The sequence below is a fragment of the Nicotiana sylvestris genome, chromosome 5 (genome assembly GCF_000393655.2).
Source record: "Nicotiana sylvestris chromosome 5, ASM39365v2, whole genome shotgun sequence".
Lineage (NCBI taxonomy): Eukaryota > Viridiplantae > Streptophyta > Magnoliopsida > Solanales > Solanaceae > Nicotiana > Nicotiana sylvestris.
Genome location: NC_091061.1, coordinates 149,220,912 through 149,293,000, shown reverse-complemented (window position 1 = coordinate 149,293,000; position 72,089 = coordinate 149,220,912). Strand labels below are relative to the sequence as shown.

The following is a 72,089-nucleotide window of genomic DNA, read 5'->3' as shown; positions in this document are numbered from 1 at the left end:
ATCAAGGTAAGTGTTTGGCCTAACCTTAGCTTGAGGGATTAGGAGTCGAGTCCTATTTGCTATATGGTGTTTGTCGAGTACGACGTATAGGCATGGTGACGAGTATCAATACGTTGGTATCAAGTATGCCCGTGAGTTTTATATTGTGATTTTTATGACTTCGTTGTATTGTTCATGCTTTGGTGATGATTTCTATTGTTGGCAAAGATTGTGGAAGTAATTGTGGCATTTTAATATTGAGGAGCATTGTCTCAAGTCGTATAATGAAATGTGAAAGTGTAAGAGATAAATTGAAGCATTGGCTCAAGTTGTAAAGTGAGTTGTAAAGTGAAAGTGAAAAAGAGAAAAGAATGTCTCCCTTGCCGGGATGTTGTTGTTGTTTTGATGTTGTCCCTTGCCGGGACTTGTTAAGTTATTGTTCCCTTGCCGGGATTCTTATTGTAGTTTCATTTATTTCCTTGCCCTATTGTTTGTGATTGTTGTTTGGGTGAGGAAGAGAGTTAAAGCACGAAGGGTGATGTCATGTATTATTTGGTGAGAGAGTGATAAAGCACGAAGGGTGATGCCGGTATGATTTGTGAGGAAAGAGTGTAAAGCACGAAGGGTGATGCCGTGCCGCACGATGTACCATTCCGTGCCGATTATATTGATTATATGGTGAGGACGAGAGTAAAAGCACGAAGGGTGATGTCGTGTACATTTTCATTACTTGATTGCTTTGGGTGAGGACGAGAGTAAAAGTACGAAGCGTGATATCGTGCACTTATTGATTTCTGATTCTTTGTTGACATCCGAGATATATGGTTTCTTTCAATTACCTGTTGTCCTTAAATTCTGAATTGATATCTCCCCCGCAGTATGCTACCCCTCCCATACTTAACTGTTTATTATTGTTCCTCTTTTCCGTTGTATATAGTTGAATTGCACAAGTTTATTTGGTAGTCTGGTCCTAGCCTCGTCACTACTTCGCCGAGGTTAGGCTAGGCACTTACCAGCACATGGGGTCGGTTGTGCTAATACTACACTCTATACTATGTTCAGATCCCAGAGCAGCTTTTAGATTGTAGATAGGGTGGCTACCTTCAGTCCACGTGGAGATCCAAGGTAGACTTGCAGGCGTCCGTAGGGCCCTGGCGTCTCCTTCTATCCCTTTATCCCTATTTCATTTCCTTAATTCAGAAATAGTGTATCGTTTATTTTTCGAACTTTGTATGTAGTAAATCTTAGATCGTCTGTGACACTGTGACACCAGTTCTGAGTGGTTAAGGCTTAAACTGTTGTATTAGCACATGTTCAGATATTTTTATTGCTTTTCTTCTGCTTATTCTAAATTTCCATTGTTTACACATTATTGTTTTATAAATGTTAAAGAGTATAAAAGGGGTAAAAAGGTAATTCATTCAATAATTGGCTTGCCTAGCTCACATCAGTAGGCACCATCACGGCTTCCGAGGATGGGAAATCCGGGTCGTGACAAGTTGGTATCAGAGCTCTAGGTTACATGGGTCTCACAATTCACAGACAAGCTTAATAGAGTCTGAGGGATCGGTACGGAGACGTCTATATTTATTCTAGAGGCTACAGAGTTAGGAAAAACTTCACATTTATTCTTTCTTGTCGTGTGGTTTGGTTTCTCAATACTAATTGAATTTCTACTCTGTTATTTCGCAGATGGCGAGAACACGCGCTTTCTCATCCACTGACCAGCAGCCCGAGCCCCCAGCAGCAGCTCCCATGAAGGGTAGAGGGCGAGGGCGAGGATGTGCTAGGGGCCGAGGTAGTGGCAAAGCTCAGCCCAAAGCAACAGCACCAGTGACTGAGCCTCAGGTTGACTTTAATGATGAGGTTCCGGCCTAGACAGTTCCGGTAGGCCCTGCTCAGGTCTCAGAGGGATTTATTGCTACCCCAGTACTCTAGGATGCTCTGGTCCGCCTAGTGGGCGTTATGGAGAGTGTCACCCGGGCAGGCTTTCTTCTTGTAGCACCAGCAGTCTCTCAGGCTGGAGGAGGAGCCCAGACTCCTGCTACTCGTACTCTAGAGCAGGTAGCTCCCTAGTTCCAGACTCTAGCAGTCCAGCTAGTTAGAGTAGTTTAGCCGGGTGTGGTAGCTCAGACCGGTGTTGGAGCAGCTATGCCTGCCGATGTTTTGTGGAGGTTGGACAGGTTCTCCAAGCTCTTCACTACTACTTTCAGCAGTGCATATTCTGAGGATCCCCATGATTATCTAGACAGTTGTCATAAGGTTCTCATGAACATGGGGATAGTTGAGACCAATGGGGTCGATTTTGCTACTTTTTGCTTGTCTGGATCCGCCAAGACTTGGTGGAGATATTATTGCTTGGGTAGACCAGCCGGATTACCAGCTTTGACTTGGGAGTAGTTTACTCAGCTATTTCTGGAGAAGTTTCTCCCCATCACTCAGAGAGAGGCCTATCGGAGGCAGTTTGAGCGTCTCCAGCAGGGTTCTATGACTGTTACCCAGTATGATACCAGATTCATCAGCTTGGCTCGTCATGCTCGTATCATACTTCCCACCGAAAGAGAGAGAGTGAGGAGGTTCATTGATGGACTTATTCAGCCAATTCATCTTCAGATGGCTAGGGAGACTGGGAGTGAGATTTCTTTCCAGGAGGCGGCCAATGTGGCTCGGAGAGTTAAGATGGTTCTATCGCAGGGAGGTGGTCAGGGGTCTAACAAGAGGCCTCGTCATTCAGGCCGATTCAGTGGTACCTCATTTGGAGGCAGAGATTCGTATGGTAGAGGCCATCCTCCTAGGCCTTTCCAGTCAGCACTTCAGGTTTCTTACGGTGCTTCAGGTGGTCGTGGTTCCCATATACAGTATTTTGATCAGTAGTCCTATAGTGCACCACCAGCTCCTATAAGTGCACCGTCACTTCAGAGTTTTTGGGGTGGTCATTCAGGTCGTCAGGGTCAGCAGTCTCAGCAGCCGAGGGCTTGTTACACTTGTGGTGATATGGGTCACATTACTAGGTTTTTCCCTCGAGCACCGAGTAGCTCTCAGCATCAGGGTTCTCGTGCCATGGTTCAGACACCGAGTGTTCCACAGCCTACCCAGCCAGCTAGAGGTGGGGGTAGAGGTGCTAGAGGTGGAGGTAGAGTTATTAGAGGTGGAGCTCAGGCCGCTAGAGGTGGAGGCCAGCCAGCAGCAGGCCGTCCCAGAAATGTAGTTCAGGGTGGTGGGCCCCAGCCCCGATGTTATGCTCTTCCAACCAGGCCCGAGTCTAAGGCTTCCGATGTAGTTATCACAGGTACTATTCTGGTTTGTAATAGAGATGTTTCGGTTTTATTTGATCCAGGATTTATGTACTCCTATGTGTCATCTTATTTTTCACAGTATCTGGTCATGTCTAGCGATTCTTTGAGTGCTTTTGTTTATGTGTCTACACCAGTGGGTGATTAGGGGTCTTGAAACTCGTGTAGATTTGCTTCTTCTGGATATGGTTGATTTCGATGTCATATTGGGGATGGATTGGTTATCACCTTATCACGCTATCTTCGATTGTCATGCCAAAACGGTGACCTTAGCCTTGCCGGGTTTACCTCGTTTGGAGTGGAGAGGGACTCCTGGTCATTCTACCTGTAGTGTTATCTCTTATATGAAGGCTCGGCATATGGTCGAGAAGGGGTGTTTGGCCTATTTGGCTTATGTTCGTGATTCTAGTGCTGAGGTTCCATCTATTGATTATGTGCCCGTTGTTCATGAGTTTCCTGAGGTATTCCCTTCAGACCTGTCTGGTATGCCACCCGACAGGGATATTGACTTTTGCATTGATTTGGCTCCGGGCACTCAGCCCATTTCTATCTGCCATATCGTATGGCCCCACCTAAGTTGGAAGAGTTGAAGGAGCATTTGCAAGACTTGCTTGAGAAGGGTTTCATTAGACCGAGTGTTTTTCCTTGGGGTGCGCCTGTGTTGTTTATTAAGAAGAAGGACGGATCGATGAGAATGTGTATTGATTACCAGCAGTTGAACAAGGTTACAATTAAGAATAAGTATCCATTGCCGAGGATTGATGATTTGTTTGATCAGCTTTAGGGTGCCAAGGTATTCTCGAAGATTGACTTGAGATTTGGCTACCATTAGTTGAGTATTAGGGAATCTGATGTCCCTAAGATAGCTTTCCGCACTCAGTACGAGCATTATGAGTTCTTGGTGATGTCATTCGGGTTGACAAATGCCTCAGCAACTTTCATGGATTTGACAAACCGAGTGTTCAGGCCTTATTTGGATTTGTTTGTGATAGTCTTCATTGATGATATTTTGATCTACTCCCGTAGCCGGGAGGAGCACGAGCAGCATCTTAGAGTGGTTCTTCATACATTGAGGGATAGTCAGTTGTATGCTATGTTTTTGAAGTGTGAGTTCTGGCTAAGTTCAGTTGCATTCCTGGTTCATGTTATATCCGCAGAGGGAATTCAGGTTGATCCGAAGAAGATTGAGGCAGTCGAGAACTGACCTAGACCAGCATCAGCTACAGAGATTCGAAGCTTCTTGGGATTGACAGGTTATTATCGTCGGTTTGTGGAGGGGTTTTCATCTATTGCAGCCCCGATGACCAAGTTGACCCAGAAGGGTGCCCAGTTCAAATGGTCGGACGAGTGTGAGGCGAGCTTTCAGAAGCTCAAGACAGCTCTGACTATGGCATCGGTGTTGGTTTTGCCCACAGGTTCAGGGCCTTATACGGTTTATTGTGATGCATCTCGTATTGGACTTGGTGCGGTGTTGATGCAGGATGGCAAGGTCATTGACTATGCTTCACGACATTTCAAGATTCATGAAAAAATCTATCCGGTTCATGATTTGGAGTTGGAAACCATTGTTCACGCGTTGAAGATTTGGAGGCATTATCTGTATGGCGTGGCATGTGAGGTATTCACGGATCACAAGAATCTACAGTATTTGTTCAAGCAGAAGGTGCTAAATTTGAGGCAGAGTTGGTGGTTGGAGATATTAAAGGACTATGATATCACCATCTTATATCATACAGGAAAGGACAATATGGTGGTCGACACTTTGAGTAGGAAGTCAGCCAGTATGGGCAGTCTTGCTTATATTCCGATTGGTGAGAGACCGCTTACTTTGGATGTTCATGCTTTGGCCAATCAGTTCGTGAGGTTTGATGTTTCTGAGCCTAGCCGTGTGTTAGCTTGCACGGTCGCTCGTTCTTATTTATTGGAGCGTATCCATGATTGGCATTATGATGATCCCCATTTGTGTGTCCTTAGAGACACGATGCAGCACGGAGGTGCCAAGTAAGGCTGTATTGTGGGTCGGGCCCAGCCCGAGACCGACTCGGGACCACTAGCAAACGGGCCAAATGGGCCGGTTCAAACGGGTCAGTCCCTACCGGTCCTAAAATCCCACTATGGAGGTCCTCACCAAATAGACTATTTAGCCCGGGACCGGCAGGCGGGCCTAGGCCGGTTCAACCGGGCCAAACGGGCTCAACGACTATTTTACTATTTTATATTTAAAAACTAGTCGTTGGCCTGCCAGTTTAGCCGTTTGGCTTTTTAATAAATAGCCATTTGGACCCCAAACTTTTTATAATTACACCTTTTCCCTATTCTCAACTATAAATACCCCCTCATTCTTTCATTTTTACTCACAAATTCATCAATCTCTCTCATTTCTCAAACTCAAATTGAAGTATTCAAATCTTCAAGTCTTCACTCATCTCTCATTTCTCAAACTCAAATTCTTAATTCAAGTTAAATCATGCCCGGTGATTCTAGATTGCGCCCATTTGTTTTGGAACACTTTAATGTGGTAGAAGAAAATGAAGAAGTTTACATAATAAAGTGCAAGAATTGTGGTCGAGTCTACACTCATTGTCCAAAGTTGGAGGGCACGGGCTGTTTAAGGAGGCATATAAAGAGTTGTCTTGTGCGTTCTTCAGACATTCATATTTAAGATTTTAAGTTAATTTGAGAAAATTTGTGTTATTTTAAAATTATTAAACGTATTATACTTAATGTTTTAGTTTTGTTAGATTAATTTGAAGTATTATGTTGAAGGCATTGAACTTTAATTTGAAGTATTAAATGTAAACTTTAATTTACGACTTTAATACCGAGTTCATCTTAATATATATATATATATATATATATATATATATATATATATATATATATATATATATTTTACAAAAAATTGCTTTAGATAAAAAAATTTCAAAAAAAATAGCCCGGAACACTTAGGCCCGTTTAGCCCATTTAGGCCCGCGGGCCCGCTCATTTAGCCCGGGACCATGTGGGCTTAGGCCCGTAGTGGGCCGGTTCCACCCTCCAAGACCGCTAAGCCCGAGCAGCTTTAATACCGAGTTCATCTTAATATATATATATATATATATATATAATTTACAAAAAATTGCTTTAGATAAAAAAAATCAAAAAAAATAGCCCGGAACACTTAGGCCCGTTTAGCCCATTTAGGCCCGTGGGCCCGCCCAATTAGCCCAGGACCATGTGGGCTTAGGCCCGTAGTGGGCCGGTTCCACCCTCTAGGACCGCTAAGCCCGGGACCGTTTGGCCCGGACCGCCAGAAATAGGCCCGTCAGAGCCCGGGATCATTTGGCTCGGCCCATTTAGGCCCTACCTAGAATACAGCCTTAGTGCCAAGTAGGTTACTTTATGTGATGATGGAGTTTTGAGATTGTAGGGTCGAATTTGTGTGCCTAATGTAGATGGGCTCCGAGAGTTGATTTTAGAGGAGGCTCATAGTTCCTGGTACTCTATTACCGGGCGCTGCTAAAATGTTTTAGGATTTGCGGCAGCATTATTGGTGGAGAAGAATGAAGAAGGATATCGTTGCATATGTGGCTCGGTATTTGAACTGTCAACAGGTTAAGTACGAGCATCAGAGGCCTAGTAGTTTGTTTTAGAGGATTGAGCTTCCCGAGTGGAAGTGGGAGCGGATCACTATGGACTTCGTTGTTGGACTCCCACAGACTCAGAGGAAGTTCGATGCAGTGTGGGTTATTGTTGATTGGCTGACCAAGTCAGAACATTTCATTCCTGTGGCAGTCTCTTATTCTTCTGAGAGGTTAGCTGAGATCTATATCCGGGAGCTTGTTCGTCTTCATGGTGTGCCCGAGTCTATCATTTCGGATTGAGGTATGTCGTTTACCTCCCATATCTGGAGAGCAGTTCAGCGAGGATTGGGCATACGGGTTGAGTTGAGCACATCGTTTCATCCTCAGATGAACGGGCAGTCTGAGCGGACTATTCAGATTTTGGAGGATATGCTCTGAGCTTGTGTCATTGACTTTGGAGGCTCGTGGGATCATTTTTTGCCTTTAGCAGAGTTTGCCTACAATAACAGCTACCAGTCGAGTATCCAGATGGCTCCTTATGAGGCTTTGTATGGTAGGCGGTGTCGATCGCCAGTTGGATGGTTTGAGCCGGGAGAGGCTCGGTTGTTAGGTACGTATCTAGTTCAGGATGCCTTAGACAAGGTTAGGATTATTCAAGATAGGCTTCGTACAGCTCAGTCTAGGCAAAAGAGCTATGCCGACTGCAAGGTTCGAGATTTGGCTTTCATGGTCGGTGAGCGGGTATTGTTTCGAGTGTCGCCTATGAAGGGCGTAATGAGATTTGGGAAGAAGGGCAAGCTTAGCCCTAGGTTCATTGGCCCATTTGAGATTCTTGATTGAGTGGGAGATGTGGCTTACAGACTTGTGTTGCCAGCGAGCTTATCAGCTGTGCATCCAGTGTTTCATGTGTCCATGCTTCGGAAATATCACGGCGATCCATCCCACGTGTTAGATTTCAGCACTGTCCAGTTGGACAAAGACTTGTCTTATGAGGAGGAGCCGGTAGCTATTCTAGACCGGCAGGTTCGTCAGTTGAGATCAAAGAGTTTTCCTTCTGTTTGTGTTTAGTGGAGAGGTCAGCCCGTTGAGGCATCGACCTGGGAGTCCGAGTCCGATATGCGGAGCCATTATCCCCATCTTTTCCCCGACTCAGGTACTTCCTTCTTCTGTCCGTTTGAGGACGAACAGTTGTTTTAGAGGTGGAGGATGGTCATTACTTGTTTTAAAAATAGATTCTGCGTTCCGAGGCCTTAAAAACCTCTTTCGACATCACCTCGATTTACGTGCGCAGTTCGAGAGCGTAGCCGGAAAGTTATTTTGTGAAAATTTGTGAAAATGATGAATTTAGCATTTAAAATGAGTTTAAGTTGACTTTGGTCACATCTTAGATAAACGGACCCGGACCTGGACCCATGATTGGACGGTCCCAGAGGGTCCGTAGGAAAATATGGGACTTGGACGTATGCCCGGAATCGAATTCCGAGGTCCCAAGCCTGAGAAATAAATTTTTTTAAAGAAAATTATTTTCTAAAATTATTTATGAGATTTGAAAGTGAATTGTGATTAGAACTCGATGGTATCGGGTCCGTATTTTGGTTCCGGTGCCCAGTACAGGTCTTATATGTGATTTAAGATGAGTCTGTGAAATTTGGTAAGAAACGGACTTGAAACGATGTGAATCGGATCATTTTTGAGAAAACTGGAAATTTGAAGTTCTTAAGAAAATTTTCTGATTTTGAAGCTAAATTCAAAGTTGTTGATGTTATTTTAGTGATTTGAATGTACGAGTGAGTTTGTATAATTGAGACGTGAATTGTGTTCGTGGCATTAAGGTAAGTGTTTGGTCTAACCTTAGGTTGAGGGATTAAGAGTCGAGTCCTATTTGCTATATGGTGTTTGTCGAGTATGATGTATAGGCATGGTGACGAGTATCTATACGTTGGTGTCAAGCATGCCCGTGAGTCTTATATTGTGATTTTTATGACTTCGTTGTATTGTTCATGCTTTGGTGATGATTTCTATTATTGGCAAAGTTTGTGAAAGTAATTGTGGCATTTGAATATTGAGGAGCATTGGCTCAAGTCGTATAATGAAATGTGAAAGTGTAAGAGGTAATATTGATGCCGTGCACTTATTGATTTTTGATTCTTTGTTGACATCCGAGATATATGGTTTCTTTCAATTACTTGTTGTCCTTAAATTCTGAAATGATATCTCCCCCGCAGCATGCTACCCCTCCCATACTTGACTATTTATTATTGTTCCTCTTTTCCGTTGTATATAGTCGAATTGCACAGGTTTATTTAGTAGTCTGGTCCTAGCCTCGTCACTACTTCGTCGAGGTTAGGCTAGGCACTTACTAGCACATGGGGTCGGTTGTGCTGATACTACATTCTGTACTATGTGTAGATCCCGAAGCAGCTTTTGGATCGCAGATTGGATGGCTACCTTCAGTCCACGCGGAGATCTAAGGTAGACCTGCAGGCGTCCGCAAGGCCCTGGCGTCTCCCTCTATCCCTTTATCCCTGTTTCATTTCCTTAATTCAGAAATAGTATATTGTTTATTTTTCGGACTTTGTATTTAGTAAATCTTAGATCGTTTGTGATACTGTGACATCAGTTCTGGGTGGTTAAGGCTTAAACAGTTGTATTAGCACATGTTCAGATATTTTTATTGCTTTTCTTCCGCTTATTCTAAATTTTCGTTGTTTACACGTTATTGATTTATAAATGTTAAAGAGTATAAAAGGGGTAAAAAGGTAATTTGTTCAATAATTGGCTTGCCTAGCTCACATAAGTAGGCGCCATCATGGCTCCCGAGGGTGGAAAATCCGGGTCGTGACAGTTGGAAAGCTAACTCAAAGGCTACAACTTTTATGGTTTACGTTTTTCCAAATTCCAAACGGAACAGGGTGAAAAACGCGATCAAAACCGCGACCGCGGACCTGGATGTGGACTGAGGCAGTACACTGGGTAATGACTGCGCCCGGACCGCGACCGCGAGCTCCAAACCTGAAAAAATTGTCTTTTTTCGCGTAGGAGAAAGTATAATTATTTGGGCCCGGCCCTACTTGGTATATATACATGGAAAAACGGTATTTTGAGGATGTGGGACATATGTTTGACACAGATTCGACCTAAGGAGGCATAGACATAATAGGAGCAAGGTGGGGAATTCTTCTACGAGTTTTTCCTTCCTCTTCCTATTTTTCATTGTTGGTTATGACTTTTAGTATTGTAGTTTTACATACTATTATGAATATCTAATTTGTTATTTAGGGTTTTGATAGAACCTTTTGTAGGATAAATTCTTGTTATGTTTTTATATAATTGAGCCGTTAGATTTCTCTACTTGTTCAACTACGTGTTTGTTGTTGTTGATTGAATGGCCACCAATTGACTGTGCCTATTTATTATGTATTGCTTGGAAAGGATACATATTTAGGTGGTTGTTGAACAACGTCACCTCTAACGTATGGGAGAAATCAATAAAGCGGGTTTAAAGGTAGGTTTAGAAATAACAAAGGATTGACGTGTTCATAATGAGCTGTTAAATAAAGCCAACTAGCGTAGTTCGAGAGAATATGTCTAGTAATTTATTGTAGTTGCTTGAGAGAGAATTATGGCACCTAAAGTGCCCACGATCAGTAGAGAATACATTGGCAAAATTGTAGGGAACATAGCTAGAAGGATTCCGACAATTGGGGAAATCATAACTCTAGATCTCCTTAATTTAGTCTCCAACCCTTTGTCTCGTTAGTTGATAATTTTACCGCTTTCTAGTATTTGCTAGTTAATTAGTTAGAAATATAAATCACAATCTTTATAATTTAGAAAATTGTTCAAACTTGTATTTTTAGTGACATTAAACAGATATAGCTAAGCCTTAGTTCTCTGTAGGATTCGACTCCGGACTTTTAGACCGGATTATATTTGTAGCGACCGCTTATCCTTTTTAAGACTAGAGTTAGGCGTGACCAAATTTTGGCGCCGTTTCCGGGGAACTAACGGTGTAGTTGTAGGTGTACATATTACTAGGTTGCAAGTTTGAACTTTTATTTTGATTTTGTTGTATTTGATTTTTTTTTATATTTTTGTTTTACTTGTTAATTTGAGAAACATGGAATCCTGAAATTATGAGAGTTTGGATGTTGGTAATTCGACTTTTAATTCTCCTTATGCATATTGTGAAGAAAATCACCCATGACAAAATTATCAAAATATTTCCGAGAGCGAGTTATGTGCATCAACTCAATCTTATGTGTGGAATGTATGTGATATGTGTAGTGGTCAAGATGGTCATTTTTATGGTTATTCTTATATTTATTATCTTCCCCCAACCCCTTACTATGATGGTTCTACCTTTTCTTGTGAAGTTAACAGGAACAAAGAACCTGGGAATACAGACCTGAAGGAGATCAAGTATATGTTAAAGTGCCTTCTGAAACATAATAATGAAAAACAATTGCAGATAGAAAGGCAAGAGGCAACTATTCGCAACTTGGAGGCTCAATTGAGTCAAGTGGTTGGAGTTGTTAATGCTCAACAAGCCAATATTGGGGATAGTAGCCAAGAAGAGCGTGAATTTAAAGTGTTAATTAAGGAGGTTAGAGTAGAACATCAACAACCTAACCAACTAAAATTGAGGATGTCGATGTTGAAGAAGTGAGACTAGAGTCAGCCAAGGACTTTGAGGATACAAATTTTGTTGACTCTAGTATCATTAATCTTGAGGATGTTGAAAGTCCTGAAGTTCATGTGTTTGAGCGCATTGCTCCTCACTCCAAACATTTTTCCACATTGGGCTTGGATGATGATATGGAAATAAAGTCATCTGAGCAGATTGAGGAGTCAAGGAATGAGGAACAAGTGCCTACTGTCTAAAATATTTCTTGCCAGAAAGACAGGATTACATACCTCATCTAAAAGCCAAGAAGTGTAAAATAGTACAATGGTTGCTTGGGCCAATTATATTTGTTCCACCATACCTGGAGCATAACCGAATACTTGAATCCAAATTGGGGGCTCAATTCATAAGTTCAAGGTGGAGGCAAAAACTGATTCACGTCATGCCACGACATTGTAGTGTTGATTTTTTATTTTTTAGGAGCATGGAATGCAAAGCCATTGGAAGTATGCAACAACAAACTAGATGGTTGGAACTAAGTGTGAGGTATCCACACGAAGGACCAGGCCTGAGAGAAGTCTGAGTACCCCATGAGATGCTAGTGCTTAGTCCTTTGGCCTACCAGGGAGTTTCTATTATCTTCTTGCATGGGTGTGCATTGGGGACAATGCACAATTTTAAGTGTGGGGTGAGGAGATTGTCCGAGTGACTTTCTATGCTATTTTAGTTGTGTTAGTTTAATTGAATAATTTTTTTTTAAAATAGAAAAGATTGGACTTTTCCCGACGATGGATCTATTAGATAATTTTCTTGAGGGATTTAAGTCTAAAGAAAAAATAAAATAAAAAGTTTTTCTTTTGTTAGGTAGTGTAGCAATTCCCCCTTGGTTTTTCTTTATGTCGCGGTTCTTTTTCAATGGTTTTATTTGAACCGGGTGTAGTTAGTCTTTTTTAGGAATAGGAGCCATTGTGTTGTGTTTTGAAATGAAGCAATATCTCTGTCACGACCCGAATTTCCCACCCTCGGGAGTCGTGATGGTGCCTACTCGGGAAAGCTAGGCAAGCCGCGTATTATAGAATCACTAACTCTTTTATTTAGCCATTTTTAACAATTTAAATTAACATGCGATCAACAATGAAATTATTAACGATAAATAAAAGCATGCGGAAGACTTAATCTGATAACTTAGCCAAAACCAGTACGACAATACCAACATACATCTCTATCCGGAATCCGGTGTCACAATATCACGGACCAACTACGAATACTACATACAAATGTCTGGAAATAAAGGTACAATCTGTCTCTGAAGTAAATGAAAACAGAATATATATAAAGATAGAAGAGAACGCCGGGCCTGCGGACGCCTGCAAGACTACCTCGGGATTTCTAACTGGACTGAAGGCAGCCACCCAAAGCTACGGTCCAATAGCTGCCGCTCCGGGATCTGCACATAGTGCAGAGTGTAGTGTCAGCAGAACCGACCCCATGTGTTGGTAAGTGCCTGGCCTAATCTTCGCATTCGCATTCGCGGAGCTTCAACTCCTGGAGCCTTCAAGTTCGCGGTCAGAGGGCCGCATTCGTGTAGAACATTTGTGAAACCCCTCCCCCAGGCCTTTAACCTTATGCGTTCGCGAGTGCCTGGAAGCATTCGCGAAGGGTACTCCCCCCACAGCCTCGCGTTTGCATCCCAAGCTCCGCGTTCGCGAAGAGTAAACTGGCACTTGAGGAAATTGCCTTACGCGTTCGCAAGTGGAACCACGCGAACGCGAAGAACAAAACCTCTGTGCACTATGACAGCAAAAACTTGCAATTTTTCCTAAGTTCAAAACCTTCCGAAACTCACCCAAGCCCTCGGGGTTCCAAACCAAACATGCATACTAACTCAAAAACATCTTATGAACTTATCCGTGCGATCAAATCACCAAAATAACCTTTTAAACAATGAATTTAGCATCGAAATCCAAGGAAAATCTCAAAACTTCCAAAGTATCAATTTTCACAACTACGGGTCCGAATCACCCTAAACGACTTCCATTTCTTACCAAATTTTGCAAACTCATCTTAAATCACATATAAGACTTGTACCGGACTCCGAAACCAAAATACGGGCCCGATACCATTAAGTTTTAAACATGTTTCATTACCAAAACTCATAAATAATTCCAGAAAATAATTTTCTTTAAAAATTCATTTCTCGGGCTTGGGATCTCAGAATTCGATTCCAGGCATACGCCCAAGTCCCATATTTTCCTACGGACCTTCTGGGACTGTCAAATCACGGGTCCGGGTCTATTTACCCAAAAAGTTGACCGAAGTCAACTTAAATCCATTTTAAAGTCAAAATTCATCATTTTTCACAGATTTTAACAAAATGGCTTTCCGGCTACGCGCCCGGACTGCGCACGCAAATTGAGGTAATGTTAAAAGAGATTTTTAAGGCCTTAGAACGCAGAATTCACCTCTAAAACAATCATTCGTCCTCGAACGAACATAAGAAGGAAGTACCTGAGTCGAGGAAAAGATGGGGATAACAGCTCCGCATATCGGACTCGGACTCCCAGGTCGATGCCTCAGTAGGCTGACCTCTCTACTGAACACGAACAGAAGGGAAACTCTTCGATCTCAACTGACGAACCTGCTGGTCTAGAATAGCTACCGGCTCCTCCTCATAAGACAAGTCCTTATCCAACTGGACAGTGCTGAAATCTAACACGTGGGATGGATCGCTGTGATACTTCCAAATCATGGACACATGAAACACTGGATGCATGGCTGATAAACTCGGCGGCAACGTAAGTGTGTAAGCCACTTATCCCACTCGATCAAGAATTTCAAACGGGCCAATGAACCTAGGGCTAAGCTTGCCCTTCTTCCCAAATCTTATCACACCCTTCATAGGCGACACTCGAAGCAATACCCGCTCACAGACCATGAAAGCCAAATCACGAACCTTGCGGTTGGCATCACTTTTCTGCCTGGACTGAGCTATATAAAGCCTATCCTGAATAATCCTGACCTTGTCCAAGGCATCCTGAACCAGATTCGTATCCAACAACCGAGCCTCTCCTAGCTCAAACCATCCAACCGGCGACCGACACCACCTTCCATACAAAGCCTCATAAGGAGCCATCTGGATACTCGACTGGTAGCTGTTGTTGTAGGCAAACTCTGCTAAAGGCAAAAACTGATCCCACAAGCCTCTAAAGTCAATGACACAAGCTCGGAGCATGTCCTCATAAATTTGAATAGTCTGCTCGGACTACCTATCGATTTGAGGATGAAATGTTGTACTCAACACAACCCGTGTGCCCAACTCTCGTTGAACTGCTCTCCAAAAATGTGAGGTAAACTGCGTACTTCGATCCGAAATGATAGAAACAGGCACACTATGAAGACGAACAATCTCTCTGATATAGATCTCAGCTAACCTCTCGGAAGAATAAGAGACTGCCATAGGAAAGAAATGTGCTGACTTGGTCAGCCTATCAACAATAACCCACACTGTATCGAACTTCCTCTGAGTCCATGTGAGTCCAACAACGAAGTCCATAGTAATACGTTCCCACTTCCACTCAAGAATCTCAATCTTCTGGAACAACCTACCGTGCCTCTGATGCCATATGAGCAACAATGTCCTTCTTCATTCTCCGCCACCAATAATGTTGCCGCAAATCCTGATACATCTTAGCGGCGCCCGGATGAATAGAGTACCGGGAACTATGGGTCTCCTCTAAAATCAACTCTCGGAGTCCATCTACATTAGGCACACAAACTCGACCCTGCAATCTCAGAACTCCATCATCTCCTAAGGTAACCTGCTTGGCACCTCCATACTACACCATGTCTCTAAGGACACACAAATGGGGATCATCATACTGCCGATCTCGGATACGCTCTAATAACTAAGAACGAGCGACTGTGCAAGTTAACATACGACTGGGCTCAAAAACATCCAACCTCACGAACTGATTGGCCAAAGCCTGAACATCCAAAGCAAGCGGTCTCTCACCGACTGGAATATAAGCAAGACTGCCCATACTGGCTGACTTCCTACTCAAAGCATCTGCCACCACATTGGCCTTTCCCGGATGATATAAGATGGTGATATCATAGTCCTTTAACAACTCCAACCACCTTCTCTGCCTCAAATTTAGCTCCTTCTGCTTGAACAAGTACTGCAGACTCTTGTGATCCGTGAACACCTCACATGCCACGCCATACAGATAATGCCTCCAAATTGTCAACGCGTGAACAATGGCTGCTAGCTCCAAATCCTGAACCGGATAGTTCTTCTCATAAATCTTTAACTACCGCGAAGCATAGGCAATGACCTTGCCATCCTGCATCAACACAGCACCAAGTCTAATCCGAGATGCATCACAATAAACTGTATATGGCCCTGAACCTGTGGGCAGAACTAACACCGATGATGTAGTCAAAGCTATCTTGAGCTTCTGAAAGCTCGTCTCACACTCGTCCGACCACCTGAAATGGGCACCCTTCTGGGTAAACCTTGTCATCGGGGCTACAATAAACGAAAACCCCTCCACAAACCGACGATAGTAGCCTACCAAACCCAAGAAACTCCGGATCTCTGTAGCTGATGCTGGTCTAGGCCAGTTCTCGACTGCCTCAATCTTCTTCGGATCAACCTAAATACCCTCTACTGATACAACATGACCCAAGAATGCAACTGAACTCAACCAAAACTTACACTTCGAAAACTTGGCATACAACTGACTATCTCTCAAAGTCTGAAGAACCACTCTAAGATGTTGCTCGTACTCCTCCCAACTGTGGGAATAGATCAAAATATCATCAATGAAGACTATCATGAACGAATCCAAGTAAGGCCTGAACACTCGGTTTATCAAATCCATAAAAGCTGCTGGGGCATTTGTCAAACCGAATGACATCACTAAGAACTCATAATGCCTATACCAAGTGTGGAAAGCTATCTTAGGGACATCAGATGCCCTAATCCTCAACTGATGGTATCCAGATCTCAAGTCAATCTTCGAAAATACCTTGGCACCCTGAAGCTGATCAAACAAATCATTAATCCTCGGCAACGGATACTTATTCTTGATTGCAACCTTGTTCAACTGCTGGTAAGCTATACACATTCGCATTGATCCATCCTTATTTTTTTAAAACAACACCGGCGCACCCAAGGCGAAACACTAGGTCTAATGAAACCTTTTTCAAGCAAGTCTTGCAACTGCCCCTTCAACTCTTTCAACTCAGGCGGGGCCATACGATACAGCGGGATAGAAATGGGCAGAGTGCCCGGAGCCAAATCAATGCAGAAGTCAATATCCCTGCCGGGTGGCATACCCGGCAGGTCTGAAGGAAATACCTCAGGAAACTCACGAACAACAGGTACAGAATCAATAGAAGAAACCTCGGCACTAGAATCACGAACATATGCCAAATAGGCCAAACACCTCTTCTCGACCATACGCTGAGCCTTCACATAAGAGATAATACTACGGGTAGAATGACTAGGAGTCCCTCTCCACTCTAAGTGAGGCAAACCCGGCAAGGATAAGGTTACAGTCTTGGCACGACAGTCCAAGATAGCGTGGTAAGGTGATAACCAGTCCATCCCCAATATGACATCAAAATCAACCATGTCTGGAAGTAATAAATCCACACGAGTCTCAAGACCCCCAATCACAACTATACACGAACGATGGACTCGATCTACCACAATAGAATCACCCACCAGTGTAGACACATACACAAGGAATCACTAGGCATGACCAGATATGGTGCAAAATAAGATGACACATAGGAATATGTAGACCTTGGATCAAGTAAAACTGAAGCATCTCTACTACAAACTAGAACAGTACCTGTGATAACTGCATCGGAAGCCTCAGCCTCGGGCCTGACCGAAAGAGCATAACATCGAGGTTGGGCCCCACCACCCTGAACTACATCTCTAGGACGGCTTGTTGCTGGCTGGCCTCCACCTCTAGCTGCCTGACCTCCACCTCTAATACCTCTAACTCCACCTCTAGCACCTCTATCCCTACCCCTAGCTGGCGGAACAGGCGGCGAAACCTCTGGTGCCTGAACCATAGCATGAGAACCCTACTGCTGCGACTGAGTACCTACCAATCTCGGACAAGCCCTTCGGATATGACCATACTCACCGCACTCAAAACATCCACCTGAATGTTGCGACTGAGGAAACTGAGACTGACCCTAGCGACCTGAATGACCACCTCGGAAACTCTAGAGCAGTGGTGCACTGATAGGAGTTGGTGGCGCACTATAGGGCTGCTGATCAGAATGTTGCATATGAGAACCACAACCACCTGAAGCGACATGAGAAACCTGAAGTGCTGACTGAAAGGGCCTAGGAGGATGGCCTCTACCATATGAATCCCTGTCTCCAGACGAGGAACCACTGAATCTACATGAATGACGAGGCCTCTTGTCAGACCCCTAACCACCTCCTTGTAACAGAACCATCTCACTCTCCTAGCCATATTGGCTGCCTCCTAGAAAGAAATCTCACTCCCTATCTCCTTAGCCATCTGAAGTCGAATCGGCCGAATAAGTCCCTCAATAAACCTCCTCACCCTCTCTCTCTCTCTCGGTGGCAAGTATGATAAGAGCATGACGGGCCAAGTCAATGAATCTGGTCTCATACTAAGTAACGTCATAGAACCCTGCTAGAGACGCTCAAACTGCCTCCGATAGATCTCTCTCTGAGTGATAGAGAGAAACTTCTCCAGAAATAGCTGAGTAAACTGCTCCCAAGTCAAAGCTGGCGATCCAGCCGGTCTAGCCAAACAATAGTCTCTCCACCAAGTCTTGGCGGATCCAGATAATCAAAAAGTTGCAAAATCGACCCCATTTATCTCCACTATCCCCATGTTCCCGAGAACCTCATGACAACTGTCTAGATAATCCTAGGAATCCTCAGAAGATGCGCCGCTGAAGGTAGTAGTGAAGAGCTTGGTGAACCTGTCCAATCTCCACAAAGCATTGACAGACATAGCTACTTCATCACCAGTCTGAGATACCACACCTGGCTGAACTACTCCAACTGGTTGAGCTGCTGGAGTTTGGAACTAGGCAGCCATCTACTTCGAAGTGCGGGTAGCAGGAGTCTGGGTTCCTCCTCCAGCATGAGAGACGGCTGGTGCTATAGGAAGCAAGCCTGCCCGGTGATACTCTCCATAAGGCACACTAGACGGATCAGAGCATCCTGGAGTACGGGGGTAGCAATAAACCCCTCTGGGACCTGAGCTGGGCCCACCGAAATTGTCTAGGCCAGAACCTCATCATTAAAGTCAACCTGAGGCTCCACCGTTGGTGCTGGTGCTCTGGGTTGCGCCTCATTATCAAATTCAGTTAGCATTGAGAAACCAAACCGTACGACAGGAAAGAACAAATATGAAGTTTTTCCTAACTCTGTAGCCTATAGGGGATAAATACAGAAGTCTCCGTATCGATCTCTCAGACTCTACTAAGATTTTCTGTGAATTGTAAGACCTATGTAACCTAGAGCTCTGATACCAACTTGTCACGACCCGAATTTCCCACCATCGGGAGTCGTGATGGCGCCTACTTGGGAAAGCTAGGCAAGCCGCATATTATAGAATCACTAACTCTTTTATTTAGCCATTTTTAACAATTTAAATTAACATGTGATCAACAATAAAATTATTAACGATAAATAAAAGCATGCCGAAGACTTAATCTGATAACTTAGCCAAAACCAGTACGACAATACCAACATACATCTCTACCCGGAATCCGATGTCATAATATCACAGACCAACTACGAATACTACATACAAATGTCTGGAAAGAAAGGTACAATATATCTCTGAAGTAAATAAAAACAGAATACATATAAAGATAGAAGAGAACGTCAGGCCTGCAGATGCCTGTAGGACTACCTCAGGATTTCTAACTAGACTGAAGGCAGCCACCCAAAGCTACGGTCCAAAAGCTGCCGCTCCGGGATCTGCACATAGTGCAGAGTGTAGTGTCAGCACAACCGACCCCATGTGCTGGTAAGTGTCTGGCCTAACCTCGGCGAAGTAGTGACGAGGCTAGGACCAGACTACCGAATAAACCTGTGCAGTTATATAATATGCAGCGGAAAATAAAATAGGAATAAACAAGTAAAGATGGGAGGGGGTACATGTTGCGGGGGAATATCAATACCAACAGTAAATTAAGAGAAAGGCATAAGGACAGTTTAGAATTTACAGCAAAACAATAAGGAACTCGTAACCAATTTATAAACACTTTGTATTATCAATTGTTGCGGCGCGCAACCCGATCCCAAAACATAATAATACTGTTGCGGCGTGCAACCCGATCCATATCATTTATCACTGTTGTAGCATGTAACCCGATCCAATTATATTATTGTTGCGGCGTGCAACCCGATCCAATTATATCATTGTTGCGGCGTGCAACCCGATCCAAGCATACTATTGTTGCGGCGTGCAACCCGATCCAAATATAATATTGTTGCGGCATGAAACCCGATCCAAATATAATATTGTTGCGTCACGCAACCCGATCCATATATACAGTTCAGCACCAATCACAACAAGAGTCCCGACAAGGTATCAATAAAGAAACAACACTATCCCGACAAGAAAATCGATAGCATAAGTAAATACGTCCCGGCAAGGGAAAATCAGCTATACCCAAACTCGTTCCAACATCTAACTACCTCAACTAGCACCAATACTCTATCATATGTAATTCCACGAGAATAATCATAATCCTTTCTCAACACAGAGAATCAACAACTTAGGCCTTCGTAGTATTTATTCAGAACACTACAATTTCAATTTAAGACTCACGGTCATGCTTGACACCAACGTATAGATACTCGTCACCATGCCTATACGTCGTACTCAATAAGTAACATGTAGCAAATAGGACACAACTTCTAATCCCTCAAGCTAAGGTTAGACCAAACACTTACCTCAAACTTCCACGGCCAACTCAAGCCTCAAACACCGCTTTTCCTTTTGAATTTGGCTTCAAATCAATTGCATCTAGACATAATCGACTTGATAACATCAATAAACGCTAAACAATCCAATTCCAATGCTTAATTATAGATTTCCTATCATTCTTCCCAAAAAGACAAAAATCGACCCTGGGCCCGCTTGGTCAAAACACGAGGTTCGGACCAAAACACGATCACCCATTCACCTACGAGCCCGAATATGTAATTAGTTCCAAAATCCAACCCCAAAACGAGGTCTAAATCCCAATTATGCAAAAAGCCCTAACTCTACCCAAATCCCTAATTTTCTACCCTTAAGAACATGATTTAAGCCTAGAAATCTAATGGGTGTTAATGAAAATTGAAGAAAATGAGTCTAAGATTACATACCTATGGATTTGTGGTGAAGTCCTCTTTCAAAAATCGCCCAATTTGGAGTTTGGAAGAAGAAGTTATGAAATTTTGGTGAAATCACGTATGTTCTGTTACTGTTTAAAAAACACTGGGCAGGCCTTCATCGCGTTCGCGATAGGCCTGTCGCGTTAGCGATGGGTCAACCCTAGCTGACCTTCGCGTTCACGTTCGACGGCTCGCGTTCGCGGAGCTTCAACTCTTGTAGTCTTCGCATTCGCGGTCAGAGAGCCGCGTTCATGTAGAACATTTGTGAAACCCCTCCCCCTGGCCTTTATCCTTATGCGTTCGCGAGTGCCTAGACACATTCGCGAAAGGTACTCCCCCCACAGCCTCGCGTTCGCGTCCCAAGCTCCGCATTCGCTTCCCAAGCTCCGTGTTCGCGAAGACTAAACTGACACTTGAGGAAATTGCCTTACGCATTTGCGAGTGGAACCATGCAAATGCGAGTGGAACCACGCAAACGCGATTGGAACCACGCGAATGTGAAGAACAAAACCTCTATGAACCGAGATAGCAAAAACCTGCAATTTTTCCTAAGTTCAAAACCTTTTGAAACCCATCCGAAACTCACCCGAGCCCTCGGGGCTCCAAATCAAATATGCATACTAACTCAAAAACATCTTATGAACTTATCCATGCGATCAAATCGCCAAAATAACCTCTTAAACAACGAATTTAGCATAAAAATCCAAGAAAAATCTCAAAACTTCCAAAGTATCAATTTTTACAACTACGGGCCCAAATCACCCCAAACGACTTCTGTTTCTTACCAAATTTTGCAGACTCATCTTAAATCAGATATAAAACCTGTACCGGGCTCCGGAACCAAAATACGGGCCCGATACCTTCAAGTTTAAACACGCTTCATTACCAAAAACTCATAAATAATTCCAGAAAACAATTTTCTTTAAAAATTCATTTCTCGGGCTTGGGACCTCAAAATTCGATTCCGGGCATACGCCCAAGCCCCATATTTTCCTAAGGACCCTCCGGGATCATCAAATCATGGGTCTGGGTAAGTTTACCAAAATATTGACCGAAGTCAACTTAAATCCATTTTAAAGTCAAAATTCATAATTTTTCACAGATTTTTACAAAATTGCTTTCCAGCTACGCGCCCGGACTGCGCATGCAAATCAAGGTGATATTGAAAAAGGTTTTTAAGGCCTCGGAATGTAGAATTCATTTCTAAAACAAGTGATGACCTTTTGGGTCATCACATTCTTGACTTTGTTATGCCTTGAGAATAGTGAGTACTTTGGTTGTGACGCTTATGCTCAGTTTTTTACTCTTGTATAAGTACCTTAAATTGTATGAATTTAAATTTGCTTAACTGCTTTGACTAGAGTGTCTTGATGAATCCAATCCTGAATGGCTTATGTGTCATGTGTGTGTGTGTAAGGTTTTGTGTTATTATGTGTGTGCATTTGATATCTAGAACTTTCCCCGTGTGTTTACAAAGAGAAATAGTAGTTTTATTCAGTCTTGGAAGTGATATAGGCGTTTCTTTGTTGAGCCAGATATGTATATTTTACCCGCCTAATTGTTATGTATCGTAGTTAACCCCTTTGAGCACATAATCCTGTTTCTTTGGAAACCACATTACAAGTCTTACCCATTTGTTTGAATTAACCATCTAATTAAACCATTGTAATATTTCATGAGCACTTGAATTGCTTATGAACTTTGTAAAAGTTAAAGTGTGAGGTGGTTGGTTTGGATTTTGAATGGAACTAATGAACTAAGGAAAAATGTGCGCTGTGTTGAAAAATAAAAGCCACTTGATTGAAAAAGAAAGGAAAAAATACAGTTGTATCGTTGTGAAGAATATTCCTTGTGGTGGTGGCTTTTGATGTAATTGTGGTTAAAGAAGTATGGGGTAATATAAATTGAAGTGAAGCTGGAGTTTTAGTTTGACATAAGTACGGGCTTGAATGTTAAAGTATATGTATTAAAGTGCTTAGGGAGGTGTAGTCACTCTAATATCCAAATATATCCTACCCGTCCCGCATCCTACATTACAACCAAATAAAGTCCTACTTGATCCTAGACTGAATGAGCTCGATTAGTAGAGTAGTACACTACGGGCAAGCCTATGGTGCATCTTTTGTGGCATATGAATGTTATTTCTGAGAGTGAGTGAATTCTTTCTATCTTGAGTTCCTAAGTGTTCCTAAATTTTATTGTGTGGAACTACTCTCTTTTGTTGTGTGAGAGCACTTGATTCATTAAGGAAAGGTAATGTTGTTGGCCTCTATGTTAGAGTAAGTGTGTGAGTTATGAATAATGCGTGGTACTTGTGAGTCAAACCTTGAGGTGAAGATGTTACACCCTTGTGCTTAGTCTATTTTAAATATTCTTGGTATGATGAGTTAGGGGAATTGCTTAAAAATGTCGTGTTTATATAAAGTGTAGTTTGATTGCTCGAGGACGAGCAATGGTTTAAGTGTGGGCTGTTGATGATAGGCTATAATTACATACTCTAGTCGCTTATTACACTCTAATTTACTGCACTTTAATTGAGTTTGAGCTTTAATCACTAGTGTTTTGCACTAATTGTATGTTTTATGCCTTGTAAGAGTGATTCCGAGCTATGTAGATGTTATGGAATGAATTCAAGTGATTTGGAGCTTTGAAGTCTGAGTAAAAGCCCAAGGAATTAAGCCGGGATCATATTCGGGGATCAACGGATGATAGAGCAACAAAACGAAGAATCGAGTAGGCATATTCCGCACTGTCTAGTAAAATGCACATAACTTTTCTCTTAGAACTCCATTTGGGCTATATAATATATGGTTGGAAAGCTAAATCAAAGGCTACAACTTTTATGGTTTACATTTTTTCAAATTCCAAACAGAACAGGGTGAAAAATGCGGTCAAAACTGTGACCATGAACCTGGACGCGGATTGAGGTAGTACACTGGGTAATGATCGCGCCCGGACCGCGACCGCGAGCTCCACACCTGAATAAATTATCCTTTTTTCACGTTGGAGAAGGTATAATTATTTGGGCCCGATCCTACTTGGTATATATACATGGAAAATGGTATTTTGAGGAGGTTGGACATACTTTTGACACAGATTCAACCTAAAGAGGCAGAGACACAATAGGAGCAAGGCGGGAAATTCTTCTACGAGTTTTTCCTTCTTCTTCCTATTTTTCATTGTTGGTTATGACTTTTAGTATTGTAGTTTTACATACTATTATGAATAGCTAATTTGTTATCTAGGGTTTTGATAGAACCTTTTGTAGGATAAATTCTTGTTATGTTTTTATATAATTGAGCCGTTGGATTTCTCTACTTGTTCAACTACGTGTTTGTTATTGTTGATTGAATGGCCATCAATTGACCATGCCTATTTATTATGTGTTGCTTGACAAAGGATACATATTTAGGTGGTTGTTGAACAACGTCACTCCTAACGTATGTGAGAAATCAATACAGAGGGTTTAAAGGCAGGTTTAGAAATAACAAAGCCTTGATGTGTTCATAATGAGCAATAAATAAATCCAACTAGCGTAGTTTGAGAGAATATGTCTAGTAATTTGTTGTAGTTGCTCGAGAAAGAATTACAGCACCTAAAATGCTCACGATCAGTAGAGAATACATTGGCAAATTTGTAGGGAACATAGCTAGAAGGATTCCGACAATTAGGGAAATCATAACTCTAGATCTCCTTAATTTAGTCACCAACCTTTTGTCTCGTTAGTTGATAATTTTACCGCTTTCTAGTATTTGCTAGTTAATTAGTTAGAAATATAAATCTCAAACTTTTGGTTGACTTATTAAAGGAAAAAGAGTACACATATCTAACAATACGCCTTTTGGTTGGCTTAGTAAAAACCTTGCAAGGAAAATCCAGTGGGACAAAACCTTATAAGGGAAAAAGATTACAACGCGTATTAACTCCCCTTGATAAGAGCGTCAATTCACATCTTTAACCCTTCGCATCCCAATCTTGTGCACTAGCTTCTTGAAGGTTGACGTCCGCATAGATTTGGTGAATAAATCACCCATATCAACTCCAATGAATATGTTGCACCTTGAAAATTCTCACTATCACATTATCATGCTTATAGTTATAGCAAGATACAAATGTGCGCAAATATCACTTAGGATATGGTACTTCAGGACCAGGAATTGTATATGGTTTAAGATATTTAAATCTTTCAAGGATTGTCATATAAGTCATATAATAGACTTTAATTAGATGCATATCAAGTTTTCATGTCATGCTAGACAAATAAGATATCGAAAACTGATTGTACATATTATTGACTTTATACTTTCAAATGTTTGAACTGCAGGTCCAAAACTACATATATTTCATATGAAACAAATTCTATTCGAATTGTGTCTCTTTCATTTGGCCAATATTTTTGTATCTGTACTCGACAGACTTAAGATCCTCATCTATACTTAGCGCTATGATAGATGTCTTCTACGAACATTTTATATCGGTTCCAACATTTTTTCATAAAGACATGGCATAGAGATCTCTTCATTCATATTTTCAGGTGCTTGAATCTCTCCTGAGATTTTATGAAGTATTATGTCATGTGATCTTCTAGATCATTTGCCTCCTTATTATGATCATTTTGATCATTTGCTCATATTCTTTATTAAGAAGTTTATTTGAAATCGATTTGTCTACACGCTTTAAGCGTACCATAGACTTTGTCCTTCTAGGACTTATTCTAATAGGAGCATTTGCAGTGAGAATATAGTTACTTTCTTTGGATCAACAAATACGTCTGGCATGCTTTGCAATATATTACAAATGAATTATCCTTTTATGAACTTCAAGTTCATATTATTTTATTCGAGGATCTATATGTACACATGATAATTCATTCCATGTAACTTTTTCTCAATTGTTTATCATGTCTCCCCCTCATGTTAGAAAAACTAACTTGCTTCCTCAACTTTGGAAATCCATCTTTGTACGTTATGGTGTTAATCAAAATATACACCACACATCAACATTAATAAGATGGAATTAATTGGTTCCTAACTTTGAACCACTTGTGAGGGGAGAATGTAATTTACTTTCATATATAACCTACACCAAACTGATATAGATAACTTTGTTCTCATCAATAAAAATTTAGCTATTAAGTGGAGGCACTCAATAAATTATTTTGCTAAACCAGCTGTGATGTAAACCAACTTATCAAGATAAACTGTCTTGAGTAAAAAATCTGGAAATTATGCTCTAAATCAAATTATTAAGCAAGTTACCTTGCAAACATCGGCCAGGTTGCGGGTTAATAATAATCACACATATAACCATCTCATAGATGCATCTTATGTGGTATACATAGCAGGTGAATGGGCTAGATTCACCTTTGATATTTTCAGCATTCATGGGATCAATCCCAATTTTAGTTGGTCTATTAATTAATGAGAACAAACAATATAAGAGAATTCTTAAAGAACTTTCTAGTTCTTTAATATTTACCCATGTAGATTCTCTTTTATTTTTGCACATCATACTTAAATTAATATGGCTAAACCAATTATGCTAACTGAATAAATTATCAATATTGATAAACTTCATATTTACACCATGACGTGTGCAATTATCAATAAACTCCAAGTTTTATTATGATATGGGTTTTTATATCAATAAACTTTTACTTTATTGTGGCATTCTTTTGTTTGTGTAGTACAAACTGGAGAATAAAGCGGGTAGTTTTTCATATTATCCCGCCATAAGTTGTAGTAATAGAAGATATTAAATTTTTCCTTTATTTATAGTCTCATTATGACCAACTGCTTTCGCGAATACTTTAGAAACTCAATTAAGTTTCTTTGAGACTTACTACAACATAATGCTTTATTGATAATCAATTTTATTCCTCCAAAATAGTAATAATTGGCTCTTCCAAAGCTCTCAATTAATTTGGTACTACCACATATTCATCAACATCCATATGGTGAATATCTCTTTTAAAGAGAAAGTTATACCATTATGGTTATGGTCAAAATTATATGCAAGATATGTTTCTTGCATTAATATTATTCTTTAATAATCACGTTACTAAAATATTAACGTGCATTAGGTACGTGACCAATGACCATTCATGCCATAATAATGATATTATTTTCTTATATCATCTCAAACCTCCTTCTAGAGGTGAGTGTGGTATATTCATTACCACTAGCACGTTCATATTCTTCTAAGAATGAATATCTATTCATAAATCAGATGTTGTCACATTCACATCATGAATGGACCATAATTATCTATACGTGCTTTATAAAATCTCATGTCAAATAAAAGAAACTTAAAAAAACTCCTATCTCTCTAAGTGCTCTCAGCTCACGTTAGTTAACATGCGCTGAAACTGGTCATCCATGGCGAGAGGGAGGGGAAGAGGACGAGGAAGGCAAAAAAAAAAGTCGTCATTACCAGCATAGAAAGATCTACTAGCTCACAAAGCAAAATAACAGGGAAGGAGAATGCTCTGCAAACACCAGATCTGGACCTAGATTCTGATACTAGAGCTCAATGGAAGAACATTGGAGGTGCATCTAGCTCAGGGGTTTCAAATAAGCTAGATCTCACAACACCTCCATCAACTGCATCGAAAGTGCAATTGGAGGAAACAACAAAGGATCAAGCTCTACATGCTACAGTAACTAATGCAATAGTAACAACTGAGGAGGAAGAACAAGGCTCAACAAATCCTGCTCTGGTGACAAAAGCTGCAGACCCTAAACCATGGTCTAACCTATTCCAGAAGAACAGATCTGCAGCAAATGGTATGTCTCTATCATATATCCCTCCATAAATTGTCAATGGCCAAGTAGTTGTTCAATTGGACAAAGAGGAGGTTGCATCGAGACTGAGAAGTGGAGATGTACCTTAATTCCTTACATCTTAGGTGATACTCTGGGATACAATACTATGGAAAGATATATAAATGTTAATTGGGCAGGTGTGAGGGAACCAGATGTGTTTCTCCATGAGGAAGGATATTACATAATCAGATTCCACTTGGAGGCTGATATGAAAGAGATCTACTATTCTGGACCTTATACCATTAATAATAGGCCTATAATTTTGAAGCCTTGGACCTCAGGCTTTGATTTTAAAGAGGAATTTCCCACTGAAATTCCCATGTGGGTTAACTTTCCAAAATTACCTTTGAATTGTTGGGGAGTGAACTCATTGAGAAGAATAGCAAGTGCAATTGGGACTCCTATTTTTGCTGATGAATACACAACTAAGAAAACTAGAATCTCATTTGCCAGAATGTTGATAGAGGTTAATGTGACTAAACTACTACCTGATGAAGTATGGGTTAGAGATCCAAAGGGTAAACCATTTCTGCAAGATGTTTACTATGAGTGGAAACCTAAGTTTTGTAAGCACTGTCAAAAGGTTGGCCACTCATGTTCTCCTCATGGTGCTGGTAATAAGCAGGGGACTAAGCACCAGATCAATCAGAAGGGGAAAACAAGGGAAACTAAGAAAGTGACTATGGAATGGATAACTAAAGGCAAGGCTCAACAAAATGATACTCTACCTGTACAAGTTGTACCAGCTGACAAGCAGAGACAGCAACAGACATCAGAGGTCCAGCAAATGCCATACATTCCAACAAGAACCAGGCCGGAAAGTAGTCAAAGATAACCTGGGGTTATGCCTACAAGTAGTCCAACTGAGGTTATGCTGAATGACAACAATCGAGGGAAGCAAGTGGAAAGCAATCCTGAGTTTAATTTGACAAAATTTCCTTTGTTGTCTGCTGTAAAACTGAGAAATTCTTTTGAGGTATTACCATGTGGGACATGGGATGTGCAACAATCACCCATTGACAGGGGAAGATGACGTTTAACATGCTGATTAATTGGCTATTCTGGAATGTGAGGGGAGTTAATAAGAGATATAAACAGAAGGAATTGGCTAACTATATCAAAAATAAAAATATCAAGTTAGCTGGCCTGATGGAAACTAGAGTGAAAGAGCAAAATTTCAAGAGAATCACCAAAGCTATTACTCCTGATTGGGAAGGGCTAAAATAACTATCAATATGCTTAGAATGGTAGGGTGTGGGTGCTATGGGACCCAAGATGGTAGAATGTGAAGTTAATAAAAGCTGGGGCACAATTTGTACATTATCAACTTACAAACAACTTAGGGAATATAGACTGCTTAATAACAGTAGTTTATGGATACAATACAATTGAACAAAGGAGGGCACTCTAGACAGACATACATAACCTGGCTGCAAACATAACCATTCCTTGGTTAATTTGAGGAGACTTCAATGCAGTGCTCTATTCTCAAGATAGACTAATGGGCAATCATATAACATATGCTGAAACTCAAGACTTTGCCAGTTGCATCCAAACTCTGCAGTTGACTGAATTGATATGGAAGGGTGATTACTACACTTGGTCAAACAAGCAATATGGACCTGATAGAATCAGTAGCAGAATTGATAGGATTTTAGAAAACTTTGAATGGATGATGCAGTGGGGACAAGTACAAAATGAATATGATTTACCTCAAATATCAGATCACTCACCTATTATCCTTTCAATTTCCATGAGTACAAGGCCTGGCAAAATTCCATTCAGATTCCTAAATGTAAGGGCATACCATGGTAGTTTCTTACAAGTAGTGCAGGAAGTATGGGAGCAGAATGTGACAAGTTGGAGAATGAAGAATATTTGGTTGAAGTTGAAAGCCTTGAAACCTAGGCTTAAGGCTTTAAACAATGAGGAGTTTAGATCTATTATTGACAAGATTGATAGGTCTCGAGGAGAACTTCAAGATATATAAAGAGGATTACCATAAATTATAATGATGGCCTACTGGAGCAGGAGAAAACTATCCTCCACTAGCTGGAGAATGGTCTCTTATAGAGGAAAGTGTCCTAAAACAAAAATCAAGAGCAAGGTGGATTAAACTTGGGGACTCTAACTCCAAGTACTTTTCTGTTATGCTAAAGGAAAGGAATCAAAGGAAACAAATTAAGGAACTCACATCTGTACATGAGTAGAAGTTGAATGATGCTGACATGATCAAGCATGAAATTATGGAGTTCTACAAATCACTGATGGGGCCTGCTGCACTAAAACTACCTGCCATAAACAAGGAGATCATGAAGCAAGGGCCTATGTTATCTCAACAACAAAGAAGTCAGCTAGTTGCAGAAATCTCTGATCAAGAGATCTTTGAAGGATTGCAGAGTATTGGGGATGACAAATCACTAGGAGTGGATGGTTTCAATGCATACTTTTTCAAGAAAACATGGCCTAACATGGCCTATTATCAAGGAGGATATTTGTGCAGCTGTTAAAGAATTCTTCACTACTGGTAAATTGTATAAGGCTCTAAACTGCACTACCCTTACACTAATACCAAAAGTTGACAAACCAGACACTGTGACAGATTTTAGACCCATTGCTTATTGTACCCTGCTATATAAGATGATTTCTAAGGTATTAGTATCAAGACTACAGAAGGTTATTACTAGCATCATTAGTGAAAATCAGGCGGGATTTATACCTGGGAGGAGAATTGCAGACAACATCATTCGGGCACATGAATTGGTTAAAGCCTATACAAGGAAGCACATCTCAGATAGGTGTATGATTAAGATTGACTTACAACTTGGAGCAGGTAATGGAGAATTTGGGTTTTCCTACTCAATTTACTGGCTGGATTATGGAGTGTGTCAAAATTGTCAATTACACCATCTTGATCAATGGAGAGACTACTGCCCCTTTTGATGCAAAAAAGGACTTAGGAAAGGGGATCCTATGTCCCCCTTCCTATTTGCTATTGTAATGGAATATCTAAGTAGGAGTCTTCATGGCCTAAAAGGGGAAAAAGATTTCAAATATCATCCAAAATGTGCTAGACTTGGTATTACACAGTTAAGCTTTGTTGATGACTTATTGTTGTTTGCAAGGGGAGATTTATCATCAGTGAATGCCATGCACAAATGCTTCAATCAGTTTGCTCAAGCATCAAGATTACAAGCAAATATGGGGAAGAGTTCAATGTACTTTGGAGGGGTACCAAGAGATGAAAGAAATAAAATTCTGCAGCTTCTAGGATATGGACAAGGGGAGATGCCTTTTAAATATCCAGGCATTCCCCTGTCAACAAAAAAAGATATCAATGATTCAATGGCGGCCACTCATTCAGAAGATAGTAGCAAGTATATCTTCATGGACAACTAATAAGCTATTTTATGCAGGAAGAGTACAATTAGTACAAAGTGTAATTTTTGGAATACAAGCATACTGGGCCCAGTTGCTACCTTTACATGTTAAGGAGCTGAAAACTATTGATGCATATTGTCGGAGCTATATCTGGTCTGCAACCAATATCATCACTAAGAAGGCATTGATATCCTGGAAAAAGATGTGTTCCCCTAAATCTTGTGGAGGTTTAAACCTGGTAAACATCCATCTATGGAATAGAGCTACTATCTCTAAAGTGTGCTGGGATGTGGAAGCCAAGTAGGATAGACTGTGGATCAAGTGGATTCACTCCTATTATATCAAAGGACAACAATTCATGCAAATGCCAGCTCCTAAGCAAGCCTGCTGGATGATCAGAAAAATATTCAATTCTAGAACTGATTGTAGTCTGGTATAAAGGAACAGACAGGGCACTAGTGTAACTAGACACATCTATCTTCAGCTGCTGGGACAACAAACTCGAGTGCCATAGAAATGTCTAATGTTTCAAAACTGTGCGAGACCTAAAGCACAGTATACTATGTGGATGTTATTACATGGAAGACTTCCAACCACAGATAGATTGGCAAAGTGGGGTTCGACAGTGGATACACAATGCACTCTATGCCACAACCATGAGGAAAATAGAGACCATCTATTTGTCAATTGTGAGTATACTAGAATCTATGGATGAAGCTTATGCAATGGTTGCAACATGATTATACTAGGACACAGAACTGGGAGCAACATCTTGACTGGAGTTTGCAACATGCTAAATGCAAGACCACAAGAGCAAAAATATTTCGACTGGTATATACAGAAATTGCACATGTTATTTGGATTAAGAGAAATCTGAGAATTTTTTAGAAAAGGACACGTGATTGGAATACTATTGCTCGTGAGATAACATACATATGTAATATTAGAGGTACTGCTAGTATTCAAAGTTTAGTTCATAGCTATATTTTTGTTTGAGTGTATAAAGGAGCGTAGGACATAACAGATAGAGCTTGTAATGAGATAGCTAGTTGTGTAAGCGATGCTATGGTTTTGTACAGTTTTACCGGTGATTAATATAAAAAGTGATTAATTATCAAAAAAAATCTCATATCAAATCGATGACAAATATTACTTTCACAGAGTGAAGGATTATTTCGAGAATCCTTATTATTTTACAATGATGACGATTATAACTTCGTCTATTGTCATGCCCACATCCATTGATACCTTCACAATAATAATTTTGTCTTCTTTCAGACTTATCACATATTGCTATTACATTCTCTTAAAGGAATGAGAATGAAGTAAATTCAATGGGACGGGTTTTCACTTCTTGTGCCCACGATCATACATGACTTTGATCATGGCAAGACATAGAAATTGTACCACTTCGAGTGGTTATAATATTTTACTAACTCCATTAGAGTTATAATCAAAATTTATTTTCTTTACTTGCATATAAAATCAAATTATAGAATAAAAGAGAAAAATACGGTAAAATACATACCTTAAATCTAGAATTTAATCATGAAGGAAGTTCATGGAACAATTGACAATCAGTATGCTGAATCCCAAAGCTTCTACTTAATTGGTTAGAGTCTTGTGTTGATAACGTGTTATGGAATAATAAAAGAAGAAGAAGAAGAAGAGTATTGCAGAGAAAAATAGAGAGAGAGAGAGAGAGAGAGAGAGAGAGAGAGAGGATTCTTATTGATTTTGAGATGAATTACAATGGAATAGGACCCCTCTATTTATAGGGAAAGAGTGACTTAGCCACTACGTAAAATCCCTATAATTTCTAATATAGACATTCACCTTAAATACAATTCTATTTATAACAAAATTCGAATTTTTAATTTGGATTTTCAGATTATTGACTGGATTATTGGATTTAATTTTTTTAAAATTTTGAATTTCGGATTGGATGTTGGATTTTCTAATTCAGATTTTTGGGTATCCGAAAATTCAAATTTTTTATTCTTTATATTTAGTGCTTCCCATTAGACAATAGTCCAGTTATCCATATGCCAATATTAATAAGTCCAATATCTTACCTATTAAACTTTATATCCTATATTCAATATTAATTACTAAGTTACTATCAGAATACGTTCTATTTGGACGTGGTTTTATCTAGCTCATTATTATTAGCGTTATAAATGTCTTTGTTGTATTTGTTTATAATGATTTTATTATTTGAATACTTTATTTGGATAATTGCAGTGAGAATAATGAACTTATTGGGCAATTTAATATTAATACTTCATTTGGATGTTTATTTTTATAAGAAGAAGAAACAACTCAACATATAAGCTCAAATTCAAAAACTCGAAATATCCAAACCGATTAATCCAAAACCGAATTTAAAAAATCGGATCCTATCCAAGCTTATTTGGATTGTCATTTCTTCAATTTGAAAATCAAAAATCCAAACCGAAAATTTTATATCCAATTTGAACTGCTCGAACGCCATCCGTACATGATAGTTAACTCAAACCAATGATACATTCGTTTTAAAAAAATTGTTCCGAAACTTCTTGTGATAATTAAGCAAAGTTGATTGAATTTTTTGTCATAAAAAGGTTTATAACTTTATTGCCATAAATTAAAAAATTTGAGTTACTATACATGAAATTATTTTATTGTACTAAGTCGTTTATTTGTAAACAAGTTATATTCAGATTGGAATTATAATGTGGCTATTTTGTTATGATTTTTTTGGTAGATATTTGATGTATTAAATTTACAATAAAATATACTAAAACAGTATTATATATATATATGATTTTATACTAAATAAACTTCGATAAACTTTTATTTGTTGAATTGATCCTTGGCTTTCTTAAAATATTGAATAAGAGTTTTGGTTTAGAACAAATATGTTATTTTATTATTTTTATCATGTGATCGTCATACTTTGAATATGGTAGATAACACCGGATTAAATTGTTTAACAAAATCTATAGGATTATCATACTTTTGCTCTTTAGGATTTCTCTACCAAATTGGTAGGGTCGATGCTACTATTACTCTATATATCTGTTAAGTTGTTCATTGAAGTCTACCGGATTATCATATTTATGCTCTTTAGGTATTTCTCTATCGGGTCGGTAGAGTTGATACTGTATTTTTCTTACCTATATGTTAAGTTGTTCATTGAAATCTATCAAATTGGCATACCTTTTTTAAGTTATTTTAACAAAGTGTTCTTCAAATTTGCAACTTCAATTTCGATCAAACCACCTAAAATCTACTCCAAATGATCTCAAATTTGAAACATAACTTCTAAGTACCAAAACAAACAATCTCCAATTACCAACTTGATCGAATAACACTAAATTAAAAAGATCTATTTTATCTTCTAAAGCACTTTCTAAGGTCCAAAAATAGAGTTTTGAGACTTTTTTTACAATAAATCACCAAAATAACTGCTTGAACTAAAAGTTAAGCACAAACTATTAATATTGTAAATACTAAACTTCTGAATTTTAACTTAGAAATGAGATATTGAAATAATGGTTTAAAGCAATATTTTAAAAGGTTTTTTTTAGACTCGCCGGAGCTCGTCCCATGGCAGGATACTATTGAAAAGCCTTGAGGCTCATGTGGGGGCTTAGTTTCATGTGATTTACGCTTTAAGTGTCCGATTGTGCATTTTGAACACTCATAACACTCAACCTCGAAGCTCTCCAATAGTTCCTATGCAAATAATGAGTCAAATTCACTAATTAGCACTATTGACTCTCAAAATTCTCTAACACATGAATAATTAAAGTACTTTTCATCTATAAGAATATGAAGTTTTGAATAACTCAAATAACGAATCATAATATTGCATATTTACTTGTTTAGAATTGTGAGGGTGAATATCATTTGAATATTTCTTCTGAAAATAGATAACCAAAATTTATATCTTTACTTACTAGATCTTCATAACTTAATTTTATATCTCTCAAAATCATCATATATATTATGATAAATATCACATTATGGTGGATGTCTACTCTTCTTCCATGATCTTCATCTCAAATGCTTAATGACATATTCAATGACATATTTTGTATGTTCAATGACATATTTCATGACATATTTTCTTCACTTTTTATGCCTATATAAAGGCCTTGTAATAGATAGGAAAATATACACAATTGAAGAAGAAATAAGAATCTCTCTTCCTCTCTTTCTATCTATATCTCTTAGTTTGTTTTGCTTGTTCTATATTGTTATTTTGGGTTATATTTTATAACACTTTATCAGTACGAGGCTCTACCATCTAAAGAAGATCTTTGAGAAAATTAAGGTATAATTTTTCTCAAATTTGTATTTTTTTTAAATGTCTGATATTATGAAAAGAAAGTTCGTTGCCCTTGAAATTTCGGGCAAGAACTATATGACATGGGTATTGGATGCTGAAATTCATTTAGATGTAATGGGTCTTGGAGACGCCATTAAAGATAAAGATAAAGCATCTACACAAGACTGTGTTAAGGCCTTGATTTTCTTGCGTCATCACCTTGATGAAGGGTTGAAAATTGAATATCTCACAGTGAAAGATCCATTTGTTTTGTGGAATGGTTTAAAGGAAAGATATGACAACTTAAAGTTGGTCACTCTTTCACAAGCACGATATGATTGGGCTCATCTTAGGCTCCAAGACTTTAAGTCTGTTTCTGAATATAATTCTGTTATGTTTAGAATTACTTCCAAATTGAAACTCTGTGGAGATAATATCAGTGACTATGATATGCTTGAAAAAACGTATACAACGTTTCATGTTTCCAATATAGTCTTACAACAGCAGTACCGAGAGAAAGGCTTCACAAAGTACTCTCAGTTGATTTCTCTTCTACTTGTGGCTGAATGAAACAATGAATTGCAAATAAGAAATCAATTTTATTGCACTCTATAATTCTTCTTATGTAGTTCTTAAGAATATTTTTTTCCGAAATTTTATAAATTTCACAAACAATGAGTAATATCCTATTAATTAGTATTCTAGTCTCAATGATCTTTTAACGATTTTAACTTTCCTATACATTGCTTTAATTCTCTTTAAGAAAAGGTTTACAAGCACCCTGGAACAACTTTTTGTTACTTCACCCTCAATTTTTTTTATGAGTATGTTCTTTTCTTACACGGATCAATTATGTTTCATACAATGTGTAGGAAAATGCAAATAATTTATACTCGTAAATAAATTTGTTGTAGTTGTATTAGTCATATGTGTACTTGTATTATTTTTTGCGTAATTATTTGTATAATAATTAGAATTTGCCACAAAATGCATTAAAGGCTACTATTGAATTATTGGTTTAACTTTATTTCTTTTCCATTTTTCTCTCAAAATACTAATATTTATTCATATACTTCTTTTGTATGTCAAACTATGAGAAGCAAATATGGATATCTTTCAAAGCAAACTTGGATCAAAGTTCAATTATAAAAATATTTGCTTAATTGATTCATGTACGACACATACAATATTCAAAGAGAAGAAATATTTCTCTCATTTAAGTATGTGTAAGGCAGATATTACTACAATTTCTGGTAGTAGTAATCTAATTGAAGGCTCTGGAAGAGCTACTATAACTCTGCCTATGGGAACAATAATTATCATTGAGAATGCAATGTTCTCCTCCAAGTCCAAGAGGAACTTGTTGAGTTTTAAAGATATCCGCAAAAATGGATTTCATATTGAGACAATAGATGAGAATAATATGGAATATCTCATCGTTACCAAGAATGTCTCTGGCCAGAAAAGAATTATTGAGAAATTCTCATCTTTATCTTGTGGCCTGTATTGGACAAAAATTAGTGCAATTGAGGCACATTCTACCTTAAACCAAAAGGTTTCTGCTTACAATACTTTTGTACTTTGGCATGATCGATTGGGCCATCCTGGATCAATTATGATGAGACGAATCATAGAAAACTCAAATGGGCATCCATTAAAGAATTTGAAAATTCTTTTAAATAATGAATTTTCTTGCACGTCTTGTTATCAAGGAAAGTTAATTATAAGACCATCACCAACAAAGGTTGGGATTGAGTCCCGTGCTTTTTTAGAACGTATACAAGGGGACATTTGTGGACCTATTCACCCACCTAGTGGGTTGTTTAGATATTTTATGGTCTTAATAGATGCATCCTCTAGATGGTCTCATGTATGATTATTGTCATCTCGCAACCTCGCGTTTGCAAAATTAATGGCACAAATAATCCGATTATGTGCACAATTTTCCGATAATCCAATTAAGTCTATTAGACTTGATAATGCTGCTGAGTTTTTATCCCAAGCATTTAATGATTATTGTTTATCAATTGGGATAAAAGTGGAACATCCTGTAGCTCATGTTCACACTCAAAATGGCCTTGCAGAGTCTTTAATTAAACGTGTGCAATTGATAGCAAGACCGTTACTCATGAAAACGAAGTTGCCCACTTCTGTTTGGGGTCACACCATTTTACATGCAGCAATGCTAATTCGTCTCAGACCGACAAATTATCACAAATATTCTCCGTTGCAATTAGTTTTGGGTCATGAACCTAATATATCTCATCTAAGAATTTTTGGATGCGCTGTATATGTGCCTGTAGCACCCTCATATCGCACCAAGATGGGTCCCCAAAGAAAGTTAGGAATATATGTTGGGTTTGAATCACCCTCCATTATTCGTTACCTTGAAACATTAACGGGAGATTTGTTCACTGCTCGTTTTGCAGATTGTCGATTCGATGAGGCATTTTTCCCAAAATTAAGGGGAGAAATTAGTGAAACAAAACGTGAAATTTTGTGGAAAAATACATCATTGTCTCATCTTGATCCACATACGTGCATCTATTTGTGACACAGAGGTGCAAAAGATTATCCATTTGCAGAAAATAGCAAATCAAATGCCAGATGCATTTACGGATTTGAAAAGGATAACAAAATCACATATCCCTGCAGAGAATGTTCCAATCCGTATTGATGTCCCTATTGGACAATCTTCTAGTGTCATAGCTAATGAGTCAAAAGCACGCCTAAAACGTGGCAGACCATTAGGTTCTAAAGATCGAAATCCTAGAAAAAGAAAAACAAATGATCAAGATGACACTACGAAAGAGTCTCATAAAGAAATTCACGACTTAACCAATCCTGAGATTCATGAGGAAATCAATGAGCCTGAGACTCAAGAAAATAAGGAACTATCAATAAATCCAATCGATATTGAGACAAATTTGAATCGAATGGATATAGTGGCAGATTACATCTTTGCATATAATGTTGCATCTAGCATTATGCAAGAAAGTGAGGATCTTGAACCTCAATCTGTTGGAGAATGTCGACAAAGACTTGATTGGCCAAAATGGCAAGAAGCAATCCAATTAGAGTTAAGTTCACTTGCAAAACGTGAAGTTTTTGGGCCTGTAGTCCAAACACCTAATGGTGTTAAGCCTGTTGGCTACAAATGGGTCTTTGTACGCAAAAGGAATGAGAAAAATGAGGTACAAAGATATAAGGCACGCCTTGTTGCACAAGGATTTTCACAAAGGCCTGATGTCGATTATGAAGAGACATATTATCCTGTTATGGATGCTATAACATTCTGTTATCTCATTAGTTTTGCTGTTCATGAAAAGCTTGACATGCATTTAATGGATGTAGTTACAGCCTACCTTTACGGCTCACTTGATAATGAGATATACATGAAAATTCCCGAGGGATTTAAAATGCCTAACGCACAGAATTCAAATTCCCGGGAAACATTTTCAATCAAATTGCAAAGATCTTTGTATGGTCTAAAGCAATCAGGAAGAATGTGGTATAACCGTCTTAGTGAGTATTTATTAAAGGAGGGTTATATAAATGATGTCATTTGTCCATGTGTTTTTATAAAGAAAACAACATCGGAATTTGTTGTACTTGCCATATATGTTGATGACATAAACCTTATTGGAACTCCTACATAACTCCAAAAGGCAACTGATTATTTAAAGAAGGAATTCGAGATGAAAGATCTCGGAAAGACAAAATTATGTCTCGGTTTGCAAATTGAACATTTGACAAATGAGATTTTTGTTCATCAATCTGCCTACATTAAAAAGGTATTGAAACAGTTTTACATGGATGGAGCACATCCATTAAGTACTCCGATGATTGTTCGATCACTTGCTGTAAATAAGGACCCGTTTCGACCTCAAGAAAAGAATGAAGAGCTTCTTGGTCCTGAAGTACCATATCTTAGTACAATTGGTGCATTAATGTATCTTGCTAATACTACAAGGCCTGACATAACTTTTTCGGTTAATGTCTTAGCAAGATATAGCTCTGCTCCTACAAGAAGACACTGGAATGGGACCAAACACATATTGCGATATCTAAAAGGGACTACCGATATGGGCTTATTTTATGGCAATGATTGCAATCCCGATCTTGTTGGTTATGCCGATGCTGGGTATTTATCTGACCCGCATAAGGCTCGATCTCAAACAGGTTATGTGTTTACATGTGGCAGCACTACCATATCTTGGCGATCAACTAAGCAATCAATCGTGGCTACTTCTTCTAATCATGCTGAGATAATTGCTATTCATGAAGCAAGTTGAGAATGTATTTGGTTGAGGTCTATAATACATCTTAGCCGAGACAAATGTGGTTTGAAGTGTGAAAAACTACCCACAATTTTGTATGAAGACAATGCAGCATGCATAACCCAATTGAAGGGAGGATTCATAAAAGGAGATAGGACAAAGCACATTTCCCCAAAGTTATTTTTTACACATGATCTTCAAAATAATGGTGATATCAATGTGCAACAAATTCATTCAAGTGATAATATGGCTGATTTGTTCACCAAATCTCTACCAACATCAACCTTCAAGAAACTGGTGTACAAAATTGGGATGCGAAGACTCAAGGATGTGAGTTGATGCTCTCATCAGGGGGAGTTAATACGCGTTATACTCTTTTTCCCTTACAAGGTTTTGTCCCACTGGGTTTTCCTTGCAAGGTTTTTAACGAGGTAACCAAAAGGCGTATTTCTAAACATGTGTGCTCTTTTTCCTTCACTAGGATTTTTTTTCATAGAGTTTTTTTTCCTAATAAGGTTTTAACGAGGCACATTATCTTTGGACATCCAAGGGGGAGTATTATGATAAATATCACATTATGGTGGATGTCTACTCTTCTTCCATGATCTTCATCTCAAATGCTTAATGACATATTCAATGACATATTTTGTATGTTCAATGACATATTCCATGACATATTTTCTTCACTTTTTATGCCTATATAAAGGCCTTGTAATAGATAGGAAAATATACACAATTGAAGAAGAAATAAGAATCTCTCTTCCTCTCTTTCTATCTATATCTCTTAGTTTGTTTTGCTTGTTCTATATTGTTATTTTGGGTTATATTTTATAACAATGTATTTATTGTTTTGTAATTTAAAAGTAAATTTGCATTTATTCACGAAGGAGTAACATTTTAAGTTATAACATTGACAATTTTATTGAGTATTTATTTTTTGGGAGGAAAAATGTGTAGTTTGATAATATCTTTAAAAATTATAGTTGATTTATATTTCATAATAACTTTAACAGTATTATATTATTTATATTTACAAAACATGTTAGATATTTTATTTTCTTTGAGTGTTTTTAATTTTTTCTCGTTTTCATGAACTTTTATTACATTTTTTTTATATCCTTGCCTATTATAATGTTATATTATTAATTTAAAAATTAAATTTTTTAAAGATCTCGCTCCTACCTTTTAAAACACTAGTTTAAAGGTATATTTCAAGGAAAATATCAATTTTTGCTGACAATTTTTTACTTTTTGTTTTCAAGAAAAATTTATGTCAAAACTCAATCCCAATTCCATAAACTCTTTTTAAACTTGAATTTCATTTCTATATTTTTCCTTTAAATGATTTTGAAAACTGTTTGATGTGGATTTCAAAAAAAAAAACAAAAAAAACAAAAAAAAAAGGCCAAAAAGCATCGGCACCTCTTCTAAAAAATTTCCCAAAGCCAAAGAATAAACACACACACAGTTTGCTTTTTTTTTTAAAAAAAACACACACATACACGCACACAGAGTTTGCTTTTTTTTTAAAAATCACACACACACACACACAGAATACAATGGAAGCTGATCACCGGACGGTCGGAGAGTACACGCTGACGTGTAGGCTCGGCGGAGGCTCGTCGTCGACGGTGTGGAAAGCGGAGCACCGTACAAGCGGAAAAGTGGTGGCGTTGAAGCAAATCAACCTCCTCAACCTCACTCGCCAACTCAAAAATTGCTTGGACTGTGAACTCACCTTCTTGTCTTCTGTTAATCACCCTAACATCATTCGCCTTTTCGATATCTTTCAGGTTTGTGCTATCTTTTTTTTTTCTTTTTTTTTGTTATCTATAATTGAGTATTCCAAATAACTTTATGATTTTCTACACAATTTTAATGGAATTGGATTGAAGTAACATTTTATGTGAATAGAATTGTTCATATATATATATATATATAGGTTCAACTGCAAATGAGTAGGGTAAAGGGGTGGCTCCAGATGGAAACAACTGATTTCTCATTTATCCCAAAAACAAATTATAATAATTGGACAATTGTCTTAACTTTAGAATTCTGACAAATTGAGCAAGTAAGCTCAAGCATTGATATTTGGGTAGCAAGGGGTTGACGGCTAAGAACAATTTTGACTGAGAAATTTCACTGGATCCCTTAGAATTCTGTTTCTTTTATGATCTTTTAATGAGCAATAGTGGATGCCTGGATGGGTAATTTTGTGCAAAAAAAGAGATAAACTCAGACCAAAAATTGTGGTCTTTCTCCATCTCTCTTCTAATTTGGAAATTAAAAACCTTTATAAAGAAGGTGCTTTCGCAAAGAGCACCATGTCTGGAAGGTGTTGATAGGAAAGTGGAAAAGTTAAATTGGGTGCATAATATCCAAAGATGTGATTGGCCAAGGAAAAACTTTTATCTTTTCTACTTTCTTTTGTGCGTCATTATCCACTCTGAGCATGTGATTCAGCTGTAAATTATAGCGTCATAGCTTTTAGTCGTAAGATGAAGTAGTGCTTCATAATTTATGCACTAGATACAGTAAAAGCTGTGACCCTAAAGAATTTATTCCCGGGGTTTTGGAGGGTTTAGCTTTGAAGTTCTTCTTCACATGCATCAGTGCATGGCTTGTTTATATCCATTTGCCTTAAAAAGCTTAACTTGCAAAGTTTGATACTCATTAGGCAGAAGGTGTAGTATAATCTTTGTATAAGTTTCATGCTTCAGACCAAAAGATCCAATCATAACCATCAGAAAATCTAGTGATGTGCTTCTCCCTCAGTTCTTAATTTGACACAACTGATCTGTCCCTCAGGCTGAAAACTGTATTTTCCTTGTCTTGGAGTTTTGTGCTGGAGGAGATCTGGCTTCTTATATCCGAAATCATGGAAGAGTTCGAGAATGTGTAGCTATAAAATTTATGAAACAGATTGGTAAATTTTCATTCAGAATCCTTTTTCTGCTTTTTTTCTTATAACCAAGATGTCCTTTCACAAATCTTGTACAACTAATGCCATTTTGATTGCAATACTGTAGGAACTGGTCTAGAGGTACTAAGCTTACACCGAATTATCCATCGTGACTTGAAGCCAGAGGTACAAGCTTTTGTGTCTTCATAGACAAAATACATTTCAATACACACTGCTAAAACCGGAAGTGTTATCAACTAATTTAAAACACCTAGGACTAGAAGTATACTCAGATTGTTTTTCACCCAAAGACATTTTATACATCTTTGATTCGATTTGCTATTGCAATATAACATTATGCAATTTTGCTTATCACTTAGAGCTTAGCTAGTCCCACGTGGAGGTGGATGAAACCTGATGCTTGAATCATTTTTCCAAATGAACCAAGCTTATTTTTAGGTTGCTGAATAGTCTTTGAAACTGGTAACATGTTTCATATATATTTTCCAATGATTGTGCTGATGAATAGATACAAAACTTTTGATATCCCCCTACAAAAAACTTACAGTGATTTCTCTGACTTCAAGTATGGATTCACAATCATTTACAGAGCTCTCTACACCAAAAAAGGAAAAGTAATATACAATTTAATTTTATCCTCTGGATGGAATTACTTGTATCCTCAAAACATCTAAAATTTCTTTCCTTCTAATCTGTCCACCAAATGCATGCTGGAATCAGATTGCTGAATAGTTTTAGCTTTTCTTTTTCACTTTTTTGCACTAAATTATTTGTCTGAAATGTGTTTTTTTCAACTAGCATTTCAAACTCCTATTAATGTCTTGAGCTGATATTCAGAGCCCTTTCATCGCCTTGAGCTGAATGTTTATGATGCACATGTAATTTAGAAATGCTAGGTGTACTTCAGGTTTTTAAATTGAAGGGAAAAAACCATGTAACCTAGGGAAAGGTCTCAAAAGGGGAAATGAAGTTTGAGAGATAATGGGGCCTAATTCTTGAGATATGTTGAAGAAGGGAACGGGGAAGCATGAAAATGCATAAAGTCGGAAAAAATGTGTCAAAAGGAGAAGTAGAAATGGTGATATATATCTACGAGAAGAAATGAAGAAGGTTTACTAACATAGAACCTACAGAATTTAGTACAACCGCATAATAAATCTACAAGTAGGCCGTATGACTCACAAGTCCTCCCTACCTGGTAATCTTTTTGTTTTTGCAAGTTTCTATCGTCATTTTTCTCTTATTGAATTTTGTTCACTTTTGAATACTTATGCTCAAAATATAATGTTCATCTCATTTATTTAATTTTTATTGTGTCTGGAAATGTTCTAATTTTAGTTCATTTCTGGTTCAGAACATTCTCTTATCTAGCTTGGAGAATGACTCGATTCTTAAGATTGCTGATTTTGGTCTCTCAAGGTAAAGGAACTTGATATGGAGTTCGGAAACAGGGAAGCTAAAATGCTTGGCATCATTAACTATCTCTTTATCTTTTTATTCTTGGAGCAGAATGTTAAATCCGGACGACTTTGCAGAAACCGTTTGTGGTTCCCCTTTTTACATGGCTCCAGAAATTCTTCAATTTCAAAAATATGATGCGAAGGTAAGAAACTAGTTAATACAACTATATAACACAGATGAGACAAGCTGATGCGTATTCTTCTGAATAGGTTGATATGTGGAGTCTTGGTGCAATTCTGTTTCAACTACTTAATGGTTACCCTCCTTTCCGTGGTAGGACTAGTGTTCAGGTAACAACATTTTCTTCAGTGCAGAGGCCTCCATATGTTCGTTAGTCCACTTATCAATTATTTATGTTTTTAATATAGATACTACAGAATATCAAGGCGTCTCTGTGTCTTCCTTTCTCTGAGCTGATTATTCCTCAGTTGCACCCTGATTCTGTTGACTTATGCTCGAGACTATTGTCTATCGACCCAGGTCTGCAGATTCCTGTAATCAATATCATTTGTATTGCCTTCCTACTTCATTTAAGTTTGATAGATCTTCCTATATCTGCAGAGAAGCGGATCTCTTTTAAAGAGTTTTATCGACATCGCTTTTTGAAGATAGGCGAAGCGGGGGATGAAAGCTTCTGTTTGAAGTAAAAAGATTCGGATATCTTGCTAGGCAGAAGGACCAATATAATTATCGCTGTTTATACTTGGATTCCAATTTTCCTTTGTCAACTTGATGAGCTCAGCGTCTTTTTCCTGCTGATTACTCTAGGCTATTCACTAGTCTGTCAGTTTCAAATCATGTGAATGTGTCATTCTCAGAAAGCAACCTGCATCATTGTACATCATAGTTCTCTTTCACAGATGATTCAGTCAGGTTTTACATTCTAATAATTAGCTTCGGTATTGATTCCTAAACTACCTAAACTCTGCTGCATCAAATCTTTCATCTTTGGCCATCCGAGGACAAATAAATGATTCTCCAAAATCTTCAAATTGATCATATGAAATTGAGGAAATTCATTCAGTAGTACTAGCATCAGTATCATTTGTCTCCAAAACAATGTATACTCTCCTGCCTCAAAAATCTGTATCATTCCTTGCCATCTGAGTAAAGGACAAATAACTGATTTGCACAAATTCAAATTGATCAAATGGAGTTAATGAAATTCCTTCACATCTTTGACAGCTGTTGTTTGCTGACACATTTAAAGAGGTTGGTGCACAAGCCCCCTTATCCAATATGAAACTTGTTCTTCCATTATTATTCTCCAAAATTAAAAAAAGGTTGCTTGTCTTTAAGAAGGTTGGCTACATCTTGACTTGGAATGCCAGCAGAAAAGTTCTCATTCTGGACGCTGAGCACGAAAACTGAACATCTTGCAGCATTGTGTACTTCAATTCTGGCTAGGGGTTCATGGGGTGAGCTAGAGGAGTGCTTTTAATATTTGTTTTCTGCTTATTGACTTATATTATGCCCTGAAGGCTCTGATCAGATGAATCCTACCCCGATACTACCTACTTGTGGGCCTCTGTAGGACACTGCTATGTACTAAGAGACAGAAGTTAGCCTACCAAAGGAGTGGAAGTAACTTCTTTTATCATATGGTTCCCATCTCTTCACCATAGACAGTTTCTCCATGAGTTTAAGGGGTTCAAGATGCTATGGAAATCAATTCCGAGGAACTGACACCAACCTGTAAAAGGTAGTATTTATTATCTTCTAAAACTATCAACAGTTACAAATTGCACAGGGACATCTTCACGGCTAGCTGGATGATATCAGTCTTATTAAGATCAGTATTCCAATAATATTATGTATAACTTTGTTTGCAATTTGGAATAAACTGGTAATTGTAACCAAAACAAAGAAGTGAGTGCAAACACAAATAATTGATTTCTAGGAAAAAAGATGCTGCAGAAGGTTCAACCTTACCTGTAAGCAAACTAACTTTTTCTTGTCTTGAAGATATTAAGGTGCCTTTTTACATGTCCTGCCAATTTGCAAGATGAGAACAACAAAATTGTACAAGCGGTATTGACAAAAGAAAATAATAGCTTGAATTTTGCTAGTGTAACAATATGTAGCACTATCCTTCATCCAATTTGTTATTCATCCAATTTGTTACTGTACATCAGATTCCTAATTATTCTGTTATTCAATGAGAAATTCTACTTCACTATTAACAAGTGATGCCATCTTTTGTACTTACTAGTTTTGCATTGCCCTAGTGGTCCGCTAATTCATCTCCATTTTGTGACCGTTCTAGCAGTTGTATTTTATCCTACGTGGTGCTGTCAAACATGGCCAATTGGAGGAGAATCTGTAACTATATGATAACGTTTTAATTCTATATCTAGATTCTAGTTTTATATGCCCCACAAATTTGGTAGCATAAGAAAAGGGCAGTTAAACTGAAGCTAAAACTTCAGAAAAGCTTCATGAGTTTCCTTATCTTCTTTGTTTCTTTTTTCCTGTTTTTTCTTTTAGTGAACAAGGGGATGACTGACAAAGCAACTAAGACGGAACGAGGGCTAAGAAGGATATATCTCTTTCATGGTGAGAAACAAACACGACAAATCCATAGAGAAAAGACTAATGAAGAAAGAAAAATCTAACAGGTCATTGGTAGAAGAAACTCTTAGCTTCTCCCTAAAGGATTTCCTAGTTGGCTTGTTTGGATGACCCTTCTTCTTAAATGACTTCATGTGAAATAATCACTAAAACTTTTTAAAAGTCAGTGACCGGAAGTTGTTTCAGAAAATTTAACAAGAAGTTGAGTAGTTACCTGATTTGCATTAGTTGTGTCATTTAACATGCTTTCAAAGATAGGGGTCATTTGGTTTGTTTTGTTCGGCTGAAGTGGCTCGAACATTCATTTTTACACATGTCATTCATGTGCCCTACGTGGACGATGATGAAAGCGAAAGATGATTCTGTTAGAAAAAAGGGCTATTTGATACAAAATGGTGACAATGAGAGTATTTTTTTGTTGCCAACTTTTAAGTAGGTAAAGTTAAGTGATAAGTCAATAGCTTAGTGGCAAATTTAGACTTTTTCACAAAAAGTAATTCAAGTCTAAGTAGTCTTGTTTTATCGATAGCTGCATAAGTTAAGCAGTACTCCATTTTCCATCCTTCTTGGCGAATTTATTGTTGTTTTCATGTCTGGATGCTTACAGCTGTGATTTCTGCTGTTGAAGTTGGAGCTCAACAACAACCTCCGACATATCCTTTGAGTCCACTCTTTACAGAGTTTTTGGCTATCTCCTTCTGGCCTTTATGCCTTTGGTGTCTACCCAAAGGGGCATTTCATGTTGCCATATGGCTAGCCAGCACACCTGAGAAGGGTGTCATCTGATGATCCTCCAGTCATCTAGATGCATACCTTTGGACCATTAGAAGGTGCCGTAGATATCTCATTTCTAGCGTCTCCGGTCTTTTCTCAGGTTTTGTGTACGCGTACGCCTAGTGAAAGAGTTTCTAAGTACTATATGTCAGTTGCCTAGGGACAGGTATCTTGTTATGCATCAGCATGTTTTAAGGATATTGGTGAACAAAAGTTTCTTATCAAAGTAGTTAAATTTTGAATTCTTTGTTGTATACATTTAACCATTTAGTGTTAAGTCTTCATTCTTACACTTTTTGCTTTGTCCTGAAATAGGGGAAAAAGAGAAGGGAAAGTCGAATGGAAGATATATAATGGAGAAATTAATATAAAGGAGGGGATTTGAAGGGCATAAAAAAGAAAACAATTTATTTCTTGTTTGGTTAAAGGAAGTAAATAATATAGTAGGAAAGAATATCATTCTTTTTTAACAACGGGAGGAAAGTTTGCTCTTCTTCCCATAAACTTTCTCTAGATATTGGTCGTGCCTTAATAGAAATCATTTCATTTCTCCAATCCACCCCCTAATACCCAACCACTCTTTTTGTTTTTTGATGATGGTGTTCATGCTAGCTTGGGTGCAACCAGCTTATTATTCTACCTGCACCTTGTTACAACCCACAGGTAGATGTATTGGTAAATCTTACCCAAGATTGGAGCAAATGAGGTCACACTGAACATTGTAGCTAGGACTTGTACTCTAATTCGTCAATTACTCAATGGGAAAATTTCACATTAGAACAACTAGGCTCCCTACTTTTCAATTTTGTAGCCCATATTTCAATTTACAACCAACTAGCCCAAAAATAATAGGCTAAAATTCAATATTCAACTCCAATAAGTTCTCAAAATTATTATTTAATTTTAAAAAATGATTCTCAAGCTTTTAAGTTAATTTTCGAATTAGTAATTGTGACTCAAATATTAGTTCAACAAACCAAATCCATTTGGGTGGTGAAAATTAGATCTTTAACAAGCTTAAATATGTGGGTTTAAACTCCGAATTTGATTTTGCGAGAAATTTGGAGTGAGTGTTATTTAGACTTGTTAGAAATAGTATAAGGAGGTTGTATATAAAATTTGAAGTCATTTAATGGAGATTTGGACTGGTTTTGAACAAGAATTGCAACTGAAAATCGTGGAAGAAGTTCGTCTACAGACACTTGTATAAATGTATATAAGATGTGTTTATACACTCATATACACTATTATACATAATTATACAAAAAACTGACTTCGTCTTCTTCCTTGCGTCTTTTCTGATATTTAACTCAAATCTAATTCAAATCACTTCAAATTTAAATTTTGAACTCCTTTTGATATTTTCAATCAATTGGAACAACATCCAATCCAAACAACTAACAAACTCAAAAAAACCCATTTTCAAAAGCAAAGCTTTGAATGGTCTTCAATGATGGACTTCTTCTTCAATTTTCTTACATTGCAACTAGGTAATACAAGAGGAGAAGCAGAAAATATACAGCCCCTTGAAGCATATGTAGAAGATGTGAGAAGAAGAGAGTGAAAACAATGGTTTTGAGAACACAGATTTAATTTCATAGCTTTTAGAAGCAATGGTTGTAAGAACACAGACTTTGAATTTGCCAGTGCTTTCAAAATATGTACAATATGGACAAGGTCGGATAAAACTTAAAAACATGGATCATTTTTTGTTGTGGTGTGAAGTCATGTGCATTATCTTATAATTCTTTCTTACTCAATCATCCGTTTCTTTTGTAAACTAAACAAGGAAACTCTTATCACATTCTTTTCATTTCAGTCCCAAAAGTTTTATGATAACTTCGGTTATATTTAAATTTTAAAGGAAGAAATTGAAAGAAATAATGAACCTATATGTGTAATCTTGGAAATTATATATGTGAGGTTGTGACATCTTTCAATATGTGTAATGTTGGAAATAATATAAGATAGGCTAAGAACCTATCTGATTCTGGAATAAGCGCATGTAGATGAATGTTTCTATGCAAAAGACAGTTATATCAACAGATGCACGAAGGGGTGTATTATTATTAAACCAGATAGCAGTGTGTCAAAAAATTGCATCCATTGTCTATCGCTTGCCTGAAAATTCGAGCCAACAACATGCCATGCTTAGATAAGATTCTTAAGAAGTTGAAGAGTTGAGTTGCAATTGGAAATCTTAGCTCTCAGAAGAGCCCTTTTACTACAAAGGGAAACTATTAAGGCAAAGTGAAAAGCATTTAGGAGGTAGTATGGTGCACTCCCATGCCTATGCATTTCAGCTGAAGTGATGAACAGTCAAATACAATACCTGCCTACTACCAATAATGGTTTCATATCTATTTGCATTTACGCCCACTGAATTTAACAAATAACCTGTATTAGGAAACTTTTACAACAATGACAACAACAACCAAAAAACCCAGTATAATCCCACAAGTGGGGTTTGGGAGAGTAGTGTGTATGCAGACCTTATCCCTACTTTGTGAAGATAAAGAGTCTATTTCCAATAGACCCTGGGCTAAAGGACATATAGAAAAGGACGGTAGCAAAAGAAATAACAGGAACCTTGAGAGCACAGGCATTTTGTGATATTCCACAGTAGTTTAAATTTTATTCTCCAGATTTTATGGTCAATCTGGGGCAACGAAACAAATTTTTGGTGCCCCTTTCTTCAGTTCGGAGAAACCTTAAGATGAATGGATCTCGATAAAGTGACCGATGATGAAACCTAAAGTTTAGGAAAGAACTCAAAGTCACAACACAAAATCAAATTGTACAAGCACAAGAAATTCCTATATTTCTACATAATCGAGAAAGACAGCCAATGTCTTCGACTCTGTGGTACGAGCAGGTGCCTTTCATTTAACCAATCACTGTTGGCAGTCTAAGCACAGGAAAAAAAGTAGGACATTAACTTTGTCCTTTAATGGTCAGGCAAACTTTGGGGCGGTGAGCAAAGTATGTTTCTCATTTACCAAACTAAACAGGGCATACCTGAGTACAGCCAAACAATTTCAATACTTCCAATGACAAGCAGTTATCAGTAATCAAATCCAGGGCTTCATTTGTCAAGTTGCGGCACCAAGACAAATCCAGTCTAATCAAATTTTTTGAGCATTTGGCTTTAGTGACATTGCAGTGTTGTGTGAAACCAGTAAAAATCATATAAAGAGATTGAAAAACTTTGATTCCTTGACATTTAGTCTGGCACTAATTCATTGACCTTTTTCGATTACCAAATTTCCAAGTACCCCGAAAAACATGAAGGGGAAACAAGAGGCCTAGAAGTGAAAGCAAAGAAAATCTGCATGTTCAGATTACAAATCCAAGGTTCCTTTTGCTAGTTCTCTCAAAAATATAAAATGTTGATCTAAGCCGAATTTAGCAGGCTTAATCGAGAATTCTAACTCCAGTGTGAATGCTGGTGATTTATAAGATATCAAGGCATAAAGTAGCAGACACCAACTGGAATTCAGCAACCATGAAGCACAATCAGAACCCATAACACATTTTCCTATGACCACACAAACACAATAAGAAAAATGTGACGAACATGTGCGGTCAAATACCTTACTAACATAAGCAGCAACAGCTGAATAACTGCCATTGATAAAGATTAAGAGTTTCTTGCTCTCGAGCCAAGGGTCTTTCGGAAACTGCCTCTCTACCCTCTAGGGTAGGGGTAAGGTATGCGTACACATTACCCTCCCCAGATTCCACTTGTGGGATCCTGCTAGGTTGTTGTTGTTGTTGCTGTTGATAACGATTAAGAGTAAGCTTATGCCACTTTCAATTTTACTATTTATGAGTACAAGGAATTCAGAACAAACTATTGAAAAGGATAGCTCTTTTTCACTTTTCGAAGAATGCATACTTATAATATCCTATATGATGCTTGAAACCACTATTCTAAGACTTCAAACAGAACACTTATTTTGTCATTTTTCAAGAATGCTACTGAGAGGATCCTATATATAGCTTGAAATCACTATTATAAGCCTTCAAACATGGAAGACAACTCAGGAATCATATGAGAGTAAATACATAGAAAGCCAGAAAAGTTGAAAAACAGACACAACTGCAAAATCATTTCCCCTGCATATTCCTATTCTTCGTCTGATATTTCCTTTTCTCCGGTTTCTAACAAATCCAAATACTTGTTTTACAAATGAAGCTAAGGAGCAGGTGAAATGGCGTGTGCCAACTACAAAGAGCTAAAATCTCATGTATGGACATACTCAAATACATGTTCATGCAAAGATGGAAAGGGTACCTACATGCTCGATAAAGGTAGATATTTCATCAAAGGAGTTAAGTGTGAACTATGTCAAATCCAGCTCATTTAATCTGACAGAATGAGACGTTCCTTATATATACAAATTACAATGTGCCGTATACACCCACTCCTATAAGCATAAAAGACTGTTATCTCTCCACAAACTGGATATGCTATTTTTACTTACAAAATAAAAGTAAAATACAAAAGAAAATGTATGCACTATCTACCTTATATGATTCTGGGCAGCCAACCACTCCCCAAAAGGAATATGAGAAGGAAATTTGAAACCAAGTATTTTGAAACATCTTTTCAATATTCAAAATGAAGAACTTTTTATGCGAAGAAACAACCCTCCTTTGTAGCAATGTATGGTGATATTCTTTGACAAATTTTCTCTCAAGGCATAAGCAACCGACATTGAAGAAAAGAGTAAAAAGCAATAGAAAATGATGACGAATATTGCAAGCAAAAGATTATGGTTAAGGACACTGCATATGCTACACTTAGAAAGCATTCTGTATTGAATGATGTATTTTGAAAACCTGAAAGCATTCTGACAGAGTTTTAGCTTGTCAACTGTTCTACAACCAGTGACAAGATGACCGATTGCAAAGTCTGTCAATTTACGCAAGTTGCTCAGGTCAATAGGGCGTAATCCAGGACAGCTTTGTGCAATCTCTTTCAGAGAACAGTCAGTCAATCAATGAAAAAGAGAAGGTAATCGTGCAAATTTGTATAAAAGCCATAAAGCCAGATCTCTACATTTCAGCCGTGAATCATTAGTTGGTGAAAGACCCACAGTTAAAAATGCAAACACAACATACTACAAGCAGTATACAAGCAGCTAAAGCACTGATCACCCAGCAATCAGCATGCATATTACCCCAACGATGGCCATAGCAGAATGAGCTCAAATAATAATCTTTTAACATGCAATATTAGAATTGAAAGATAACAAGTTTAAGGTCTCATCATCAAGGTGTTGAATAAGTTGCAGCTCTAGTCACATACCATATCCAAATCATTGCAAAAGCAGCTAAAGCATTGATCACCATCTTTATAACTTGAATGATCCTTGCAAGGGTACACCGCCCTGTCTTAACACCAGATAGACAGGAACACCAGATAGACTAGTGGCAGGCAACAATTCAATGAAATTACAAAGACAACAAAATGCATGCATTCTCTGATGATGTAAGATATGGTTACTTCTATGACATTGGGGCACCATCTCCTGACAAAATCTCATTTTGCAAATAGAAATCTCAGCACTATTCTGAACTGCCTAAGGTCAAGATGATTACCTCATCGGAAGAAATTATTAAGGAACAAAGATCAAAGATGAAGACACAGTTGCAGTACAGATCACCCAATCAGAAGAGAAATTGCGGTAGACTCTTATTTATGTATTTCGTTGTCAACTTAAGCAGATACACAGCAGATTCTTTCGGAAGATTATATTCAGTTGAATACTTGCCAGGAAGCAACAAATCTAGGTTACAGGTTACTGGATAGGATGTATAGAAAGTGCTGAATCCTAAGCAAGAGTTAATTTACCAGGTAGGTAATTTCCACCCAAATACATGTACACCATGTAGTTGGCCAAAAGTTCCCATGACCGTGGTAATTGAAAGAACTTCCAGTACATTGCCTTTGCCAACCGTTTAATGGCTGCCAAAATAGCAAAACAGGCTGTTATTTGGCATGATCTGTTAACCAAGTTTATCTAAGAGTTATATAAGGATTTTCTTATTCCAACAAAGGTAAAAGATAATGGCTATCTTCATGTTTCTTGCTTTTCTTATTTCTCTCCGCCTATATAAATTTGAATACAGCAACTTGCAAACAGAGAAGATAGCAATTCTGCATCAACATAAAGTACAACAAAGCAACAATTACCTGGACCTTCTTGCTAGTTTGTCAATGCAGGAAGCTGTCACTAACTGTTAATTGCATGTTCTCTTAATCAATGTTTAATACTTGTTTCTACATTAAGTTTTGATTCAGTAACAGCTATTCACATGGAATTTTTTACCTTTTAACTACTATCTCCCCTAACTTGCAGTACTACAAAAAATTCTGTTTTTTTTCATCACTCTTGGAATGATTCTCTATCAATGTAAAGCCAGAAGTGCAACTTGAACAACCTCATCTGATATGACAATACTGCTCATTCTCAATACGTATAGCCATATATCTATAAAGAGAACCGTTTAAGGATTTGATGAATCTCAAATTTTTGATAAGGTGATTAATCTCACTATTTTTGTGTCGGTTCCATAATCTAAAGTAGCAATTCATATCATTTGATATGTATGAATAATATGATCATCTCTACCCTACATCAAAGGGGATCTGGAACCATGAGGAATGCTTTACCCTAAACAATATGTTGTCTCAGAAAATCATAGTTCACATATTCTTCTAACATTTTCACATGATAAGCTGCACGATAACTATAAGACTATAACACAGGTATAACAGTTCCAAAGATTTGCAGTCACAACATACAATTATCCACGGAAGCATATAATCAAACAAGAACTCATAGAAAAGCAGATTAAATCCTTTATGAATGGACTCAGGGCGGGTGTCTGTGATCGATATTGTGTAAGATAAGTAGACAATAAGTTACCTTTACAGGGCAAATACCATTTTTCCTAAGAGAAACAGCACCTCCAGATTGTGGAAGATTATTAGCAAATTCTAAAGCGAGTGAGCAAAATGGAAAAGAAAAGACGCAAACAGTATCACAAACATGGAAATACAACGATGTCAAGAAAAAAAAAAGTCAAATAAAAGATCAAATTCAGTATTGCACTTTTAGAGCAACCAATATGCATTTCAGCTGCAACATTCATATTGTGCGCTGGCTTCAAAATCTAATTATACAACTCATAAAATTTGAGGAAACTTGATTCATCTACTTCCTTTATCTCCATATCAATTGCATGGAAGAACAATAAATCCAAATACATACTCCATATCTGAAGTAGAGACAGAGAATACCAAATACAACCATGCTTTGTGAAATATCGCGCTTATCTGAGAAGCAAAATCACAGGAAAAACTCTTCTATCTCACACTTGATCCAGGATCTCTTATCAATAATACCATAGCAAGATCCCAATAAATGAGCGTCTCTTCATAGGGCGAAGAGTTTTGAAGTGCGTGGTTGCAATTAGGAGAAAGATGATGAGAACGGATGAAGAACAAGACAACATGGTGGAAGTGCGTTGCCTAATTGTTCGCCTCTTCAGGGTTTCTTTGCCAAGTGCTCACTAAATACTCTTTTCATCTTAAAATACAGAGAAAGAAAACCACAAAGGAATGAAGATGAAAGAGGAAAATGATAGAGAGGGGAAGACATAAAAAGCAAACTGAAAACAATCAATGAATAGAGAAGCTAGAAGGCAATGGAATGAAGCAGATTTCAGATGGAAACTAAATGTGGACTGATGCAGTGATGCTTCAATTTTAGGTTAAGGATACGTTGCACAAGTATTGTCCAACGTATATTGCACCATCAAAAGCATGTGCTGGGCCATTATTTTAAATGGGATGCCAATGGGATTTTTGGAAAAGAATGTTACATTTTGTTCAACTAACTGGTGCTTTTAACATTCTATGAAGAAAATACTAATTCAATGCATGTCATATGTCTGCAATTTAATTGCATTAAGCAGACATGTCGAACCATGCTGCTGGATTCACTAATCTATACATGTAAAAATAATGCATTCCTCATCAAACTAGACTGAATAAGGCCTCAGTATCAAGGGTCAGCCTTATGTAGTTCTTGTGGTCAAGTCTTTTCATTTCATGTGTGGTCTCTTGCTGATTCATGAACTGCGAATTTCTTTGTTTTTCCCAGTTAGATATGAACATAAAGAATCAAGTAGCATATACATTATACCAACAAGTGAGCCTGCAAAAAGAATGGCTGTTAAACCACATGACCAAATTCAGATCCAAGTGAACATCAAAAATGAAATTCCATGCCTATCAAAACCAAGATTAGGCCTATTTGGAGGTAAGAGGATACAGCCAAAGAGATCTATAAAAAGATGTCCAAAAAACACTTTGATGTCATGGAAGTAAGAATAAACCCAGAATTTAAGTTAGCACAGAACAGACCAGAAAGTAAGATTAATAGTACCAACATGCAAAACAATTAATAACACAGCAAGCTCAATTTAGCTCAAAAAAATGATCCCTGGAAAAGCCAATCTAATTTTACTTAACACCATTCATCAAAAAAGAGAAGGTTTTTACTTAACACTAAAGCATATAACCCAGAAAATGAGGATCGGCAAACACTTGTGCATGTATACCCTAAGAAATTAGGAAAATCAATCCAGTAACCGGAGAAACCATTAGACCCCCTATATCTTGAAAACATGATGAGCTGGACTTCTGGCATCAATGTCCCTGAATAAGGTCACCAATTAGCATTTACAAAGCGACAAAAATGTCACAATAATGTGTGGTATGGTGTCTCTTTCATCTCAAAACTGGCTTATTATATCTTTAGTCAGTGAAATTTTGAAAGAGAGTGAAGCACATAACAAAAGTATGAGCATTCCAGAAGTGAAAGAACTGTGCACAGATGTTGTCCACCTTGTACAGAACAGCACTTTAAGTTTTAAGGCAAGCTAGCCATTAATGTTCCAGCAAGAGGCCCCTCATATGGTGACTTGACACAAAATTCATCCATGAGTATATTATAGCAACTCAAAGCTGTGTACTGCCCGAGAAACCAAATCAGAGACTTTCTACAATGATAAGGACTGAAAGTCTGAAATACTATGGAAACAAATAAACCTTTGTACAAATAAACCTTTGCAAGTACCCTCCACTTCCAACCAAGAGGTTGTGAGTTCGAGTCACCCCAAGAGCAAGGTGGGGAGTTCTTGGAGGGAAGGATGCCGAGGGTCTATTGGAAACAGCCTCTCTACCCTAGGGTAGGAGTAAGGTCTGCGTACACACTACCCTCCCCAGACCCCACTTGTGGGATTATACTGGGTTGTGGTTGTTGTTGTTGTTGTACTGAAAAACAGTCATAATGGTATAAGATCCAAATATAACAAAACAGGACATGGTTACTACTTAATACTTACATCAAGCACTAATAACATCTGAAATTTTTGTTTACAGCCAAATCATTAATTTCCCCTGACGCATAAAGATCGCCAGAATAAAAAGAAAATAATGGTGGTTTGTTTACCATTATTATGATTTGGTATCAGGTTGATAAAGAGTTACAATGAGTAAATTACATGCTGCTTGGCCAATGACTTCCCCAAGTACAAAAGTTTATGATGTGAACTGTGAATGAAGGAAAAGATGTTTCTCCTAGTGGAATATTGAAGAAAATAATGCCTTCAGGCGGAAATATCCATTCAAAGTTTCAATCATCAGTTTATCATTCACATTTATCTTGATGAATGTTATGGCTTTACTCATTATTTTTCTAGTTTCTTTTCTTCTTCAGGATAAGCTATCTTTTTTCTAGTATTTCTGTCTCCTTTTTTTGGGTGAGGGTGAGGGTGGGGGTGGGGGAGGAGGAGGATTGGAATGAGGATGCAGGACTTTTTCAGTACAAGAGCACACAAAAAATGGGAGTTGGAGTGAGGGTGCAGGATTTTCTCAATATATGAACACACGAAATAACTAACTTTCACAAAGCCAACATGCAAGTAATACCCACTTAATCTTTATTCATACAAGAAAAACCATTAGGATGGACCATTACCAACATAATACAACAGAAACCCAGACAAATGCTTCAGTCTGTCTACCAAAATTTTGTGGCAGAGTGACAACATATTGATAAGAGAGTACCATAAAGGTCTCGAGCTTTGAAAAACCTATCTTGCTAAACCATTTGAAACTTCATAAAAAAGCTGCTCAATTCGCAATAGCTTTCTAGCCAGTAATCATTGTTCCAGCCCCTTCATCAGTGAGAATCTCAAGGAGTAAAGAATGTTGAAGCCTTCCATCAATAATACTTGCAGTCGTCACCCCTTGAGCCAAAGACCTGACGCAACAATTCACCTTAGGGATCATCCCACCAGCAACCTTGCCATCATCAGTCATCTTCTTCACTCCTTTTATGTCAATCTGCTTCACCAAACTCCCTGGATCATTACGGTCCTCCAGAATTCCCGCCACATCTGTCAGCAAGATTAGCTTTTCAGCTCCAAGAGCTGCTGCTAACTCACCTGCTGCCGTGTCTGCATTGATATTGTAGGATTGACCCGTCTTGTCAGCTGCAACAGAGGCGATCACTGGGATATGATAATTGTCAATGAGCGGCCGCAGTACACTAGGGTCCACACTAGCAATGTCCCCAACAAAACCAAGTTGATCAGCGTTCGGGGAGGGACGTGCAGTTAGCAGGTGGCCATCAATCCCTGATAACCCCACTGCAGTTGCCCCAGCCTTGTTAATCAAGGAAACCAAATGTTTGTTGACTTTACCCACCAAGACCATCGAGACAATCTCCATGGTCGAGGCATCAGTAACACGAAGGCCATTCAAAAAGTTGGGTTTGATTCCCAATTTACCAAGCCATTGGTTGATTTCAGGACCGCCACCATGAACAAAGACAATGCGCATACCAACACAGGAAAGAAGGACAAGATCAGCAATAACAGAGGCTTGAAGAGCCTCAGATTTCATGGCAGCCCCTCCATATTTCACTACAATGGTCTTCCCCCGAAATTTCTGAATAAACGGTAATGCTTCCGAAAGGATTTTCACTCGGGTGGCTGCAGGGAAAGATTGAATTTCAGGTGCAACAATCGACTCCAAGGAAGTCTTAACACATGATGCCTGAAAAGGGTTGTTAATAGTTTTTCTATTGGATTTGATGAATGGAACAGATTTTGGGAAAATGAGACTGTTGGAATCTGGAAAATTGGAGGCTTTTGAGATTGGGGAAGAAAGTGGGAGGGTTTTAGCCAACATCCTCTAATCCCTTATACTTCCTCTCCCTTTCTTCTATTATATGTAATATGCTGGGGAAATGTGACACTATAAGTTCCTAAATACTATTTGTTTAATTAATGGGGTCAAAGCATCAAGATATCTGCAATTAAAACAAGCCATTTATTAGCATTTGAACCTCAAAAGTGTGTGTGTGTGAGATAAAATAAAAAGTATCCTTGAAAGATCAGCACAATTGAGAAAACCCCAAAATATCATTGGAAAGGAATAGATCAGATTAGATAAATAAGCTAATCAAAACAAGCCACTGGTCAGCATTTGAATCTCAAAAGTATCTCATACAAAAATCAGCACAATTGAGGAAAAAAACCCAAAAACATAGTTGGACAGAAATCATTGAAATTAGATAAATAAGCTAAAAAATTTAAATAATAACTTGACAACGAACACCCAATAGATTCATCATTAAAAGCAACATTTATTTAGTTAAAATTTTGAAGAACACTTCACATTAGCACTCTAATTGGCATTTCATCAAACAGGTAATAGAAGTAGAATAAGAGACATACATAGCGATTCAGCAAATCCCCAAAATCAAAGGGTAGAAGAAGAAAAGAAAAGGGTCAACATACCTGGCGTCTGTGTGTGTGTGTTCGGGGGGCGCTACCAACAGAAGCTTTAGGCAGAACTAAATCTCCGCGTCACAGATTGTATAGAGCAATAAATAATGTATCTTTTATTTTAGGTCTGAATAAATAATACGTATATTATCGACAGTGTAGTAGGTGGACACGTGACTATTCTACTAAATGCCAAAACTTTTAAGCCCAACAATTGCAATTCTTATAAACAAGAAAAAGAAGAAGAGAGAAATGGAATTAATGTGTTTGAAAATGAGAAAAATGAACAAAATAATTGTTAAGCAACACTTCTTTGTTCGCTGGTCAAGCACCTCTACCTAAATTGAGGTTGAAGGTTCGAGCCTCTGTTACACCTTGTGTATTTGGCGTTATCATGCTGTAAATGGGATAATTCAATAGGAAGATAATTTCTATAAGATAATTAAATGATGCGATAGTTATACGTTAAGATTGGAAGTCATTTGAGTTGTGATTAAAAATTCGATAAAGATCGCGCGCAAGTTACGGGTTTAAATTTCACTGGAATTTGGATAAAATGTTGATGACCTTTTCTCTCAATATACTGGGAGTTATGGTGTGTTCTACCTACCGAATCGAAGGTCTATGAGTCTAGTTTCCAACGCAACAAACCGTTCGCTAATACGACTTCAGAGTAGAGAGATATTAACATTTTCGTACAGGGATGCACACTGTTACGGGAACAGTGTGCCTAGTCGGTTTAGTCAAAATTTCTTTATTTAAGTCAATTTTTAAAACATAACCCCTGCGTTTTATCCTCTCCAAAACAGAACCAAAAACCTAGGGATTTCCTCTCAAATTTCTCCCATCCATCTAGCCAAGCATAACAACAATTTAGTCATCCTCAAGATGGAGAACACCATGGTAGCTTCGGAATCGTGAATTCTTCGGTGTTTCACTTTTCATAGCAAGACTCCGCCTTGAAGTAATTTCGAATTTTGAGTAATTCTGGTCACATAAGGTATGATTTAACTTCCTCTTTGATCTTTGTAAACTTCTACCATAAGAACAAAGTTTCTTGCAACATGGGACCTAATCTGCGTCAGATTATCAACTGAATCTATCCATTTTCTAGTCCCAATAATAGGATTAGTCTTATTACAACTCATCCTTTGAAGACATGAAACGTTCATTAACTATGTTTGTTTACTTGTGCAGATTAATAAATTAGTAAATCACATGTTTCTTTTTGCTCATAAAATTATAAAACTTTCCCCATCTAAGAACTACTTATTAAAATGTTCATACTTGGAATGTACTACTTACTACTGTTTTGTTGGGGCTGTTCTATATGGATTTATTGTGTTATTTGGATATGTGAAGACATGTATGGAATCATGTCAATGAGGAGATGTAGTAAAGTAAAATTTGGTGGTGTGTTGGGGGAAAATTAATCTACAAAAGAGTCTACAAATTCATGGCCACAAGTTGTTCGCGTAAATGTCTAAATGAAGAATTATTTAAGCTATGAGCTTGAATTTGATTTTGAATGGTTTGTATTATGTAGGAAATCATTCCTAAGGCTTTTGAGGTCTTGGAAACAGTATATAACTCCATCGACAAGGTATGTAGGGCTTTCGCTATACTTTTCGGCATGACTAGAATTCGAATAAACGTTTATCGAATTGTCTCGTCGGATTCGAGTTATTTCACCTTCAACTTATAAAGATGCTTAGACCTGATCTTTTCTCATAGATTGCTTACTCTAGAGGATATCTATGAATTCTCGGATTTCCTTGTTCCTTGCTTAAAAAGAACTAGAGCCTTTTTACTCGTTCTCCTTTCGACGTTCATATAAATCATGAATAAGTAACATTTACTTCAAAGGTACTCATAATACACAACTCTCATGTTCTTAGTACTTGTTGGCTCGTAGTTGAAAATTAAATATTTTTAGCCACAACCATGATAGTCGGGGAAGAATGATGATAGGCCACTTCGACTCTTCTTAGAATACGTATTTTAAGGTTGGTTTCGCATTGCACCTATATATTTTATGATTTAGTATATGTATGTATTTACTTTCATTACCGAGCCGCATTATAGACGGCCGGGTATGACACATATTGTGTAACCACTGATCAGTTGGGATTACCGAGCTTCACGTGGCCGGGTACGATTCTACCGAGCCTTTATTATGGCCGGGTATGTTATGGATATTATAGCCCCACAGAGGGATTTATTATTATATAATGTGATATATTATAAGTAGCGATAGTGAACGACGGTGTCACGAGCATACATTTATATCCATGTTGAATTTTAGTTTCCTACCGAGGCTAGTTTCAGAATTCAAATTATCTCTATGTCTCTTCTCTTGTTAATTACATTTTTCATGTTACACTTGTCGCCCTATATATTCAGTACATATTTCGTACTGACGCATTTTTATGCGATGTGTTCATGCCCACAGGTTCGAATAGACAGAGTGGCGTGCCTCCTCAGTAGGACCCCCAGGATCAGCGTTGGGTTTCGCACTCCACTTCTTCGGAGTTGCTGACTTTGAGTCCATAGGTACTATTACAGATGTATATGTGTGGTTTTGGGCATGTCGGGGGCTTTGTCCCGCCCTGTTGAGATTGTCTTACACTCTTAGAGGCTTGCAGACTAGCGGTCATTGTATATATATATTTTTCGTATCGCCCTATCGGCCTTCTGGATAACTGTTATATTGTTGTTGCAGCCTTGTTGGCCTAGTTTATATATATATATATATATATATATATGTCGTGTTGGGCTCTTCTGCCTGCAAGTTATTATATTTCGGATCATATCTCATGGTTGGTTCGCTCGGGCCTTCGGGCATCGGGTGCCAGCCGCACCTCCCAAGGTTGGGGTGTGGCAGCCTCTATACGTTGTTTATTAGTTAATAAATTAGCAAGCAATAAATAATAGAATATTACTCAGTTGTTAAGTTAAAAGGTTGATTTAAATTTCCTAGTCAATAAACATTCTTTTAATACTACTTATACTTCATACTTTTCTCTTCAAAGAACTAGATGATTATTAAGTTTGGATACGATAGGAAGTTTTTCATTATGAGTTTATTTGATCACTTATCGAATGATAACCTATTTTATGACGTGATACGCATGAAATGCACGCATGAGTTATTTTATGAGTTATATTTATGAGAAAGATTAATCATTTATCGAGTGACAGGCTCACTCTTTCCATTTTGTTTCTTTCGTAAAAATTGCACGGAGTGCCTTATTTATTGCCGCTATTTAATCTGTACTCACTTTTTAATTTATTTTTAATTAGTAACCAAAATTTAGACAACTTCACACCTTTTTCTCCTCCTACTCCTCCTCCTCCTCCTCTTCCTCCTCCTCCTCCTCCTTCTTCTTCTTCTTCTTCTATGTGAAAATAAAGATGACGATAAATTTATATGGTGTTTGTGAGCATATTTTAAGGTGTTTTATGGTGGTGAGTTGTTGTGGCGCTTTATGTTTTACTACTACTTAGGGTTTCTTCTTCTTTTTCTTTTTCTTAATTGCAAAATGAGTTTATTAGATTTATTGTTGTTTTGGCAAACTGATGATTGAGGTGTTCTTGATAATATTTGAAGGTTATGTTTCAAATTGAGCTTATTTGGAATAGATTTAGGTGTTAAATCGTATATTTGATTGTTAAAATCCGAAGAACAAATTTTTGTTTCTGCACAATTTGCACTTCAAACCTATTTGGCCTTAAGTGCATGAAATCATTGGTTGCACTTCAAACCTATTTGGCTTTAAGTAATAGGTCTGAAGTGTAATTTTTTCACTTCAGACTTATTTGACCTTAATTAAGTGCAAGAAAATATTTGTTGTACTCTAGACCTATTTGGTCGTAAGTGCATCTTAAGTGCAATTTTTGCACTTTAGACTTAATTGGCCTTAAGTGCATTGCACTTCAAATTTTATTCTTTTTAACTTCAAACATGATAAGTCTCAATTTAATCCTAAAACAGGTAGGCTTGTAAAGTTTTGTGTAAAGTGGGTGTAACTTCAATTGAAACCCCAAAACTGCATATAAATGCAAATACCCTTGTTTCTTTCGCGAGGGGGGGGGGGAGATTTGCAGCCGTACAGGCTGCTGCACTGTACCATCTGGTAGTAGTACAACATCACAATTGTAGCTTGCTAAGGCCAAACTAAAGGATACTTTATTACATCACCCTTGATGACATCACACACACATGTTATCAACATGAGACAAGGGATTTCATCTCCCTAACACATGCAAATCAAAAGATAATATTCTCTCAAGTGCTAGCCATCACCTCTCTCAAGAACAAAGCTGCTGCAACCTCAAGGACCAGATCCAAAGATTGAAGATATCTTAAGTACTTAGGTTTGTTGAGTCTTTGTTATTTTATTCTTCATTTGTAATCCTACACTACTTTTAAGAAGTGTCTTTGTAGGACAGATTTAAACCACTGTTTGGTTTAGTTTCTTGACTAGAGTTAGTCAAGTTTTGTTGCTTTATAATAGAGTTATTGCAAAGGGCTTACAATAGAGTTATTGTAAGGGGTAAGGGATTAAGAGTTTAATTTTTAGATTGACTAGAGTTAGTCAAGATTTGTTGCTTTGTAATAGAATTATTACAAAGGGCTTACAATAGAATTATTGTAAGGAGTGAGAGATTAAGAGTTTAATTCCTAGATTGCAATAGGTTGTCATCTCAAGTTTGCTCGGTTTAGTGGAGTTGAAATTCTACTAGGGTAGGTCATAGTTTTTAATCCCTTGAACAAGGAGTTTTTCACGTAAATATCGCGTGTTCTTTATTTACCGCTGATTTACTATTGGAACAGACAGATAACCTGGTTCTCTATACTATTTGGTTTTACAGTCTGTTGCTTACCGTGGGAACTGATAGAGAATCTGATTCTCTATACAATTTGGTGGACTCTTAGTTTCTATCAATTGGTATCAGAGCATGTTCTTTCTAAAAGGTTAACACCTAGAAAGGATCCTCATCATGGCTGCTCCACCAAACTTCGAGGAAGGACAATTAACCTATAGTCCCCCAAGATTCAACGGCCAATACTATGGTTGGTGAAAACCAAGAATGCATGACTTCATTATGGCTGAAGACTCCGAGCTTTGGGACGTGATTTGTGATGGTCTCTTTGTCCCTATGAAGGCTATTAGAGAGGGAATAAAGACTGTTCCAAAGACAAGAAAAGAATACAATGGTACTGACCGAAAAGCTGTTGAGAAGAACTTCAAGGAGAAGAATATTCTTGTGTGTAGTATTGGACTAGACGAGTATAATCATACCTCGGCATGTGAATCTGCCAAGGAAATCTGAGAAGCTCTTCAAACGGCTTATGAAGGGACTATTCAGGTAAAGTAGTCCAAAATAGATATGCTTACAACTGAGTATGAACTCTTTAAAATGAAAGAGGATGAGTCCATTCAAGAGATGCATACCCGCTTCACCTCCATAATCAATGAGCTTTATTCACTTGGTGAAATCATTCCAACCAACAAGTTGGTTCGGAAGATACTCAGTGTTCTACCGGGTTCCTGGGAGAGCAAGGTTAATGTTATTACTGAAGCCAAAGACCTGTACAAGCTAACTATTTACGAGCTTATTGGAAATCTCAAAACTTATGAGATGAAGAGAAAGAAGGATCTCAAAATAAGAGAGTCTAGGAGGGAGAATAACATGGTTCTCAAGGCTGCCAAGAAGGATTCAAGTAGTGATGAATCCGACATGGAGTATCTCACTCATAGGTTCCAAAAGATGATTTCAAAAAATGGTGGGATTCCAAAGAAAGGAAGTTCTAACAAGAATTTCAAAGGAAATGATTGTTGTCATAAATGTGGAAAGCATGGACACTTTATTAAAGACTGTCCTCTTCATAAGCAGGATCATTACAAAACCAATACTGAAAATATGGCTAATAGGAATCAAGTCCCTGACAAAAAGTTCAAAAGAAGAGATGCTGCTGACAACATAGTGAAACAAGCCCTGGCTGACTGGGAAATTCCTCCGGTGAATCTACCGGACCGAAGGAAGAGGTCTCCTGTACAATCTCTGGCCTAAGAATCTATCTCTCCCATACTTCATCCCAGCATAAGGGAGTCCTACACTTGCTTCCATAGAGTGCCTCAAAAGGTGGCACGCCTATACTCGCATGAGAACTCTTGTTATAGGCAAACGTAACCAAGGGTAGATGTCTGTCCCAACAATCTCAAAAATCAAGGGATTACCTCCGTATAGCCTCTCATGTCTGCAAGGACGGGAACGAGTGGAATCAATGTGTTCCAATTTCTGGCCTTGCACCGACCATCCAATGGACTATGGACTAAACGGCCACTGCCTGAAAGGACTATGTCCAGGGGACCCCCCCCCCACAAGGTACATCTCGCGCCTATGGGCCACTATAACTATCCAAGAATACACTCGAAGCTGGATGGATAAATAAACCCACCCGGTGGACGACCGAGCAGAAAGGTGAAGATGACCAATGAGATACATCTATGATGGTTGCAGACAATGGATTTTCAAAATATGAGTCTATCTTTGTACTCATGGCTAAATCTGATGATGATGAGGACAATGAGGAAGATGAGGTAATTTTTCTTGATGTTCAAAGAAATTTGAAAACTTACTCTAAGAAAAAAATGACGTCCTTAGCAAATGTGTTGATTGATGCCTATCATAGCCTTATTAATAAGAAAAATACTTTAATAGAAGAAATTGGTGACATAGAATAAGAGAGGGATAATATGGTAGTTTTCATTATAGATTTGAAAGAACAAGTGGAAGAAGTAACTAGAGAAAATAACTTGTTGAAAAACCAAATGAAAAAATGGATGGACAATACTAAGGGTAAAAGAAGTGGCTAGTGAGGCTCAACTTGAGCTTGAGAGTGAGCTTAAGAAAGTTAAAACAAGTCTTGTTGCTGAGCTTGAAAAGAATAGACAACTTCAGGAGGATTTGAAAAGGGTTAAATATGATCTTGATAAATCACTTAATTGTACCTGGTCCTCTGATGTAATAATGTCTATGCAAGAGTAATGGTAGAAACAAGCGAGGAATCGTGTTCCAAAAGGCTAAAACTTCCTATAATCCCCATAGCAAGTATGTAATCATGGCTGATAGTTTGTTGTGTACTCACTATGGTCAAACGGGTCATTACAAGGACTTTTGTAAAACTAAAATTTAGACTTTGCAGAAAAACAAAGGCTTTGTTGAAAAGAGGCCTACTGTTGAGGAACCCGGTTCCCTGAAAAGAAAATATGTGCTGCCTGCATAGGCAACAGAAGTTTGATCCACCCATTCTATCATTATATGGGACCCAAGTTGGCTTAGGTTCCTAGGTCTAATCATTGATTTCGTCTGCAGGCTGGAGAGAGAGGTAGCAGTCAAAAAATGATACATGAATAATGGCTGCTCTAAGCATAAAACTAGAAGAATGAATGATTTTTTCTCACTCTAGGCCTTCTAAGGTGGGAGATTGTCCTTTAGAAACTGCAAGAAGTCTATATTCTTGGTGTTGGCAAAATTGATAAAACACTCTCCCATGCAATTGAAAATATGTACTATGTGAATGGCTTGAAATATAGCTTGTTGAGTGTGTCTCAAATATGTGATCAGGAAAAATAAAGTGAAGTTCTTGTCCAAATCTTGCACTTTCACCAATCTTAGAACCAATGAAATGGTATTGATAGCCAAAAGATTCAAGAACGTCTATGTTGCAGACCTTGATTTACTGAATGGTTGTGATATAACATGCCTAAGTGTTATTGATGATGATGCAGAGTTATGGCACAGATGATTGGGGCATGCGAGTTTTTATTTGCTGAACAAGTCGGTTATGGAGGACCTGGTTTGTGGGCTGAAGCATTCAACATTGCTTACTACTTGATTAACAAATACATGATCAGGTCCCTTCTCGAGAACTCTCTCTATGAACTGGGAGAAATTCCAAGCTGACTTACCCGAGAGCCTTTGAATGCAAAATGTTTTGTTCTCAACAGTGGTGGCAAATGGTCACATAACAAAGAAGATGAAGATGGAGAATTTACAAATGCTCATGATGAGGCTATAGATATTGCAGATGGAAAGACTGATTTGATGAGTCAATTCAAACGAAGTGATTAAGGAGATGCAGCATAATCTCCAAAAGGCACAAAGGAACCTGGTCCCTCTATTACCTCGACTGAAGCTGAACATAGGGTTGTTGATGCTGCATTAGGTACTTCTAATGCAAAATAAAGGAGTGGAAGTCATAATTTTGTTGATGTCAATGATGTTTCAAATATGGAGGAACCTGGTCCTTTAAATTCTGAAGTTCAAGTATCCAACTAGAAGCAAAAGAGTTCAAATCCCTTCAAAATATAATCACATCCTTAGACTTTGGTATTCAACCTAGTTCTAAGGAAAGGAACATGTTTGCCCTCTCAGCCTTTTTGTCTCAAACCGAGCCTAAGAACATCAAAGAAACATTGAAAAATATTAACTGGATAGCTGCTATGCAAGAAGAACTCCCATCAGCTGAGAGGAACAAAGTGTGACACTTGGTTTCTAGGCCTTCAGACAGAACATTGATTGGAACCTGGCCCAAAAGACCCTCACTTGAAAGCTACCAAGGGAATTTTGAGGTATCCTAAGGGAACGCATGACCTGGTCCTCGTCTATTTTTCAGGAGATACTTTTGACTTGGTTGGATATGCTAATGCTGATTATGTTGAATATCTGGTGGATAGAAAGAGCACATCTGGAACGACACATTTTCTGGGGTCATGCTTGATCTCATGGGGTACAAAGAAATAAATTGTATGGCTCTTTCTACAGCTGAAGCTAAATACCTAATTGATGCTTCTTGTTGTGCTCAAATACTACAGATCATGCAGCAGCTGGAAGACTTTGGTTTGTTTTCTAATTGCATACCGTTGCTATGTGACAATAACGGTGCTCTCAACATGGCCAAGAATCCAGTTCAACATAAGAGAACAAAAAACATTGATGTGCGCCACCATTTTCTCACAGACAATGTTGAAAAAGGGCTCATCTGTATGAAATTTTGCCGCACAGAAGACCAGGTAGCAGACATCTTCACCAAGGCATTGAGCAGGGAACACTTTGAAAGAAATTATCTGGAGTTGGGGTTGATCAAACTTAACTAAAGACCTGGTCCCTCGATGATTGGCTATGTTAAGAAGGAAAGGTACAATATTAAAAAGTATTTTTTGGTGACATCTAACTCAAATCTATAATGTTACAGGTGTATATACATGACAGTTTCAAGACAAAACAAGTAAGAGTGACATTGCACTTCTAGGAGTTTTTGCTCAAATTTTCAAAAACCGTCAAGGAACCTGGTTCCTATGACTCAAGTTAGTAGTTTTTTAAATACTTATATGCCTTTTTAAACTGCTAAATTATAATGTCATTAATTTATTCTCGTCTCTCTCCAAAATTTTGAAGTCCAAAATGTTAAACCTTTTCTAAACTGACCCGTTGGCCCAAAAACCCATTTCCTTCTCTCACAACCAACCAAAATCAAATTCTTTTCTTCTAAAGTAAATCAACCTTATCTAAAAAAGAATCCTTCTCTCCAAATATGCCAGAAGTGAACCCAACTTTGTCACCTTCCAAAATCCTAACTCCATCTGAATCGAAACCTAAGAAGTCTTTGATAGATTTTGATGAGACTTTAATTTAAGAACGGGGTAGATCTAATATTCTAGAGAGTGAGGCTGAAATTGTTGTTGGGTTTGTAGAGGACTTGAAGGATGGAGGAACCGGTGAATGTGCTGGAAAAGGGGGAACTAAATGAAGGACATGGTCCCTCAAATCCTTCTTAGGATGTTAATTCTGATGATGATCTTTTTCTCGTGAGTTCTATGCTTAAACAAACCTCCAATCCAGTAAAAAAGATTGACGAAAAGTAGGCTGATTGATGATGAAGTAGTGTGACCTACTGATGTGATGATTGTGGAAGAGAGTATGAAGTAGAAAAATCTTCACTTGTGAGAAAGAAATAAAAAAAATGAAGAAAAGAAATTTGGATGAGAAAGATGCAGCAGATGATAAGGGTGAACAGATTGAGAAGAAGAAGAGGGAGACATGGCCGCTTTGGGACAGAAAGGGTAGTGTAAGTGAGAAACATGGTTCCTTACATAAGTAAAAGGTGGAGTTATCGGGTTTGGAAAGGTAGAAGACTCTGAAGTCTCAAAAAGTGCTATTAGGCAGAATGTTGACTCTAACATTGCTGAAAAATGGAGGAACTTCTTGACATTGTTGAGTTCCAAAAATATAATCACTTCTTTGTTCCTCCAAGTCCCAACTTTTATGAATAAGAAGTAAAAACTTCTATGTTGTATGTGATACTCTGATGCTATATGTGCATGGGACTGAGTTTGTTCTTGATGAGGAGAAGCTTGAGGAGATTCTTGGTGATCTGATTGATGGTTCAGCCTGCTCAGATAGATTGAGAACCAGGTCCCCGTGGACCCTTGTCAGAATAAAATGCTAAGTTGAGGATGAGAATGAAAGATCAAGGAAACAGGTGGAGGACCTAAGAGAGAAAATGATCATTGATCAAATGATTGTGAATGAACGAATTGACAAGCTAATCAAGGCCTTATCCCCTTACTTTTCTTCCTGCCTAGTGATCCATGTCTTTCACTTCATCAAAATTCCCTCAAATTCCTATCTTCTTTTGATCCCTATGGTTGATGACATTGGTACTTTAGTTGTTTATATTGTCATATTCTGTATTGTTGAAACTATTGTGCTTTTGTTATAAATATTCTTCTATGGGCAATCACTCTATTTTATGCAATGACATTCACTTGTTGTTCTTGTTATTGTTTATTCTGTGTTGCCCCAGTGGCATGAGTTAATGTTGCTGAACTTCTTTTTGGTTGTGTTTCTTCTGTTATTCTTTTCAATGATGCCAAAAGGGGGAAGTTACATAGGTGTCAATAGGGGGAGGAACAGAAACGAATTGATATGCTGTGTTGTGCAAGAAAGATAGCTCTGCTTCGTAGGGGGAATGTTGTTGATAACATGTTAATTATAGGTCTGATCCACAGGGAAACATGTGAGGAATCTGGTTCTCAAGGGGAATATCATTTAGGTTTGTCATTATTAAAAAAAAGAAATTGCTCTAAGTTACGTTGTTTCATGTTTTGATGATAACAAACATTCTCAAGGAACCGGCTACGAACCAGATGTGATTACTACATATATGGAATCTGATTCTCAGGGGGGAATATTTTTTTTGGATTTGTCATCATCAAAAAGGGGAAAATTAATAAGTTATGGTATTTTGTGTTTTGATGATTTGCCAAACAGTCTCGAGGAACAAGTTGTGATCAATTCCTTAGGTTTGATTCTCGGGGGGAACAATATGGAGATCTGGTTCTCAGGGAAATATCAATTCTAAGTTTTTCATCATCAAAAAGGGAAAAATTGATAAGTTATGCATTTTTTGTTTTTATGATTTGACAAACTTTATGAGAGAACCAGATAAGGAAATTGATACAATTAGTTCTCTTGCGCTCAGAGTAACTAGTCAGATGTCTGGTTCAATTCTCAATGAAATCAGATAAGGGAATAGTAGAGGGAACAGATATGGATCAATTCCCCTGGTCATTGTACAGTCAACTCTACAATTGTAAAAGCTGATGCACTGTACCGTCTGGTAGGCTGCTGCACTGTACCGTTTGGTAGGCTGCTGCACTATATCGTCTGGTAGCAGTACAACAACACAATTGTAGCTTACTAAGGCCAAACTAAAGGACACTTTATTATATCATCCTTGATGACATCACACACACATATATTATCAACATGAGGCAAGGGATTTCATCTCCCTAACGCTTGGAAATCAAAAGATAATATTCTCTCAAGTGCTAGCCATCATCTCTCTCAAGAACAAAGTTGTTGCAACCTCAAGGACCAGATCCAAAGATTGAATATATTTTAAGTCCTTAGGTTTGTTGAGTCTCTATTATTTTGTTCTTCATTTGTAATCCTACACTACTTTCAAGAAGTCTCTTTGTGTGACGACCCGGCCAGTCGTCTCATGAGTTACCGCTCCGTTTCCCCCATTTCTGCTTCTTATTGCTTTGATTGTCGGTATTATGTGTTATCGGATTGGTTGGCTCGGGTTCGGAAAGGTTTTGGTGAGGTTTGAGACATTTAGTCTCTTTTGAGTAAGCTTAAGTTGGAAAAGTCAACCGGATATTGACTTATGTGAAATAGGGTTCGGATGTGAATTCCGATAGTTCAGATAGTTTCGGGAGATGATTTGGGATTTAGGAGCATGATCGGAATGTGTTTTGGAGGCCCAGAGTAGATTTAGGCTTGAATTGGCAAACTTGGAATTTTGGCATTGTCCGGTTGATAGGTGAGATTTTGATGTAGAGGTCGGAATGGAATTTTGGGAGTTGCAGTAGGTCCGTTGGGTCATTTGGGATGTGTGTGCAAAATGTCAGGTCATTCAACGTGGTTTGATAGACTTTTTGATCAAAAGCGGAAATTGGGAGATTTTGGATTCTTAGGCTTGATTTCGATGTAATTTGGTTGATTCGATGTTGTTTGAGGTATTTTGAAGATTGTTATAAGTTTGTATAGTAGTATATGACTTGGTTGTGCTTTTGGTTGAGGTCCTGGGGGCCTCGGGGTGATTTCGAATAATTGGCGGAAAGTTTGGAATTTGGATGTAGCAGCTGAAGCTAAGTCTGCTATGACAACCGCACCTGCGGCTAGGGGACCGCAGGTGCGGGCTCACAAAAGCGGAGATGGAGCCATATATGTGGCGAAGAGGAGGA

The 72,089-nt window shown here is 38.1% G+C and overlaps 5 protein-coding genes across 8 annotated transcripts; 4 read left to right on the top strand and 1 right to left on the bottom strand.

The window, feature by feature from the left end:
• Positions 1-29,187: 29,187 nt before the first annotated feature.
• On the top strand, positions 29,188-29,676 carry LOC138869481 (uncharacterized). The gene has a single exon (XM_070147100.1). It carries the CDS (start codon positions 29,188-29,190, stop codon positions 29,674-29,676), a length of 489 nt encoding a protein of 162 aa, XP_070003201.1.
• A 256-nt stretch (positions 29,677-29,932) lies between these two features.
• On the top strand, positions 29,933-31,085 carry LOC138869480 (uncharacterized). The gene is made up of 4 exons (XM_070147099.1): positions 29,933-30,119; positions 30,190-30,338; positions 30,520-30,683; positions 30,812-31,085. Exons 1-4 carry the CDS (start codon positions 29,933-29,935, stop codon positions 31,083-31,085), a joined length of 774 nt encoding a protein of 257 aa, XP_070003200.1.
• A 4,336-nt stretch (positions 31,086-35,421) lies between these two features.
• On the top strand, positions 35,422-35,952 carry LOC138869479 (uncharacterized). Its single transcript, XM_070147098.1, has one exon. It carries the CDS (start codon positions 35,422-35,424, stop codon positions 35,950-35,952), a length of 531 nt encoding a protein of 176 aa, XP_070003199.1.
• A 5,053-nt stretch (positions 35,953-41,005) lies between these two features.
• Positions 41,006-46,773, top strand: LOC104249574 (serine/threonine-protein kinase ATG1t). 4 transcript variants are annotated; one of them, XR_011407706.1, is made up of 9 exons: positions 41,006-41,455; positions 42,471-42,588; positions 42,692-42,750; positions 43,940-44,004; positions 44,095-44,188; positions 44,256-44,336; positions 44,415-44,526; positions 44,608-45,748; positions 46,534-46,773. XR_011407706.1 is itself a non-coding variant. In XM_009806019.2 (8 exons), exons 1-8 carry the CDS (start codon positions 41,024-41,026, stop codon positions 44,691-44,693), a joined length of 1,047 nt encoding a protein of 348 aa, XP_009804321.2. In that variant the 5' UTR covers positions 41,006-41,023; the 3' UTR covers positions 44,694-46,217. The 4 variants fall into 4 exon arrangements, 1 of the variants encoding a protein (XP_009804321.2); XR_011407707.1 differs by lacking the exon at positions 46,534-46,773 and having other exon boundaries at positions 44,608-45,258; positions 45,349-46,217; XR_011407708.1 differs by lacking the exon at positions 46,534-46,773 and having other exon boundaries at positions 44,608-45,258; positions 45,346-46,217.
• Positions 46,774-57,388: 10,615 nt separating this feature from the next.
• Positions 57,389-59,374, bottom strand: LOC104249575 (acetylglutamate kinase, chloroplastic). The gene is made up of 2 exons (XM_009806021.2): positions 59,278-59,374; positions 57,389-58,787 (listed from the first exon to the last, which is right to left on the bottom strand). Exon 2 carries the CDS (start codon positions 58,664-58,666, stop codon positions 57,623-57,625), a length of 1,044 nt encoding a protein of 347 aa, XP_009804323.1. The 5' UTR covers positions 58,667-58,787; positions 59,278-59,374; the 3' UTR covers positions 57,389-57,622.
• Between the last annotated feature and the right edge of the window lie 12,715 nt (positions 59,375-72,089).

Excerpts from the sequence above, each read along its gene's own strand:
- LOC138869480 (XM_070147099.1), top strand. The coding sequence starts at position 29,933 with ATGGAGTTCTACAAATCACTGATGGGGCCTGCTGCACTAAAACTACCT. Across the intron at positions 30,339-30,519 it reads TATATAAGATGATTTCTAAG|GTAATGGAGAATTTGGGTTT; the intron begins GTATTAGTATCA and ends AACTTGGAGCAG. Across the intron at positions 30,684-30,811 it reads CCCCCTTCCTATTTGCTATT|GGGAGATTTATCATCAGTGA; the intron begins GTAATGGAATAT and ends GTTGTTTGCAAG.
- LOC104249574 (XM_009806019.2), top strand. The coding sequence starts at position 41,024 with ATGTGGATTTCAAAAAAAAAAACAAAAAAAACAAAAAAAAAAGGCCAA. Across the intron at positions 42,589-42,691 it reads AAAATTTATGAAACAGATTG|GAACTGGTCTAGAGGTACTA; the intron begins GTAAATTTTCAT and ends GCAATACTGTAG. Across the intron at positions 44,189-44,255 it reads TTCAAAAATATGATGCGAAG|GTTGATATGTGGAGTCTTGG; the intron begins GTAAGAAACTAG and ends TCTTCTGAATAG.
- LOC104249575 (XM_009806021.2), bottom strand. The coding sequence starts at position 58,666 with ATGTTGGCTAAAACCCTCCCACTTTCTTCCCCAATCTCAAAAGCCTCC.
- LOC138869479 (XM_070147098.1), top strand. The coding sequence starts at position 35,422 with ATGTCTGATATTATGAAAAGAAAGTTCGTTGCCCTTGAAATTTCGGGC.
- LOC138869481 (XM_070147100.1), top strand. The coding sequence starts at position 29,188 with ATGGGCAATCATATAACATATGCTGAAACTCAAGACTTTGCCAGTTGC.